The sequence below is a fragment of the Amblyomma mixtum genome, chromosome 6 (genome assembly GCF_055824585.1).
Source record: "Amblyomma mixtum isolate Tamu chromosome 6, ASM5582458v1, whole genome shotgun sequence".
Lineage (NCBI taxonomy): Eukaryota > Metazoa > Arthropoda > Arachnida > Ixodida > Ixodidae > Amblyomma > Amblyomma mixtum.
Window position 1 is genome coordinate 80,003,586 of NC_143017.1, and position 72,089 is coordinate 80,075,674.

The window sequence follows — 72,089 nt, forward strand, 5'->3', positions numbered from 1 at the left end:
AACCGTAGCGTTGCAGCTTATTGATGTACTATTGCCTCTGGACACCTTTCGCACCATTAAAAAGGGCTGTACAGATGACACGAGGATTTCCCTGAAAAAATGCCAGACCGCGCTAAGATTTCGTTATGTTGTTCTGTGCTCACTGCCCGATACCGGTATGATTTGGAAATGCACTGGAACTTCGCTTACTTACAGAACTGAAGCTTCGAGCGTCCATTGCTGTTAGAACAAAGCTTTGAAACAAACCGCGTCACCCGACTGCACGCCGTAACAAAGTGAAAAGCAGCGTGTGCGCTGTTTGCATGAATCGACCACTCACTCCTGTAAATTACGTTGGACACAAGCGCCGCCTCGAGCAGGTAGCGTACGTCCTCGTAGCAGAGCTGGTGTGTCTCGGCCGGCGATATTTCGCGGGCGGCACCGTTGGCGTACGGCGCTAATTGGCGTAGTATGCTCCATGAGACTAGGAGCAGACTTTCGGTACGATTGAGCTCCTTGAGCATGAATACGGTCAGCCTCGCTCCCAGCGGCTCCAGCATCATCTGGTCTGTCATACGATAGATGCCGTGACTGTGCGACATGACCATGCTTTTCCATTGGTCTGAAAAACAACAAAAGGCAAACAATTTCGGAACAAACTGGGAAAAAAAAGAAAAGCTGAACAGGCAAAGGCGTTCTTGGCATGTGGGCACAAGGAAAACATGCTGCAGTCAGGCTTTCTTTAAATAAACGAAGGAGTGAATGAGCAAGCAAAAGATGTGGTGACTGACTGTTAGAAAGTGGGCTCATGCCACGCGATGAGGCAGATGAATAATGAGAAACTTGACTGTGGTGTCATCATCATCATCAGCCTGACTACGCGCACTGCAGGCTGAAGGTCTCTCCCAAATCTATCCAATTAACCCTGTCCTTTGCCAGCTGCGCCCATCGTATCCCCGCAAACTTCTTAATCTCATCCACCCACATAACTTTCTGCAGCCCCCTGCTACGTTTTCCTTCTCTTGGAATGCATTCTGTTACCATTAAGGAGCAGCGGTTATGTTCTCTTGGTATCTTGCAGTTATTTAGGGGCAGTGGCAGCTAAAGTAAAAACAAGCGAATACTTTTAAAACGGTGTTTTGTGTGTATGCCGTGCGGTCTTTCAAATAATTAGGTAGCTTACGGCTGTATGCTAATGAGCATGCGCGTGATTAGAGAGGCACTAATTAAAGGAGTAATGATTAAGCCAGTAGCAAACTGCATGCAAGTGAGGGGTGAGTGTATAAAAACGACTGTACGTTTGTGTCACGTGACATTGGTGTGTCATGTGATCTGGTAATATTCGCAGTGCGCCCGATCGGGTAATTACGTTTAAAGATGAAGTTTTTTTCTTGCCTCTCTATTTAAGCCAGTTACGTCAATACCACAAAGTACTCCATTTTTTTTCAGTTAGGAAGTGAATGGTGATATAGCAAGACTAAGGGATCCGGATCGAAAAAGAAATCGTCTTGACATACCACACTTTGCTTGGATAAATCGGCGGTGGCGCCGACAGCTGTTTTTCAGAGTTCAACCTCTCTCAAAGTAGATATTTTTTTCATTGGAAGGCGGTAATATATTGCTACAGGTCACTAAAATGTGTTCTCAATGTTCAGTTATTATTGAGCCTTGTTTTGAAGAAAATATTTTAAGACCAAGTTTTTTAAGCCTGCCAAACAAAGCGCAGTAGTGGATGGCGCACAAAAGGTTTAGGGCAGCACATTTTTCTTCTGAGAAGCTTTCGAAAGAATCGAAACAAAGTTCTGACGAATGCGACAAAGCGCACAGAGATTCCGCATGAAAACATTTCAACATTCCGCAATGAATCAGAAGAATTCGTCACATTCGATTACTTAACGCACAAGTTAAGGCCATATAACACACGAATTTTGGTGAACACGACTAAAACAGAAAAAACCAGTTCCGAACAAACCAAAGAGTGGTGTCTTGCCTTCACTTTTGCAGCTTCACAGTGCAATTACTAAGCTTGATTGAAAACAAGCGTGTAGTATGTCTCACCATGGGTGACTACGTTGTTGAGATATCTAGGCACGTCTTCCACCCGAATAAGATAGTGCGGTACCTCTTGCGTCTTCTTCGCCTTTTCCTGATCGTCGAGTAGGAAGTTTGCAACTGAAAAGAACGCATGGAGAACAACATGGCTAAGAATAATGTTGATAATCAAAACTTTTGTCATCGTGATTACCTCTGGCTTGAGAGCTGAATGGAAGTGTGTGAGTACGTATTCTTTCAAAACATTACCGCGGCTGACCGCGACTTCGAAACCGATATTTTGTTCAGGTAAAAATAACCTTCTGAATTCTTACAAGTTAACTCTTCCGCTTATAGTAATTTTAGACAATTCCAGTGTGTCTGATACAATGGCTTCCAGACGATGCATAGTGATTAGAAGGTTAGGGTCATGTCTGATGCGTATCTTCAAATCTACTGGGTGATCTTCAAGGTATACCACCGTTTTAGACACTATCAGACCCTATTTTGTGTGGCTGATAATTATCTAAAGGGAACTAACGGATACCGCTTTAATGTCGATTGCATTGAATAAGTACAATGTTCTGCTACAGCAAATTGTCATGCATCTAAGTTGTGGTAATGTAGGTGGTTTATCTGTACAAAAGAAAGGGAGCCACCACAAACGAGACCCACCAAAAACAGGAATGACAAAGCAAGCTCCACTCATCTGTTTCGCTTTTAAATGCAATCGAATATAAACGTGCACGGGTCATGTCCAATATGGCACGCAGTGTGCAATTAACGCTAAGCTCTTTTCAAGTGGTGACGACAAACGATAACGTACAGCCCCCGTCAAAAGTATACAGCCCAATGGGTTTGCTTACGGGGCCTGCAGCGTGCCCACTTATGCATCCTAAGCAACCGTAATCTCTCGAACCATAAATGGCTTCCAGCCCTCAATCCTGCCAAGCTTTGGACTGCTAGAGGTGCTAGGAAACCGCGCTAAACAGTTTAGAAGCGAACCCATTGGGCTGTATACTTTTGACGGGGACTGTACATCACTTATCATGTGGTATACAGCAAGAAGTTATATAATGTGTTATGTATAAGGCTTCTTTCGAAGACAGTCACGTAAAGACTGCATAGTCACTGTGGTTTTTTAGACACAGTCATCACTGGTTCGGTCGTCGTGAATGCGTACCGCTTCTACTGGTATTTACTTTCATAACATTCAGAAAATAATGTTTCGGAAGAAACGTGCGGACTGTAACGTTGCGACATCGTCGCCACTGACCTTTCGTTTCCGCGCTGGTGATGTTTGCTTTGAGTTTTCCAATGAAGGAGTCATCTTTGTTTGGAAAAAGGAAATTAAGGTTCTTTTCGACCAAGCTCTCGTAGGCTTTGTTTTTCACGAGTTCTTGGCGATCTCGGTACCACTCGCTCTCGACGCTACTAAACGCCATCTGAAAAAAAAAGAAAAGCTAAAAATGTTCCATTATTTCAAGCTTGTGAGTTTATCACTCTTGGTGCGTTTCTCAGCCTGTGTATTCATTCCTTTTTTTTCGTTGCATAAGCGACCATATGTTTGACTATTGGTACGTTTCCCAGCCTCTGTGTTAATTCCTCTTTTTTTGATATAAGCGGCGGCCAAACGTGTGACTGGTTTAGTTAGAATCAAATTTCCTCAGGTGAATTGATATTTGAAAAACTGAAAACTTCAAGGTTTTACTCCTTCCTGCTTGAGAAACAGCGACATCTATAGCATTCATGCCCCTCAGCCCATGCCCCCTTTCACGAGACCACGAAGGACACAGTACAGGAAGGTGACTAACAAGAAGGTCAATCTAGTCTACAGAACGGCTGCACCGTTTACTTCCACTTTCTTCCCCCAATGAGTGAGGTGTTCAGTACAAGCGCAGCTGGTACTCCGTGCTTACCTCGTGCGGGTAGTCGAGCCTGGACCCAGCTGCCTCGCTGATGGCCACTACGACAGGAAGGCCCCAGGACAGGCTCAGCTGCACCATCGAATCCAGCGGGTTGCGGGACAAGTGCAGACTTGCAGGTTTAAGGCCCAACCGGGCCAGAAAGTGTCGCAGGTGCGCTGACTCGGAGCGATTTTTTGAGTACAGCGACACGCAAGCCCTGTACATAGCAACGGCCTTCTCGAATGCAGTCTGGCCTCTCTCTGGGACAAAGGCCTTCGACATCATGGCTTGCACCTTGGAATTTATGGCTTCGCTCATCTATAGATGAACAAGAACAAAATGAAAGTGGACACAGTCAGACGCGTGGCCTGCGCCACCTAATATACAAAGACGTAAAAACGTTTATTAAATTGTTCAAAAGCGTCTGCCAGCGTTTCTCAGGTTGTTGTTTCTTATATATCTTCGAGATATCCTCAAAAGAAGTTGATATTTTCTTTGTTACACTGAAGATAAAAAGCTCCACCATTCTATTGGAAAAGGTAGTCTCGGACGTAAAAACTTTTATAAAGGGCTTCTTTCTCTATGAGCACGTTAGATTCCAAGAGAGAGAGTCAAACTTGAATTGGCTTACTGTACCACTGCCGTCAAGATTCCTTAGATGGATAACCTAAATATTGAACAATGAAAAAAAAATAGATAATTTGTGTGTGTTGAAGGCAGTCTCACAAGCTTGAAGACAGAAGAAGGCTTCCAAAGAAAGATGTCTACTTTAGTGTACTTATGCAGTACTTATGCAGTTAAGAGAATAAAGCTCTTCAGCGGCAATAGGGACACCAGCACTCGCTAGTCCGCGGAATAAGATTTACCATCTCGTCTCAGCTGTACTCTATTCAAAGACTAATGCAACTAACCAGGTCATTCGCATAGAATGTCGCGCGCACTCCTGAGTGCCATAATATGTGCATTCGCATAGCTCCCCTCTGACAGTTGATTCGAATAGCTGCTGCCTGGCAGACAACATAAATGTACGACGTGCACTGACATATTTCGTGCCTGGCAGAAAACTTACACGTGATGTGAGCATTCGCATGCTTCAGCGTGGCCGATAACTTACGCCTAAGACGTGCATTCGCACAGCCCCCGTATGGCAGGTAACTTACGTGCAAAACGTGCATTCGCAAAGTATTTGCCGGGCAGATAACGCACACCTAACTAGTTAAAATGGTGAAGCACATTGTTAAAGTTGCCTATAACTATCCTGCCTCAGAATATTTTTGACTCTTAGCTGATATGAGCTAGGTCATCTGGCATCGCGGTCATATCTGTAATCAATGCGATTTTAGAATTTCCCACCATTCGCCACTGGCTAAAGTTACGCCACTCCCTCGTCTTCAGCCAGTAGGGAAGACCGAACGCAGTGCATGGTTAACTTCCACCAATGGGGAGGCGCGGGGAATTAAAAAAATGGCAAGGAATCGGCGGCAGAATTGTTATATTATGCCGGCGCAGAACAGCAACCGGACACTTAGTGTGTTTTTTCATCAATATAGGTGTCGCTCATGAAGGCGTTGGATATTTTAAGCTGATCCGTAAAAGAATTCAGTTTCGTCGACATCGTGGGCGCACCACCACGGTAGTTATGGAGAAAATAAAGGGGGGGGGGGGGGGGGGGGGGTTAGTGTGGCTGGGAGACGCTCTCTGCGTTGCGGTAGCAGAAATTCTCGGCTACGAAGGCGTTTACGGCACTTCCTTCTCTGCAACCGAGTGGAGCGGCCACGGTTCCTCGTTGTATCTAAGAGGCAGTGCCATCTATCTAATGCATACTTTTGCGGTAGCATCACCCACGTCCGTAATAAGTGACCGTTCTTTATAACTGCGGCCGTTATAGGCGGACTCGAGTACAACTTCTTTGTACAAATTCTTTTAAATAAGTTTTTTCAACTATATTTCAGAATAGTGCATAATCGATGCGTCTTTCGGCTTTAAAGCCTTTTCGATTACAGGCAAGCTGCTATTCGCCATTAGGTGTGTGGTGGTGATAACCCCGCAACGACCGATAAAAAGGCGCTGAAACGCAAAGCGATCGGCTCAGCATTATAACCTTATACCACTTTCGGTATCAAAGCTTCTCAAACGCAATCACAGCCCAATAAGCCGTATTAGCGAAAATCGTAAACGAGAAAGTGTCCTGCTTCAGAATGCATTTTCTTTTTTCAAACCAGGCGGAACCTGCTGGTCTTACCAGGGCCATCCTTTCCTTCTCTAGTTTTGCTGAGCAGGTGTAGCTGAAGAAGTCGCGGCAAGGATCGGCCGATTTGTTGACGGTGGACAGCAGGAAGAGTCGAAGCTGCCGGCAGCCCTCGTTGTCACACTCCACTTGCTGCTCCAGTGTCCTGAACTCATCTGGCTTCTCGAGGACAGAAGAAGGTGTTACGGAGGTCCAGAAGAAAACGGTTGAGTCATGAAAGGTCTCTGAATAAATGCTTTCCACCGAGCAAAATATGTTATTAATGCAGGAGTACATTAAATTTAATTGCTCTATTTTCACCTCTCTGTTTTTCCGTCCGTTCGAACCGTCCGTTTGTCCTTCATACCAAGATAGAGAGAGAGAGAGAGAGAGAGAGAGAGAACTTTACTGTTTGACGTCTGGTCCGACCTCCCAAGGAAAGGGGATTACCCCAGCTCGCCCAGCACATCGCGGACGTACTATGCAAGGAATGGCAGTTGGCATAATTCCGGTCCCTGAGGTGGAGCAAGTCAGATCTCTCAGTCCTCGGGCCATGCGTCTTGGTGTAGATTTTAGGGTGTTCTGCTTAGCGACTTCCATGTGCGGGCCCTCCAAAAGGGTGTGCTTGTTGTTGGGATTTGCACTTCATACTACGAGAAATTAAGACACAAACGAAAGACATGGATTTTAGCGACATTCCGACCCAATCATTTTAGGTACTATAACTACCGTTAGTCAAACCAGTATGGTCATGGCCCCGTAGCCCTCCGAGGCCGTAATAGCGGACACGAGCAGACGGCACTGCCACTGCTTTGAACTTGCATGCAGGTTATAGAAGCTTAAGCAAACGGCACTTGCTCATGTAATAGTTAGCGTGCATGTAGCGAGACATGGACAACAGTAGCATTGCTAAAATCTGGCTCTAATTTCGTACGCAGCGAGGTGCAAGGGAGAAAGCAAATATTTATATAAAGGACACCATACAAGAGAAATTTTATCAGCTTATGAGTGCCCAATATCCTCACGGGATCACCAAAGGAGTGGCTTGTACAGAGTTTCAGCCTTTCATCCTTTTGGAACGTACAGCGCGTCTTCGTGGTGCGTTCTGTATTGTGTTAGAGTAGCATTCGTGGCATCCGTTGCAAGATCTCTTCGTGCTCGCAAGTGCTTGTAATGGTCACGTTTGTTCTCTTCGTGTGTGATAGATTTTGTATGTCTGGTTTTGTCGCCGCGTACTTGAAATGTGAATAAACATGCTTGCACCCGAGCTAGCATCCTCGCTTCTTGCGTCTTCCAGACTGACCTCACCTGGAACGTGTGACATTATTGTGTTATTAGAAACAAATGATTGCGCCGAGACACTGATAACAGGCAAGGATTCTAAGTTAATATGTTGTACACAGCAGGCCACCGCTGCTGCCACGTGGGTGCTAACAACTCACGTAAGAAAAGCGTGCAGATAAGTTTCGTTTTTGACAACCTTCCTTGTGTTTTTCATTGTATGAGCATGATGGCATGAGATCAAAACATTGAACAGCACGCACGTATTTCTGCAGTTGGATAATCTAGGCGCTGCACAATTTAGACCACAAATTCTGTAATAACAAAACCATTGTCTGGCTCATTAATAATAAAGGTCAAAAATGCCATCTCTACACCGAATGAACCTGAAGTGGTTGCCAATAAATAATTACACCCTTATTACAAAGAAGAAGCGAACAGTAGAACATATTTTGATGAAACTAGATGGTGTTTTAGGCAGTGCGATTATTCGTACTGCGTGTGCAACATATTCTACCGCGCCTCGGCTGTCGGCGCTCTTCCTTGGAAGGATATGGCGAGGCATGGGGAATTCCCTTCCACATAGACTCACCCGTGGTTGGAAGATGAAGAAGGCGAGGATGCCGACAGATGCGATCACTACCACGACGACGCCGGTCTCAAGTTGTCGCTCCTGCTTTTCGGACGCCGTGGACGAGGACGTGGTGTTACCCGGGTGGTTCGCGTCTCCTTCCTGTTAATTTAGGTTCAAGCAATGCAATCGGGACAAAAAGACAATGGTAAATTAAAAGGAGGGAACGTTAGGCGCTTGTTTCGCGTGATGTGGATGGAAAGTGGACTTACACAGCTATGGCTAAGCGCTGTGTTGAAAGTCTGACTATCGAAGGGGGGTCTCTAGTGATTCGAACACAGGTGGAGGGAGAAATAAAGTGGGAGAGAGAGAGAAAGCGGCTGGCAGCCTGTTTTACACAACGTTTTAGACAAAGAGGTGTAGTTGTAGTGTAGTAAAAACTGTATACATACATAATGAAAACAAACGAAATGTAATGCGAACTAGAAACAGCAGTAATCTTCTCTGGGAAGGGAAGAAGAGAAAGAAAGAAAAAACCTATTCTAAACGGCTTAGACCAGTTTTGGATATGGAGACGTTGGAAACTTTCTTTATTTGTGATTTTTTTTTTGGGGGGGGGGGGGGAGGACTTCGCTCTGTTTCCGATTGTTATTGGGTAGCCTTGGAGCTGAGTGCCCAGCTCTCAACTCACTCGTGGTGTGAGGTCAAGGGTTTCCAGCTTTCCTCCAACCTTCGTGTAGTGCTGTCGATTTTTTATTTTCCTTAGTCTATGTTTAGAAAAACGTGTTAATGGTTTCAGCGAAAAATCATGGTGAAATTTTCGAAACGATAGAGAAGAAATGTATCGACCACCCCTGAGAAGAATAACAACAAATGGTTGCTTGCATAGGATTCATGCAATGTCTACATTCTAGCACAGGGGGTCTCAGACTCCTTGTCAGTTCTGGTGAGGAGTTGAGAGGCCTCCATCCCTTGCACCCTCGACACCGCCCTGACTTTAAGCACCGACTAACCAACGTCACAATCTCAAATAACGGAACCACATTTGTACGCGGTCAAATAAAAGAGGAGATTCGTCTGATGTTTCTCCTATGAGGCGTTTTGTAGATGAGCCCAACAGCACAATTAATATTTGCACCCAGGGACACGTCAGCCAGCCTTGCATAGCCTTCGGGCCGTTTTAGAGAGTGACCTCAGATTATAACAGTTTTTGCCACAATGAAGACGCTGGCTTAATTTTACTTAATAGGAAACCAGTAAAGCACAACCGTAAACTGATATTCTTATTTCGCCTTTCTTGACTACTGCATGCTCGCTGTCGGTATTTGAGAGAAGAAAACATTCACACAGGGCGTACTGGGCTTGGTTAGCAGGGGTGTTCTTTTCCGTCAACAAAGAGAGAGAACGCCAGGTTTTAACTGAGCTCCTTGTCTGTCCTTAATAAATATTGAGGCTTGTATCTCTTACCCCTTTGCATGCAGGATTTATTTGCTCGTAATTGTGCTCTAAATTGCGCCTACGGTTTTATTCATCGTAAGCTAGCCATGTTTTGTAATGCTGGACGACGCAAAGGTGCATCAATGGAATGGCAATTAATACTGGCTGCAGCAAGACTAATCGATGCACGGGTGATTTGCTATCCAGTTCTTCCTGCACTTTTCGCGTAAAACAATGACGTCTCAGTCAAGAAATGGCTGGTGCACTTGGAAGGTGCGCGAGCGAACGAATTAAATTGTATGTTTCAAATTCATTCAGTATTAAATTATACGCGGGCGAGTTGAATACTAACCGAGGAGCGGTTCACGAACGGTGAAGACAGGTATACCTTAGAGCTGCCGGGGCAACGAATGCTATGCGCTGCGCCAGTAGGTTTCCACGTCGTGGGGATACGGAAAAAAGTCCTATGAAGCGTATTGCCAGGATAGTTGCGGGTTGCATTAGAAGTGGCCACATACCGTGGCACAGAACCTCGAAGATACTTTTGGTCGGATGATGTGTTCTGTTCGATGCATACCTGCCGTACCCTTGTTCAGCTCAGTCTGTGTTGCATGGGAACAATTCCTGCTCCACAGAGGAAGCTCCTGAGAGGAAGTTTCTGGTTGAATTCTGTTGTCCTGCTTACCTTCCCCGCGTCTTCAGGAACCTTAACGGCGACGTTCTCTACGGGCTTCATTGGTTGATTGGTTTGCCTCGTTGGTGGCGGGTCTAGTTCTCTTCTTTTTCAACTACCGAAAGCCGTCCTTGTGGCTCGTGATTAACAGAAAACAAAGGAAAAAGTGCTTTCTTGGGGTTTCTTTTCAGATGAATGCTTTGTTTTCAGTCACATTGTTTTGATAAATAATTTCTTGTTTAAATTCTGCGCTATTCTTTTTCAATTAACATTGCAGTACTTAAGACAAGCTCAAAAAGGGCTGAAAAGCAATATCCTTCCGAATAGCTAGATGTTACTAGAAATGCCAGGTGTCAGGTTCGCAACTTGACCAACTGTCTCCTCTCGCGCTGTAGACTGTTTGATCTCTTCACGTATTTGTTCACTGAAACGCCGGTCTGAGAAATTTTTTTTTGTATTATCTTCATGTGCCTGTGTTTATGACCTCATTGCTACTTTATTGTATTTTTGTGCATTGTTCCTTCTGCTTCCTTGTGCTAATTGTTTATTTTATATTTACTGCAGTTATTATTGCTCAGGGCTTAGAATTTTTTTTCACTATTTGCATTTCTGGCATGTGCCTGTGTTCTCAGTGTTGTGTACTGTAAATTTTAGCTGTTTATTGTCTGCAATCCTAAGATGATTTGTTCGTAAATCCGACTTGTTCTTCAGTCCGGAAAGCAGCAGCCAGCGCCGCTGTCAGGCACCAACTTCCCCTTACGTGTCAACCAAAATAAAAATAATGGGCTTTTCATCTATCCTCGTCTTTACTGATGGCGCTTGGGAACCGGCTGTAACAAATTAGACCATTATTATTCCTCTAAACCACTTATATGGAATCTTCCTGGCTGTATTATACATATCTAAAAGAAAGAAACAGCGCGAAAAAACACGGACACACTAAGAAACGACACACACACGAGCGCTGCACATATTCCTGCTCGTGTCCAACAGTCTTGGAGAGAAATTTTTATAATGGAAAATTGTAAGATACACCTATGGAAATATAGAAGGTAATGGTCAATTCCTCTGATGTATAACAAAATCTTTCTTTGACGCAGAAAACGTGCTTTTGGCGACAGCAAAAACATTAATAAAAAAAATACATGACTGCAGTCGAGTCACCTGTGGATATATTGATTGTTATAGTGAAACCTTGAATCATATGAAAAAAATTGAGTTCATAAAGGGCTTCTCGCTCAAAAATGCTTTTGTACAGAACTGCTTGGCATGTATTGCTCATGTACCGCAATCTTGAATAAAAATTTTGAATATAGGAGTATTTTAGGGTACTGTTATGTAAATATTTAAGGTAACAGTCCGTTCCTCCGATGCGTTAAGACTGCCATAGGAAACCAATCTGCGACGTTTCTGACAATCTCTACGGGATTGATGCAATAGCAAAAACGTCAAAGCGACGATAGCAAAGAAGTCAATGACAAAAAAATGCAAACCAGTCATAAGAGATTTACAGTTATATAATTGTTGAAGGGAAATGATACAATATCTGATAAAAATATATTCATACTGTCGTTCCCGTAAAAAATATTTTTGTCCAGAATTGTTGGATATGATTGGAGATTGGCATTGTACTCGCCGTTCAAAAGTACCGCACTTGTGTCACACCTAAACAATTGATCACTTCCATTAGTTTCGTAATGGTGAAACCGGATTCGTTTTCACAAAGGGCATATAAATGTAACAGAAGAGATGTTGGACCTCGTTGTTAGTTTTGTTTCAGATTTATTTAACACTTTTTTCTCCTCGGTGAGGAACACAACGTCTGAAGGCAAGTATAAATTATTAGCTATTTTTGCTGCTTTAATATGAGCTCAAAAAACATGCTATGCCTGTTTGAAGTTGGTGAATCAGCTTAGAAGTTAAAGCTGTATTCAGTGGCTATTTTGAGGACTTGAAGAGCTTTATGAGAAATAAATTCTTGTTTAATTTTAAAACAGCGAAAAACTACGGAGGGAGAACGAAAAAAAAATGCTATCAGGATCGCATATGGAGCTCCTCGTATGAATGGCTCGACGCAGCAAAGCTCTTTGATCGTACTATTGGGTCATGCTAGCAAGACCTGCCAGGTTGGAGCAGGTGGGGTTGAAAAAGTGGTGGGAAATGAAGGCGACTTGAAAGAGGCAGAGGCTATTTGCCACACTGGAATTGATGGCAGGGTAGTTTGGGAAAGAGGGCACAAAGCAGAATTTGCAAAGGTACTGCAACCAGCACACCAACAAACAAGCAACCGTCCATAATGCAGCGAGACTTAGCACAGCGCTAATATGCACTCAAAGTACAGTCATATATGTCAGGTGAATTAACGTGTCTCTAACAGAAACTGCATGTGAGAAAGGCTGCTTGTCTAGAAATGCCGACATATTATTGTTCACTAGCGGTGAAACTGATGCAATGCTTTATTTTTCTGAGCGCAAATAGATATTTTAAGAAATGCTAGCTTGAACTCTTTCCTATTGGAGTGTCGACGAAACGCTTGTCTGAAGCACGCTGATCAGCACCAACCCCCACGCCCCCCCTCCCAGCTGCCTTATGTGCAACCAACGCTCCCACTATCGGACTCACCACTACAGCCGTATGTCCTCCCCAATTGCTGTCATCTAAGCTAACAAAGCAAGGCGAACATCCAAGCACGGATGCATAGCCCAGTGACGCAAGGTGCCGTCAAATACTGCACCATGTGACCATTAGTCGCCATTAGTCTCACGCTCACTCAGGCCTCACATCGAGCGAATGACTACGTTCAGCTACGGCGTACAAATCATTACAATTCGCGAAGGCCACTATCCTTCGCACGAACGGCAACTATCTACTCCTAATTTTCACTCACAGTAAAGGCATCAGTAGGCGCCAGTCGCCATTTTCTAAAAATAGAGAATGCCTCCTCATATAGTACACATCCTAGCACGAGAAGAACTCCTCACGCCAATCTATACACATCACGTTCGATGGGTGCTTTGCCACAAGATTACGGAAGGGAAAGAGCGAACGCATTCACCCGAACTGAAAAATATCTAGGACTTCTCACCCTCCGGCCCGAATTCTACGATCCTTGCGAGCATTGCAAGCAGCAGCACAAATTAAGGACAAGTACCCTCTAAGGAACGCCGAAAGCATACTAGTGCTTTCTCACATTCCTATTGTAATGGGGCCGAGCTACAGTAGTTCAAGCAGCGCAGCTAAGAGGTAGACGAAGTGCAGTCGGAGTCCTGAGCGACGGCTGTGTGTGTGGCCGGTGTGACGATATTCGAGCAGCGCCCACAGACCTGCGCTTTCAAACACCTCTACGGCATCAAGAGTACGCCATATTACATCACGAGGAAAGTTAGAAGTTAATGCTTCCCCACTACAAATACAATATACAGGGGCAGCCGGACAGCCTTCCATCGCCCATTGCAGGGGTTGCCGGTTAAATACTTAAATGCACACATGATGCGGTACTGACACACAAAAGCCTACTAATATCCAAACCTTGCACCACTTACTTCAAGAGCCACCTCTTTAGGAGATCCAGCTGGTATTACCAAAATAGCGACTGCGAGATTCATTACTGCCGCACATAATCGGGACTTGCTGGGAGGTTCGTTTGGTTTACTGAGCTTAACGTAAGCGACTGAGGCTACGATGGACACCTGTAGTGGATGGCTCTGGATAATTTTAGCCATCTATGATTCTTCAACGTGCACTGACATTGCACAGTACAAGGACCTCTAGCATTTCGTCTCCATCAAAATGCGACCGCCGCGGCCGGGATCTTACCCATATCCTTTGGGTCAGCAGCCGAGCTCCACAACCACTGCGGTTTCGCCTCTTTTCGTCCGGGCCATCGCACATAAATGCGCACTTACCTGAGACAACTAAAGCAGTTAGATATGTTTCGTGCGTACCGGCGCTTAACGGCACCGATCAGAAACTTAAAGGCATACATCGGTACACTGGCAAGCAGGTATTCTTTCCAACCATGTGCCTCACACAATGAGCGATGAGGACGACTGCGAAAACACCTGGCGCCAGGGTGCAACGTGGTTGCTTGAAACTTCGCACTATTAGCGAGGCGGCTTCAACTCGAACCTTTTTACCTCGAACAGCAGCAGAGTGGAATCACCTTCCCGCACCAACAGCAACCATCAAAGATTACCACCTTTTCAAGAACGCCTTAGCTAACATTGTATGATTAGACACATCTGGGACTTTTTGATAATAGCCCCATTTCATTATTGTATTGTTTCTTTTGTTTTTTCCCCTGTAACCACTCCCCTCGCTAATGCCAATGGCTCTGAGGGTATATGAAATAATAATAATAATAATAATAATAATAATAATAATAATAATAATAATAATAATAATAATAATAATAATAATAATAATAATAATAATAATAATAACTGCTAGGGTCGGCCGTGAGACAAATGTCCAAGAAGTACAACGTCGCCAAAGGCAAGCTCCGAGGGTTCGCAGTTCCTGGCGTTGCCGCACGCTATGCTATTCCTTTGTTAACAAGCGTCCCTTTCAATGTCGGCATCTCACCTTCGATTGAAGAGCTTCAGTCGTACTGAGCAAGCCCAGTAAGACTGCACTTGCGTATCAGGTGGCTTCGTTTCGTACCACTGATTCAATGCAGAGAGGCCATTAAGTATAAACTGCGACACTAACCTCCAAACCCGACTAAGGCTCTATTTATAACCTGTTTTTCCGTGTTTTCTTTCTAAAATTGCTCGGAAATTCCACTTAAGGAGCGAAAAGAAACTTCTGATGAAGGAAAAAAATTGACATCTGAGTTCTCTGAGGTCAGCGGCCGGGAGTACGTGATATTCTGTCGGAGCACAAAACATCTCTATGCCCTCGTGAGCCTGGAAAAAAAAAAATTGCCGAGCTGGACTGACCGGCTTAGCGCATTATCAGCGAAAGCTGTTAAGAGTTATTTTTAGCCATATAGCTCTCCATCCTGCCGTGGAATCACACTCAGGCTAAGCATTCCTCCGCACTCGTCGTCATAACCTTCTCCTTTCATGGTAGCCAACGTCTGGCTTCTTCCCCTGGCAGCCGCCGTTCGGTTGCCCATTCCTTGGCGCTGTCATAACCTTTCGTGACACTAATCCACCCTCGGCCTCCCACTTTCTTTCTTTACTCTCCTTCCTACTGCGACGGTTAACAGGAGGCGGTCATTGAATTAAATTGAATGAAGAGTTATTATGACTTATTATGAATTATTCAAGATGTTAAGGCTGACGTGATGGATTCGACAGTAAAATGCAGTGCTGTATTGCTGAACCACAGCTATAACAGTTTGCTCTTTAAAGAGACAGAAAAAAAAAATTTATTTTGGGTAAAAATAAATCATATTTGTAGTCTTCCACCAGTAGGTCAATAACAAGCTGGCCATCAATGGCCTGCGATGTAAGCCTATTCTATAATGGGAAGTGGTGGTGTTAGGAGAAGAAAATTTACTGATGTTTAGTTGAACTTTTTGAAAGAACAAGATGAAAAACCCGACGAAGAATAACATAGCATCCGTAGAACAGAGTAGCTTCCCTGGAGAACGGCGCAAGGACACCGACCGCTTCGTACTCAGCAGCCGACTGCCTTACAAAACGAAAATTTGATTTCTGAAGAAAAGGAAGGCGCAGTCTCGTTTTTTGATGAGCGCCTCAACCACGCTAGAAAGGAAGGGACGAAGAAGAGAGTAAAAGAAAGAAGAGAGAAAAGGTGCCTCAGCGGAGGACTCTGCAATAATTTCAACCACGTGGGGATCTTTAACGTGCACTCTCATCGCAAAAGGCACAGGTGCCTTCAGCGTTTCTCCTCCACCGAACACGCAGCCGCTGCGGCCGGATTCTAACCCGGAAACCTGCCATTGTCACTAAGCCACTTCGGCGAGGAGTGACGGAGGGTGTGATAGTAATAACGAGGTTGAAGGCGCATTCGTTCCTGCAGTTTGTACGTGACGCATTAGCGGACAGTTCAGCAGATTGTTATTCATAATATCTCCTGTTCAGCGTCTAATGCTACGAACTAGTTACCACTATATTTCAGCAAACATGCTAGTTAAATTTATCAAAAATGATGTATTCTTTAGCATGCGAGCAATATCTACATATGATGCATTGCTTCACTGATTTCATACTGCAAATAAATGCGGTAGCCGCGGAATGACATAGTATCGGTAGACGTATAGGTAATGCCAAATGCAGTATGCCGCTGCTCATGAATCACAAGAAAAATTACAGCAAATAGTATTATAGGCACGATTAAAGCGCTGAGAAAGACACGGCTAGTTACAGAATGCGCACAAGCTGCAGTCAGAGCGCCACTACTGCAAAAAAGCGCATAATGACGAAAGATAATCGCAGTCGCTAAATTGAGAGAGTCAGGTGTAGTGATTATGCTAAGCAATCTGCTGGAATATATTGGCAAAAGCTTGCGCAAGACAAGGTAACTGGATCTTGCAAGAGATTTCGGCGATGAGGGCAGCCGAGAATTTTGTAAGGGGTCATGCTTCCTCCTTTGATATAGGACGCTGAAATACTTTCAATACACCTTCTATACTGATTCGAGGGCAGCACAGATGTAAGCATGCATTCTGCTTAAGTAAAATATGTCAGAAAGAAAAGCATCGCGCGTACATATTAGGCCGCACAAAATAAAAGCGATATCACATATTTGGTCTCTACAAACAATTCACTCATTGAGTCACATTTAGCCACGAAATAACTCTCAGCGGCAACGCATCTGCGCAGAAGCGTGGTTACCAGAACCTGCACTTTCGTTCAGGGTTCATAAAGGTGCCGGGCGCGCAGTGGAATGCATCCGCGAACTCCGGCATGTTCATCAAGGGCACCACGCAGCGAGCCCAGTTCGGTGCGTATGACTTGGAAGCGTCACGCTGGCGCGGAGGGACCTTAGGGTCGCACACCTTGGCGCAGTGGCCGATGAAGAACAGCTGAAGGTTCGTGAACCCGGTCACGCTTTCGACAGTGGTGGTGGCCCTGGGTTTTAAACGCGTTGCCTCCCCGGTGAAGTTCTGCAAGGCGTCGAATGCCACGCGTATGCCCATGACGTCCGCCAAATTTTCGGAGTCGAGCGTGTGGTTCAGGACGAGTGTGCGTTTCCTGAGCGCCTGCACACAGCGTGACGAGTGTGAAAAAAACGTAAGGAGAGTAAGAAAGCGAAAAAATAAGGCTTACACGATCACGCCTATTGTTCGGGGATTTCCTTTAAGATCGCAACGAGATACTCGCGACATAAGACGGGTCAGTTCATTAATAAACCCACTGAGAGAGTGTTGCATCAATGAGTGATAAAGCAGTACTGGTTCTCAGCGAGCCCGAACTTCTCCGCCATTGGAATTTAATGTGTTAGTTCAAGATAGGATAGGCAATAATGTTATATATGCACAGTTCATTTCTATGTTTGAGCACTGCGCCAGTACACTCCGCCTTTTCTTGACTAAGGCAGATTTAGCACAGAAACCATTAGAGACAACCTACGAAACTTTAGAGTACTTAAGCCAGCAAGGAAAGCACTAATGTTCCCTCAATAACAAACTATTCCAGCTGGAACAGTACTCCGCGTTCATGGAATTTCTTAGCAATATCGCTCGAAATCTTGACACAAACACAGTACGATTCGCGACTCCTGTCAGAAAATCACTAATGATGTAAAAATACAAGATAACACCATCCACAGGTTAGATTGATATGCTACAAGCGACAGTCAACAAATGCGCCTATAGTGTGGTTTGCCATACAAAAAATTGTCTGTGGCTTAGCTAAGGTGAAGCCTGGATATCTCGAAGCGAAAAGCTCTCGCAGCTTTTCAGCCAACTCCCAAGCTACCACTTCTGGATCGGTGTTTCTGCGCCGTCTGACTGTTGCTTCTTCCCCTTCTATGGCGAATGTCTGCGCCTGTTTCATGGGCAAGCGCGCCTTATATACCCCTCCTTTCAAATGCGCACTGCGCACGGCTGCGGCGAAAGGTCAAACGGTGGCGAGGAGAAGCGGCAGCGCACCGCGGCGGCGGCGAAAGGTCCGGCGATGGAGTCAGCGCGCGGCGGCGACGACGGCTGCGGCAGCAGCGGCCACCTGCGCTCCGCGTGACGTCACTCGGTTTCGAGCATGCGCAGCTGTGGCAAATCTGTAGCGTGGCTCACGCGAAGCGTGGTGTTGACGAGCCTAGTGAAGCTTTTCGCTTGAAAAGTCGCAAGTACGCATACGACTGATGCACAAAACGTTGAAAGTAAAGCGCGAGCGCCAAGCGATGAACCAGCAATTACGGGGCAAACTTGCCCAACCGCACGCGAAGACCATTTTTGGTGAGAAGCACTGCACGCACGCACGCACGCACGCACGCACGCATGCATGCACACGCATACGCACACGCACACGCACACGCACACACACACACACGCACACACACACACGCACGCACACACACGCACGCACACGGATTTTCGCTCAATGGGGCAAGTGAGGCTTACGCGTTAAAATTGGTGGGGTTTTAGCGTTGTTAAAGGGAGTAGGCGTCCGAAAGCATGTGTTTAGCCTGGTGGGCTCATCTCTTGGACTCAGGTCATCTTTTGGACTTTACTCAGATTAAGCTCCGAGCGAGGTTAAGCTAATCTGATTTCGTAGTGCCGCAGATGGAAGTTGATGAAGATGACTACGTGCAATGCGCAGTGCGAGAGTGTTTTGCAGTTTAACACGAGACGTGATCGGCTGCGGCGATAGCATAGTGCTGTCGTGCAGTGGCCAGCGATGCTGATCTGTTCGCGCCGGCGTGGGTTCGAAACCCAGTCGCGGAAATATGTATTTTATTTCTGCATGGGCTGCAGCTATGCTAGGTTTGGCTAAGGTCGCCCTCGAGGTCACCCTCACTCTGGCTATAGAGCTGACGCGACCCTCCTCGCAGCTTACCCCAAATTCCTCCAATTGGCTGCAGCTTGCGCGACGCTCCTCCCAACTAACCCGAACTTAATCTAGTTACTCCGAAGCTTCCTACACGATTCTTGGATGAGACCGCGTTAAGTAGCACTTTCGTACTAAAACATCTATCTCTATGAAGATCACAGAAGCGGCAGCCTCCCTTAGACACAACATTTCAAGGCAGTTGCCCAACCAGAATTTTCCAGTAAATTTTCCCACAAGGCGTAGACTTGTCGAAAGTCGGAACTGAACCTCGCTCTTTTTCAAAGGTGGCGACTGCGCACTGCTCTAACCGGGCAAGAGCCGGGGGCAGAGTGCATGGTACTACAAGCCACTCTCCGGTATAGCTAGGCCTTACACATCCATTGGATGCCACATGTCAAGAGACTGGAACGGACATCGAGGGGGGGTGTCAAATTCTGCACGATGCTATGCGGAAGTAGACACTGCTTGCACACAGGAATCGCAAGAGCAAAGTACACTTCCAGATCTACATCACGATATAGAAATGCGGGACCGAGGTATTAGTGCCCACCTGTCTATGGATGTCTCGAAGGCACGAAGTCTGCTCGAGGTACTTGTCCGTGGCCTGTTGTGGCCACCAGGAGCTTCGCATGCCTCTTTCATTTGCTTGTCTGCCGACCACGTCGAATGCATGCATCATCTCGTGGCCTATTAACTGCGCCAACCGGAGAAACGAAAATAACCGTTATTTCTTCATCTATTAATCGTACATAAAAGTATTCCGTGGATACAGACAATTAAAGGCTGGGGACGCGCGTCTACAGGCTCACCAAATTTATGTTGGTAATAAAGAAGCACTGATATACCTTCTATATTTTCTTACGGGTAAGCTGTTCTCAGAAGCAAACAGTTCCACGCTTGTTACCACAGGAACATACGCAAGCACTGAGAGTGGGTTCGTGAAAATCCCCTTGATTACTTCATATTGTTCGGTGTTGTCACGCGTTCTCGAGAATCCTGTTCTCCTGCCTCCAAGTGATGCAATATAATCTATAATCTGTCCTTTAGACTATCACGCATGACGATTGAAGAGCGACAGCTATCTGATATGCACTAGTCTATAGCGGTGTGCAGCTACCGCTGCAGCGATTTTATTAAGTTACGAGTTCCATGGGCAAACCTCACGAAAGAAAAACACGTTTGGAAGAGGCTTTAGGAACTCTGAATGGGCGTTTCAATCCTCGTGCAAGACCTGCATGGTCAGGCATATAATGAAAGAAACAAAGAGTCACTGAAACAGGGGAGCGCACAGAGGAATGCGCATTTTCTTTTCTTTATTGTTGTTCGAGATTACGCTGGAATGCTAATAATGTAAGCATTTGACATGAAAGATGATTCAACTGAAATGGATACCGCCTGTGGTATCCAAACCAACTACTTCGATGTACGTTCCGTGGTTAAGCTGTGGTATTGCACAAAAAAAAAAAAAACAAGAACATGGCAACGACGGGTGCAGTCTCACGACTGGGTTTATTCAGAAGAACAAATAAACTTCTATCGTCATGTCTGCCAAAACATTTCCTGCGCGCATGCTAGAAATCTGCTTTCTTCCTGGCACAACTTTATCAAGGTATCACTGACACAATCAACCTTTTTATTCTTAATGGAAAACGCCTCAGCAAGCTCACATGCCATCTGGTCACTACTATACGCCTCAAAATTTTGGTTCTTCCCAGAAAAGGCAGGCACGAATAACCGCGGCTACTCAAAAGGGCCTCCGCCGCTATGCAACGGAAAATTAGACCCTTTAACGATCTTTACCGAAAACAGATGCTCCCTTAGTCATTCGCTTAAGCATCGGCCGGCCTGGCCGATGATGGCCGATGTCTGGCTGATGTTATCCAGAATATGTTTTTACCCTCTCTCAGTTCTCGTTGTTGTCAGATTAGGATTGCATTTTTGTTTGTATTGTTATTTTTACTCGTGTTATTTTCTCTTTTCTACATAGTGTGTCATCTCTATAAAACTGTATTTTTCCCCTTGGATCCCCCCTATAATAATGCCTCCCAACGGGCGCTGTAGGTATCAGAATAAATAAATGAATAAATAAATACAAACTTTCGAACAGGTCAGGGGGATTTCGTATGCAACCCCAACCGAGCACCTAACGAATTAAGTGGTGTGACGCTCCGTGCTGTCTTGCACGTCCTTTCTGCGCCTGTCCTTGTCTTCTCATCTGTGTTGTTTTTTGTTTTTTTGCACAGTACCATTTCTTAACTATGTATGACGGACTCGCCCAGCATCATGCCCATTTAAACGTACGACGTACGCTCCACATCTGCCGTTATGTTTGGGAGTGGCGCTAATAAACACTCTCAAGATTAAGCTACGAGGTCTGTTAGAAAAGTATCCGACTTTATTTTTTTTTTTTGCGAACACCTGACGGATATGAAACAAGCGCGCTTACAGCAGCCGACCTTGAACCCTCGTGCGCATGCACGAATTTTTTCCCGCCTGCAGATAGCGTCAGTCGCTGGAAAGCAGCGTTTGAGTGAGGGAGTGCGCAGTGCTCTCGTCGGTTTTTTGTTGCAAGGAAAATGGCGGAGCGCGAGGAGCAGCGCTACTACCTCAAATTTTGCCAGAAACTTGGCGATAGCCAAGTGGAAATTATTCGAAATGTTCAGACGGCTTTCGGTGATGATGCTATGAGCAGCACACAGATTAAGCAGTTGTGCAACTGGTTTAAAGACGGCCGCACATCCGTGGAGAGAGAGCCACGCTCCGGTCGGCCACCAACATGCCGAAATGACCAGGTAATTGCCGAAGTGAACGCTGTGGTGATGCGGGACTGTTGTGTGACTATCCGAGAAATTACGGAAGATGTGGACATCAGCAATTTTTCTGCACATTCCATTATCACCGAAGATTTGGCCATGGAGAGAGTCGCGGCGAAATTCGTGCCGAAGCTGCTGACGGTGGAGAAAAAGCAGCTTCGTGTTGAAGTCTCACAGGAGATGCTGGATTCCACAAACAGTTACCCTGACTTCACCGACGCCGTAATCACTAGTGACGAGTCTTGGGTGTACGGGTACGACCGGAAACCAAATCCCAGTCGTAACAGAGGACGCATTCCACGTCACCAAGACCAAAGAAGGCCCGACAAGTGCGCAGCAATGTCAAAGTGATGCTGACTGCTTTTTTGACTCCCTCTGTGTGGAACACCACGAGTACGCACCCCACAGGGTCAAAGAATGACTAAACAGTACTACAGGGATGTCCTACATCGCCTACGTGGTGCTGTGCGGCGCAAGAGACCGGAATTGAGGTCAACAAGAAATTGGCGCATCCCTCGCGGCATTGCTTCTGCACATTCCTCGCATTTGATTCAGACTTTTCTGGCGAAAAACCAGACTCCTGTAGTTCAACAGGCTCCTTACTCTCCTGATATGTCCCCCTACGGCTTCTGGCTGTTTCCTAAAATCAAGAGTTCATTGAAAGGAGCGCGATTTCAGAAAAGAAAGAACATTATGGCTGAAACGACAGCAGAGCTAAATTCCATTCCGAAAAGGGTCTTTTCGGAATACTTCCAACAATGGAATGGAGCCCCAGGGAGACTACTTTGAAGGTTATTAGGTTTCTAACGCTCCAGTTATGCCAGTTTTTTTTTCTTCGGCCAAAGGTCGGATACTTTTCTAATAGACCTCGTACATGCAATACAAGTGTACTCGAAAGTAGAGGGCTAGACAGCTTCTGTCGTTGTTCAATTGGTAGAGCACCGTACGCGACATGCAGAAATTGTGGGTTCGGACACCATCGGCGTCATGTCGTTGTCTTTTCTTCTAGATTGTACTTAATCGCGTTCCTTCTCAAAAGGTTGTACTCCTAAGTTCGCATAGACAACAAATCCAATAAAAAACGCTATTTCCTTCTGCTTTGGGTGGTTTCAATTTCTATTCGCCTCTGTCTTATGTTTATTATAACAAGCCCCTCAATCTTTACCCATGTGCGCTCAATGGTCAGGTGAGGTGACGAGAAGTAGGCGCAAGTGCTAAGGAAAAATTCCAGGAACAATGTCGGCGTGAATGGAGCATTTTGTACACGGCGCCATTTCGTTTACGTTACGGCGTTTACGTTACGGCGCCATTTCCTTTTCTCAAAACCAATTTTCATTTTCTTCAAAAGCCCCGCGAGCAAAATAACTGCGCCACGCTTAGCTTAAGAATCTCGAATGTAGAAAAGACAACATGGACAAAGCGGGCTCACATATGGGCCCAGTGCAACATGTGTCGTACCTGCCCGATGCCGCCGTAATTGTACCCGGCGGGTGCCCCGTGATAGAAGATCACGGGTTGCAGAAGCGCTCCAGCGAGATTCACGGTGTTGGTCGCGTAGGTGTGCTGGGCGTTCACCCAGCCCAGAGTGAACAGGATCTCGTCTTGATGCCTCATTTGGACGCGTCGTAGGAACCGACTCGCGTTCAACCATGATAGCACGAAACTGCTTTCTGCGAGGGAAGGACGACCGCTTATTTTCTGCGTAGCTTAATCATCCCTGAATCAGTCTCTGAACAAATCGATACAAGTCATTAAATGTATCAATCAATCAACTGGACTGAAGTGAGTTCTGAGGTCCTGCCTTTGCGCACGGTATGTTGGTTGACTGACTGAAGCAATTATTCAAAGAGACACTGAAGAGAACTCCATCCAATCTTCGTTATGAGTGACAATCGATTCTACGTTGTTTATTTTGTGATAATCGATTGTAGGGCTCTTTATGGTGTGTTTGTTCACGTTCGCAAGGTACTAAAGGACGCATTTATTCTTTTCAAAATTTCATTAAAGAAAATTTTCTGCCACTTCATTCGAACTCGTGACGCCAACACCAAAAAGGACTCCGTGATCGCCGTTTAAACCGCATTTCGATGTCGCTTAGTATCTGGGATAGGCGCTAAAAGGAAATGTGCCCATGCACCGCAATTTACCTGCGAAACTGGCCGGAGGTAGCGGTACCTGTATTTATTTTCATTCAAAGTAGTCTCTTTGTCATTACAAGAAAATCTACAGGGTAATCAGTCGATACAGGTTTCCTTTATTTTGTCTTCTATGTTCCATTAAGGGGCTGCATGGATATTTATTTCATCGCTAGTAATAGGGGACATTCAAAATTTCGCAAGTGCGCTTTCTCACATAACTATGTTGCCACAAACAAGATGGCCGACTTGGCTATAAAAGACTTCATGGACTACAGGACAGGCGCTAAAGGTGTGGATAGAATGTAAGAAACGTATTTTGGAAGAATCAAACAATAAACTAGTCTTTCTTGCTTTGTCTCAGCTGGAAACGCATGGTCGGCCATCTTGTTTTGGGCAATATTGTTATGCGGGAAAGCGCACTTGCGGAATTTTGAATATCCCCTATAGAACCTGACTTAGGAAACTATAGGAAAAAGTGGTGAGTTGAAGGGGAAGCGCTGTGGTAAATACAAGATGCACGTGCCGCTGCTGGCGTTGACGTTTAAGGCACGTTTAGCATCTAAAGTTGCAACCAACATAAAATGCTCTGCGTAAATTGCACCCATCCGCCTTTTCTTTGCCAGGGACTGTTCAGGAATAAACCGCGATTGCGACCTATAATGGAATGTCAAATCGGAAACAGCACCAAACGTATACCTTTGACGGCCACATCCGGCATGTCGGCGTAGAAGCGCTCCAGCGCAGATAGACGCGTAAGGTTGAAAGGGAACGCAATGATGACCCTCATGGATTGGACCTTCTTCAAGGCAGCCTTTCTGGAAGCGCTTGGCAACCAGCTGGACGCGCCCAGGGTGACCTTGACGGTGTCACGTACACGGAAGCTGATGTACGTGACCTCTCGAAGCACGTCGGGTGTCACAACTGTCATTCATAAAGGAAAAGGCAGAAATAAAGTGCAATGATCGCAGCCAGGGAAAAGTGTTTCTCTCCACAGCACGACAAAGGCCTCTGGCATAAATCTCCATTACGCCTTGTCCAGCACAGGCCGCAGGACCAGTGTCCCAGCACATTCCTTTCTCTCATCTGTCAATTCCACTCTTGGTCGGCCTAGGGCTATACGTACAGGGTTGCTGAAAAGTTCCTAGGCCACATGGTCTGCTTTTCTTCGGTATATCCTGGCAGTTAAGATTCCGAAAAATCTATCAAGGTTCTTGAAAGGTAGAACGATGCTACTTCTACCTTCTACAGATATCTTGTGCTTCAGGAGTGTCGCAATTCCCCGACTTTACCGCAAGGAACAGACCCTGTGGCCTGGGAACTATTGACCGAGCCTGTCCTTCTTACGGTACAATGTATCCTGCTACCCTGATTCACTACTGGTCATCAGTTGTCAGCATTAAATGTCCAGACAAGACTTGTGCCTTTTCTGGACTTCCGCTCATCGTCATCATAATCAGCCCGGTAACGTCCATTGCAGGACAAAGGGCTCTCCCAATGGCCTTCAGTTAGCCCTTCCCGGCAACAGCTCCGGCAGTACTATACAGGGAAATTTCCTAATCTCATCTTACCAAATTACTCCCTGCGACCATATTTCCCGATAGATGTTGACCCGACTGTGCCCTCTGCGTCAATGCGCCAATAGAGACCACACCTTATGGGCTTGCCCCGCTTATCTCCCGAAAGCAGGCCTGTAGCTCAGTACTTTGTGCCGTAGAAGGCGTTGCTCTTCAACTCTGAACTGGCTGTGCAACGCCAGCCCCCGAGCGAGTCACCGAAGTCATCACGAAGCAACATATTCTGTTCACCTAGCGTCGACCCCAAGTTCCGTTTTTCTTTTTCCACGGAAATAATAAAGTTTTTACTCCTCCTCCTCCCTGTCATAAGTGAGGGATGCGACGAGAGATAGTTACGTCGAGTATGAGTACAGCAAGGACGACTTTACTGACAGCAGTGAGCTCAAAGTCGATTAGTGATCTAGAACTGACTGGTAAATTTCTTAATTTTTTTATTTTAGGCAGCAGGATTGCGTTGCGGAAGTAAAAGTCTGCAGTATTTTATTTCGGAGCGCTAAATAATATCGTATTGCCAGGCATGACAAAGTTGTGCCAAGACAAAACGTGACGGCTGCCCGTGCATTGTCGCAACATGGAGATACTGTACTTTGTGTGGCGCACACGCGAAATGGCCTACTCACTCTCGTAAATGACCTTGGACACAAGCGCCGCCTCGAGGACATCGCGTACTTCCTGGTAACACGAGTCGCGTGTCTGGTTCGGAGTTCCTTCATGGGTAGAGCCGTCAGCGTACGGGGCCAGCTGACGCAGCGCACTCCAAGAGATGATGAGCAGGGCTTCGGCACGCTCCACCTCATCGAGCATGAATACGGTCAACTTTGCTCCCAGCGGCTCCAGGACCATTCGGTCGCTCATGCGATACGTGCGGTCACTATGCCGTAAGATCATGCTTTTCCACCGGTCTGAAAAAAAAGGAAAGAAATAGGCAGGTATACGAATTAACGTCCCGAAGCTTGCACTTTGACTAAGGGGAAGGCGTAATGGGGGGCTCGGGTTAATTTAGGCCATCCGAGGTCTTATCAAATGCACCGACATCGCGCAGAACGCGGGCGTCCGCTCTGTAGAAATGCGGCTGCCACAGGCAATGCCACTGAGACACCACGGTGTGTGTCCAACAAACAAAAAGCAAAGGCAGAAGTGTTTTAGTCGCAAATGCGTGGACAAAAAGACATCCTAATCGAAATCAAGAGAAAGAAATGGGCTTGGGCAGGGCATGTAGTGCGTAGGCAAGATAACCGCTGGTCCTTAGGCTATCGGAGTGGATTCCAAGAGAAGGCAAGCGCAGCAGGGTCGGCAGAAAGTTGGGTGGGTGGATGAGATTAAGAAGTTTGCGGGGATACGGTGGCCGAAACTGGCAAAGGACCGGGTTAATTGGAGAGACAAGGGAGAGGCCTTTGCCCTGCAGTGGGCGCAGTCAGGCTAATGATGATGATGATGATGAACTGCTCAAGGAAGCGACGTCTGGTGCAGACGGCGAGTCTAAGTTTCCACGCGCCTAACAAATAACCACACAGGAAGGGCATCTGAATTCGAAACGATAACGTTAGTGTGAGAGTTCTCGACAGGATGCAATTTGTGACTTGCCCTGGGTTAGGCTTGGGTAGAAATGATGCGAAATGCATTTCTGGGACGTCCCTTTTAAGCTACCATTTTGAAAAGAGAATGAAATATTTCGATGCCGTTTCTGAGTGCTCCTACTCCTATTCTGGCAAGCCCAGTGATTGGTGGCGATAGCACATGTCGGGCCCGAAAACGACGCTACTTCAAATTGGTATGTTAATGAAAAAATTTGCTCAGTGTCTGGGAACATTTTTTATATGATAGAACTAGTAGTTGTAATAGCTGTAACAGCAAAATTGGAGTAGAACTAGTCATCGTGGTAGCGGCAGTAGTGGTGATGGTGCTGTTTGCGGTGGCGGTGGTGGTAGTGATGGCGGCGTTAATGGTGCTGGTCGTAGTAGTTGTAGTAGTAGTTTTATGTCTCACTAAATAGAGGGCGTCTCAATTATCCAAACGTAGAAACGGTGGGACAATACGATGTATTGGGCAATGATACATGGCGCAAAGAATTGCTAATATTGAGTACCAGATGAGGAGGAGCACAGTGGCAGGGCCGATAAAAGTCTCAAACTCCAAGGCACCCTGTAGACTATCCTCTCCACCAACGGCGCCAAAGGCGTATGCTATGGCGAATCCCTCCAAATAAAGTCGGCAGGAACAGAGTATAAGGCTTTTGAAAATATTCGTGAACTGCCGCATCGAGAGCAGCTAGAGGAATGGACAGATCTGCGGTAACTGCTTCGCCTGGATAGACGTATTCTCGGTCCACAGTTAATTTTCACTGTCTATTGTAAACTGTTGCTACGGTTCCTGTTGTTCCTTGTTCCTGCCGTCGTTGTTGTAACTTTATTTTCTTTTCCGGGCTGTTGGGCAATACTTTACTTTTAATCATCTTATTTCATCCTCATAGACCTGCTTTGGACGTTTAGGAGCCAAGTGATGCTCTGAGATTCCACTCCCGAGTAACTTAACATAGCAATTGCATCAACGAATCGGAGGATCTTTATTTATTTATAATCTGCGTAACTTGGAGATCACACAGGTGTTCTGCATCGATTCTTATCCCCAGCTTTCCCTGTCCAACCCTCTAGATATCTCAGCGGAACAAAGATGGCATCGCCTTACATGACACGTTTTACGTGAGCTGCTACTATAGAGCTCTCCAATTGTAGCAAACAAGGTCAAACTGATAGAGGTCCCCGTGACAATGCTTTATCAAATGCATATTTACATTTCTTATAATTTGTAGTTACTTTTACCCAGCGTCCATACTGGCTCACCTGAGGAGACAACATTATCCAGATATTTAGGCACATCTTCCACCGTGATAAGATATGGGGAATCGGCGTTCTTCTTTTTCTCGTCATCAAACTCGTCCAGTAGGAAGTTTACAACTGAAACAAAAGTGCACAGAAGCAGAACGTAAATTGTAGTCTATACTGTGAAATGTGTAGTGATAGTGCTAATTACGGTTTATCAAATAGATGGCGCCCAAAGCTTGGCGGTAATATTTGAAGATTTTGGCGCCACAGACTGGAAACGTGCTTTCTCTTTACACGACCCTGGCCCTCCGATTAAGCCGGAAAAGGGTAAATAAATCGTATCGTGGCAGCCAGTTTTGCTGTGATTAGGAAAATGATGTGTGGCAGCGATAAAAAATGAAATCAAGGGTTCAAAAGAGATTATGGGAACGATAACCTCCATTTTGTTGCTTAGAGGTCAACTCCGGCGATTTTTCAGCCATTTTAGGTTAATGGCTGTTTTGTGTTCGTAGGAACCTCCTGTAATGCCCTTACAAAAATGGGCGTTGAGTTTCTGGTGTCATGTTCATGCATTCCTTGTGACACATTAGAAAGTCACCACGAAGTCAGGTATCCATGTCTTTCGACAATAAAAACTCAGCAGAAACTCTTTTTCGTTAACACAGAAGATTTCCTTATGTCATCGGCCATCAGACACTCAAGTGACTTTTCTCGCCGTTAACCCCCATGCAGAAATATACCACAACAAATTCAGATGTTATTTCACACGAATTTCTCTCATACCATTGCCTTTGTGGTACGCACAAAGGCATGCATGAAATAAATGCAGCAAGCGCGGGAGGCACTAAGAGGGAAGGGGGTGCATGGGGGGGGGGCGCTATAATTTACGCTTTTATGACTGTGTCGGTACTCTAGAAAGAGAGAGGTTGTTTACTGTTCAGTGAAGGTTTTTTTGAAAAAAAAATAAAATATGCTTGTCGACAGCTATTGAAACATTACACGGAAAATTCGATTTTTTTTTGCTCTTTAGTGTCCAGATTAGTGGTCGTTACCTGTGATTATTATTCAATGCGATGAACGTACCGCGCGGTGGCGTTAATACGAGTGACCAAAAAACGTGCTACCAGCAAGGGTGAAAGGAAGAACTTTTCTTTTTGTCTGCAAAGTGCAAAATATAGGCTTGAAGACACTGATACAGCAACGAACAACTTAATATCACAGGCTGGCTCAGTCGCAGGCTCCATATAGTGCGTCACGTCGAAAGCGTAAGTGCGCGCTGTTTTCAATATAACTCCGAACAGTGCAGAAAGGAACGCAACAAGAAAAAAAAAAACAAGTGACAAGCATGCGATGCACCAGTGTTCAAGATAAAAAAAAAGAAGACAGCGCAGTCTCTCGATCTTCAGTCACGTGTTTACAACATTCAAACGTTTAGCTGGATTAGAAAGATGTGAGTCGCTAACATGCTCGCAGGTTTTGAAGCTACCTAGCGCATTATTCGAGTAATTTGTGCCCCGGAGTGCAGTTTTGCACAACGCTGTGGTCTGTACCAAGGATTAGGAGCGCTAAGACAGTAAAACGGACAGCTGTCGCTCTGAGACTTGTAGTTTCCCAAGCGGTTTGATACGGCCAATGCGCTATATGTCAAGGCTCAGAATACGTTGGCACTTCCAACAGGCCTGAAAGGTCCTTCTGAACAACGTTGTTGTCCCGTGCGAGTATGTAAAATGCTCGCAATGGAAAGAACAAGAAACAACTGTGGCTGCGCATATCACGCCACATAAGCTGGCTGGTTAACGTCCGGTGGCGTGGTGTAGTGGTTAGCGTGGTAAGATGGGAATCTGAGGTGAGCGGTTCGAATCATCGTGAAGGCCGGCAGTTTATTAACTTTTTTTCTGTTTTTTTTGTTTTGCTCTATCTTTTTCATTTTGGCTCTTATTTTGCATTAGCGATCCCCATATTTGGATCAGGTTTTGCAACGGCAGGTAGGACACGAGAGAGTCAAGAAAAAGTCATCAGAAAAGCATACATTAAGAACACACTAGAACCACGGTGGCCAATTTGTTTTAGAAAGCCATTAGGAATTCATCAGGAAAATCACCAGAAAGTCATGAGAAAGGCATAAGATCCTAATGTCAAAAGTCACTAGACTTTCTAAAGAAAGTCATTAGATTTTTTCTTAAGGGTGTGTACGATACAAGGTTTTCAAAAGCAACCCCAAAAAAATTTTTAAACAGCAAAAAACGTAAAACTCGAAACTGAAACTGCAAAACCGAAACCGGAGAGGTGCCTTCGTGCGGTATGGACTGTGACGTCACTAGCGGGTTCGCCGCGCTGCGAAGTTCGGAACCGCGCTGTCGACATGGCTGAAGCGCGGAGAACAGCTTTTCCTAGACCAGCGAGTCTTTAGAAGACGACTCATTTGACGATTTCGGACTGGACGAGTCGCCTTTCAGGTATGATCCACCTACGCGCAAGCTAGCCGAGTCACATCACAGGCCGCGTCACCTGCAGCATGGAGACGGTCTGAACTCGGAGAAGTATTTAAGTCATTTCTCGTGCATGCATTTGTGACACAGTCGTCAGAACAAAAGTTAATGTGATGCTCCCGCTGATAGCTGTTCGTGTGGCGAGGGACGGCTGACCCAGCCTGATGAAAGAATCTGCTGCCGACACGTTGCCGCTTTGCACAACGTCCTTACAGGGGAATGCATAACCAAAAGCCCTCTCTTTGCGAAGCTTTGTCTCGACGGCGAGCTTTTGGAAGTGAATTCACGCCAGCTACAGTTCTACAATCCAACATACTTTAAGCGCGCTCTCCGTGGTCCGCTTCCTCTTGACGGCCGCGCTTCGTTCAGCTGGCCGCTGCGATGGGCGGTTGTACTCGAATAACGTTGGCACAGAATCTGCCTTCAAGCCCCGGTTGAACGAAACCTTAGCGAGTCCAAAGCTCCCTCTCTGAGGTACACGCTGTCTTCATAGCAATCTGGCGCGAAATGTTCCGAGCACAAGCGGGAATGCTTCCTCGGAGACCAGTTGACACGCCAGACAACTCTCACGCAATTGTCGCGAAGGTTCTTATCGCTACGAAACCTATGGTAGATCACGCCCGTTGTTACAGATGAAGAATTTGTGCAGCCCACAGCACATCAGAAGTTGCCGTGACCCATCACTCTGGCGTACACATGACATCAGGCACGTTGAGATGGCGCGAAATTGCACAGGTGGTAGAAATAATTCCAGAGACCTCCACTACAGCACCTCTTTTTTCCTTTCTTCCTTCACTCCTCCCTTACGTCCTGGTTCGGGTGTCCGTTACTGCGTCATTTACTTTCCTCAAAATCAGTTCTCAGTTTTCCCCTGCACAGTATATTCTAGGCACTATACCTGCACTGTCAACGCCAGCGCGCGCCCAACTAGCCTGACACGCCACCTCGCCGGCCCCGCCAGTGACGTCACAGTACAGGGTGGCCTGTAGAAGTTGCTCGATCAATGGGTGCCGCTCGCGTCGAGGAGCGCTTGTCTTCAAAATTCGCTTACGAAAAAACTACGCCGCTTTCAGGTGCGAAATTTTACATGAGATATCAGACTACCATAAAGAATACAGTCTTAAAATTTCATTTCGATCGATGAACATCGAAAAATCGCCGGAGTTGCCCTTTAAAAGCTAAGAAATGCTGCCTACGTCGGCAAATTAAGGTACCATTTCTTCTTGGTTTTTAATGGGCTAATGCTAATGAACAATGGTCACTTTAGGGGCTATCGCATCAAACCTGTAGGATCGCTTTGCTTTCACAAGATTTCAAGTCCGGATGACATTAATGAGACTTGTTGAGCTAGCTTATTTACTAGTACCGAAAATGTGTCTGCCGCCAACAAGAGGAACAGCCGTCAAGGCTCCAAGAACTGTTTTTGACTGGCTGCCGAGTGACTCACATTGCGCAACAATTCCAAAATTACCAGTGGCCTAAAATTCCTCCTTTTGGGCATTATTCTTTGACAAGTGTACACGGGCAGAAGTGACAAGGCAAGCACTCTTCCCAGCTGTCTTTAATCGCTCGTTACGAGACAATTTCAGGCCAGCTGAGGTGAGTTAAGCAAAGTTAAGGTAAGATAAAGTAAGTTGGACAGGTGCAGCATGCTCTACAAGGTCGTGTTTGCATTAGACATCATTAACTTACGACAGCTTGAAACCTACTCGTGTTTCCCCTGCCACGAAGGTTGACATCGAGTGATATGGCGATTTTATAGGAAGGATATTACGCACCACTGCATCGTGCCTTTTGCTGCCCAGAATAACATGCAGGCATGCATTTATGGTGTGAATTAGCATACGGTCCTTAGGGAGACTGTCTGGAACTGCGTACGATTAGCAGTTCGCATTTAGCATTTAGCAGTTCGCATTAGCAGTTCGAATCTAATGTTCGCATTTTTGCGACCGTAGCTTTCTATGAAAGACCCTCAAGAGTATAATGTATGTTATTACATCACAATGAGCCTTAAGACTCCTACAAGGATCTCTTACACAATGAAATTATGGCAAATGGGCGGACTCATCAGCAACCATACCAGAAGATTAAGGTTTTACTGAACACTTACGTAACTACACCTCTTTGCATGAAAGCATAAATACGTTTTGTTTATGGTATGATGCGCAAATCTATCGGCCAATTCAGTGAACCCCGAAATACTGTGCTCCTGTGACTTTATGTTGAACGCAGTCGCCATTCAGTGCATATCGCTAGCCTTGGTTTTTGCTTCGCGAACATTAAACCGTGGGGAAGGTGGGAAGGAAATAGCCACCGTGTGAACTGACCTTTCGTTTCCATGCTGGTGATGTTCTCTGTGATTTGTTCGACTAAGGAGTCAGTTTCGTTCAGCAAAAGGAAACGAAGATTCTTTTCCACGAAACTGGTGTAAGTTCCGTTTTCTTCGTGCTCTGTGCGCTCACGGTACCACTCACTTTCGACGTTACTAAAGAGCATCTGAAAAGCAAAGCAAGGCAAGAAAACATACCGAATGCTCAGATTCCTTGCTTCATCACTTTTAGCACATCGCTGTCGGCATGCGGACCATTTCAAAGCTTTGGACATTTTGGTGTCGCATTTTCTTAACAGAAATGAAATAAGGAGATAATTGGAAGGGACACTTTAGCTCAGCATTAAGGGTATGACGGGATAGATTAAATGGGTTAATGTCCATATATGCAGATTTGGTCGTCCTCTGCTTAACATTGATAAGATCTGCGAGATTCCTCATAGCATTCCTGGCCCACCGGTGCAGCGATTAAGCGATGAGTCACTGCCCTGACCATGCCGGATGCCTCTGACCACACGGGTAACATACTATTTTTCGAGCTGTTAGCCGCCGAAGCTTCGAGCAAAAGTGACAAAAACGCTGCATCGATTTCCTTCTACCCTCTTCCTTCAAGCATATGTCCAGCTTTTTATAACCGCGGGGAAAAAGCCCTCTGCTTGCCTGGTGTGGGTACTGAAGCCTGGAACCAGCGGCCTCATTGATGGCCACAATGGCCGGCAGACCCCAAGCCAGGCTCAGCTGCACCATAGAATCAAGCGGATCCCTGGACAGGTCCAGACTTGCAGGGTTCAGGCCCAGCCGAGACAGGAAGTCAAGAAGGTACACCGCCTCGGATTTTTTGTTTGCGTAGAGCGACACGCAAACCCGATACATGGCAACGGCCTTGTGAAAGGCGCTCTGGTGCCGCTCCGGGACAGAGGTTTTTGCCAGCATGGCCTGTACCTTGTCATTAATGACGTCATTCATCTGCAGGTGGATGGCAAAACACGGACAATATAAATGGTTGGGTGCGGTGTTTATTCAGGTCAACCGATATAGCTAAAGAGACATGCGCCTGCAATTTTTATGTTGTCCTTATGACCCAAAGGGCCACTCTCTGAATCCATTTTGTTTTGAAAGAACTTCTCTGACGTATCAGTCTCACAGTTGGCTGGCGATGTTAAAATTTTGGTTGTTTTTCACCGATGATGGAAGCTCGGCCCATTGGCAGTTCCGATAAATGCCTTTCTCTCTCTCTTTGCTATAGTGATAGCAGCAGCTTCCAAATAATAATTGCACAAAATAAAATCAGCTTTTATTTTGATTGCACTCGTGCGTAAGTAGAAATGCATCATATTACTGCTAAAATATAAAAACGAAGCAATAGTAGAATTTGAAATTTCTTTACTGAGATTACTCACCCACACTGTGCACGTGATAAAACAAAAGGATATGAACAAGAGTCGAGGGCGAAAGTCAGTCCGCTAGGCAATGTTTCCCAAAGAGGACTTGGCTTCTACCGTGCAATGCGTTCATCACTGCCAGAGGTCAAGTAGGGCATTTATTCCAAGGGGGCATGACCCGTGAGGAGGTGAGGGCGTGGAGTGAAGAGGGCGGCAAGGTGGGGAACGTAAATCAGAAAACGTGTTGTCCAGGCATGGGGGAGTGTGACAGATGACATGCTAAAGAAGAAGTAGGGTTGACCAACATATCCAAAACTCTCATACCCTTTTGTATAGTGTTTAAGCCTTAAGTTTGACAATCCTGTATTTCGTATGTGCCTTTAGGCTGATAATATTTTTTGAGGTTGCTATAAAGCCTGCACTGGGCTCCTAGACGTGAGTCCTCGCCGTCACCATGACAACGCCCATTAGACCGCTTGGGAGAGAGGCATCAATCTACGCAAAATAGTGACCATGGAATGGCTGTCGTAATCAGAATTTACACGCCGAACAGTTAAATGTAAAGTTAGTTACGACATCACAACATGCGCGAATTGAAGTGATCTGGCTCAGAATAGTTTTGTTTCTTCAGAGCAGGTGGGGTCTGCTGACTCACCAGTGACATCCTGTCCTTCTTGAGTTTGGCCCCGCATGTGAATCTGAAGAAGTCGTGGCAAGGATCGGCCGACTTGTTGATAGTAGTCGACAGGAAGCGCTGCAGCTGTCGGCAGCCCTCAGTGTTACATTCCGTTTGCTGCTGCTGTTGCTGCTTAGTCTTGCGCTCGAATATCTTTAGAAAAGCAGAAAAAGAAAAGGTTACCGGAGTTCTAGGGAAGTTTTAATATCCGGCGTTACATCAAGACGGAGACGAAGAAAACGACTCAAAGCTACAGCTTATTGTTCCCAATACAGAACGCGCACATTTCTCCTATCCGGAAATGTTTTGGGGGTTACATCAACAAAAAGAAACCTTCCACGGAACGTCTCGTAGCGACCCGAAAAGCGCAACTGTAATCGACCCGTGCTTTCCATCTAACTTACGCCATGTTTTGTTGTGTTTGCATCTTCTATATCTTCAAGTTAAAAAATATTTTTATACTTAAAGCTAAATAAGTAAGATTTAATTTTTTTTACACCTCAGCCGAGAAGTCCAGGTACCGCATATCTTCTTTAAAATTTCTGCTTTATTACTGGGAACAGGGCAAACGAAAGCAATTTCAGCCACTTACAGCAGTAAAAAATAACCATTACTACTCTGAGTACTAACCGCAAAATTCTTTTTTTAGAACGCACAGACAAAAGTTAATCGCTAGTGCATCAATAGCGATCCCTTGTGCCTCGCGATGGGAGAAACACGAAGCCTTTTTGAAGTGTTTGAGATAATGACCGAAAAACTCCTGCTTGAAATCAGTCAGCCTGAAAACAAAAACAGACAAAGCTTCGTTTCCAACTCGGATAGTTCCTTGATGTTTCCGGTAGATTCGGTGGTTTTTAGAACCCTATGATTTGACAACATGTTGAACGCAGTTCAACACGCTTTTGCATTTATACTCACAGGCGGTTGAAACAAAAGGATGGCCAGGATACCGACAGTTGCGACTGCCAACGCTATGGCGGCGATCTGGAGTCGTCGCGCCGGCACTCCAAGCGTCAGCAACTCGGGGGAAGACTCCCCTGTTTTGTCGTCGCCGCCTACGTGCTGAGTGCGGTTTAGCAAAGGCAAGTGCGATAAAAAAAAATAAGGGAAACAGTATGGAGACACCGAGAACGTTATGCTCTTTCATTCGAAGCCGAGATAAACTATTTTAGGCTATAATTCTTACCAAAGTAGGCACATTACGATGGGGGTAATAAAAGACGGAGCTCATGCATTATTCATAGCTGTTTGGCGCATCAAGGATGTCATTGAGCTATAACACGTTCAGAAGCTCATCATGGAATCGTTTGCACTCAGTATCTGCTTCGCAACGTTTAGGCTGGCATACTGTTTAACGCCAAATCGAATATCAAATGGATAAAATGAATGAATTATAATTCTAAACAAGAAATGCTGCTAACTCCAGTTTTCGGAAAAAGCAATCATCTTTAGGAAACCACCCCGGAAGGACCAGCATTGGACCAACATGAAACCTAGCCTTTCTGAAACACAGAATAATTTAGAGTAATAATTTAGAGAATAATTTAGAATATTAATTTAACTTAGCTCCGCCTCAAGGATATGACATGATAGCACTAATGGGTGAATGCCCATATATGCGGTAGTGGCTAATTTCGAATTCACTTTCATAGATCTATGGGAGCCACCATATCACTCCAGGCGCAGTGGTGCAGCGGTTAAGAGACGCGCCACTGCCCTGCGATGGCAGGTGTTCCCAGCGGTGAGACTTGCGCGACCAAGGCTGCTCTTCCAAGGCAACCGCTACCGCTCAATCATTCATTTAACTGCCGCTTGCACCGGTGGTCAGTTCTCTCACAATCCGGTGTTCTGGTTGTGATGACTCCACAAGTTCACGTGATCTATGGGGCCCTCTTTGCTTTCTTATGCATGGATTTATCGCTCACAATGCTGACGAAGCCGAACTTTCTACAGAAAAGGAGGCTTATAGCTATTGCGCTAAAGTTTCCGACCAAAAGGCATGTCAGCAAAAAAAAAAAATGCAGACATTGAAACAAGCACCTGCGCAAAGTAATTAACCAGCTTCGTTTAACAATTCTTTAGACCCCTCAGCCACCGCCGCAACCTCTCGCGCGTCGTAGACTAAATCATTGTCCTCGTCATCTTCCAATAGTTGTCCGGTTCCGAATGTGTCACGCCATAACTTCTGCGTTCGTGTCCACGCAATCTTCATATAACCGTACACGAAGGTAAGACACAGACCAAGGCGGCGGCCAAGCGCGTTGCTGAGGCCCGATGAAGAGCCGGCGATCGCTACGCCGGGTTTCAGAGGCGGAGTCGTGTCCAGAAGGGAAAATACAGGGTCAGTGCCGATTTATGGCTAACTTCATTATTAGTAACCTTAATCTACACTACGCCATTCCTGTAATGCATTCCGTACTCTCACCGTCTCTTGAAGATGAGAAATATTAAAATTTCATATAATACCCTTCTTTTGACAACTGAATGTTGACCGCAGGGGTGGTTAGTGGTTGAGAATCTGCCTCGCATGCGGGGTGGTGGGGTTCCAACCCCAATGCGTCCGGGTACCCACCGGGGATACAATGAGTACAAGCTTCCCCTGCCTGGTGCTCGGCTTCTTTAGGGTGAAATGCTCGGGAAATGGGTCTCCGACCCCACCTTGAGCAAAAATGAAAATACCTTGTGCCATGGCGCTCTTTGGCCGCAGATGTCATTGCGCCATATAAATTCAGGACTATTATCATTAACTGAATGTTGATTGGTTGATTGTCAGTACTACAGAGAGAACCTTAGCCTATGGGTGTCCACGGAAGTTTTCGCAACGCCGCTCTCACACCATCACCTCGGCTTCCATAAAAAAAAAAAAAAAAACATCCCCGCTTCCTGAACGCCTGTTCTAATGTTGGTGGTATCGGTGCGCCCTTCGAGAGGAAATGTGCTGGGCACATTAGTTTCTGCAAGCGCACTTAGACTACCAGTAACAGCAATATTAACGCGATAGCGTCGAGGCTCCCGACCTGCAGAAAATCCGGCATTGTCAAAGGCGTCGGCGTTATGAGCGAAAAATCCCCGGAGAAGCAACCTTGGTGGGCCACTTGGGTCACATGACCATGTGGCGTTACCACAACCTGCCCACCGGATTGTGAGAAGACTACCAACTGTGGCAGGTGGCCGTTGAATTAATGTTTGGTCACAAGAGGTTGCTAGGGAAGAGCAACCTTGACCGCACAAGGCCCACCGCTGGGAGCACCTGCCACCGCAGGGCAGTGGCGCCTCACTTAACCGCTGCACCACCACGCCATGAATGGGATGAGGACTCCCAGGAATTTATGAAAGTCGATTTAAAAATTGCGCATATATCGGCATTAACCCATTAACTCTATCGCGTTATGCCTTGAATGCGGAGCTTAATACAAAAGCTTTAGTGGGCACCTGTACGCCACGCCGGGGAACGGTTCAGGGTGTGGTAATGTCTACAGACTTGTACAGGTCATGGCAGCTTTGACTGCATCTGATTCTGGCTAATCACAATTTGAGCAACATTCTTAAACTAACATTTGAATTTCTGTTGCCAAGCTCACCTTCTCTTCATTCTCGGGAGTCTTAGCAGCGCACAGCTTTGCAGCTTCGATGTCGCCGCTGTCCAGCATCTTCTTCTTCTTCTTCACCTCTTTATAATGCATGTCGGCCCTCCGTTTCTTTCTCTCCTTTCTCGAACCTCCGCAAATGCTGCTCGTACCGCGCGACGCCTACAGATTTTTAGAGGGAAAGGCCTTACGGAGATAATTTTTTTAACGGTAGCGCAGTTTTTAACTTGTTTCCCTTCTCCTTGTCTTGTATTTTTCTGCACGCAGTTGAGCCAGTTGTTTTTCGACGGCGCTCCGCTGAATGCTGTCGAGCGTTTCTTTTTGCAAATCCCGTGTAAGCAAGTAAAGCCGCGCAAAAAAGTAGTGAAAATGAAAAAAAAAAATCAAAGTCACAAATACTGATAGTTTTTCACGCCTTCCTTTCTGCTCGTTATTGCTGCGGCAATCAAAAAATAAAGCACGAAATAGGGAAGAACTGGAGAGTACACTCAAGATCCGCCTTAAGGGCATGACGCAATACTGTTAATGGGTTACTGGCCATTTATGCAGAATTGATCATTCTCGAATTTGCGTTCACAGAACGCAAGGCGTCCCTATACCACTCTTGCCGCAGTGGTGCGGCGGTTAAGCGAAGCGCCACTTCTATGCGGTGGCCAACGTTACTGACCTAGTCTAGTAACGTTGGCGGTGGCAGCAGGTGCTGCCACCGGCGGGGCTCGTGCGACCCAGGTTGCTCTTCCCGAGTAACTTGTTTAATATCAATCATTAATCCAACTGTTACCTGCCACGATGGGCATTTTCATCCCCATCCTGAAGACAGGTTTTGAAGACGCCACGAAGGTCACATCCGAGAATTGATTTTTCGCTCACGCCGCCGCTGACGACGACGCGGGGCTTTCCGCTGAAAAAAAAAAGACATTTCAAACAACTGCCACATATCGGTAGCACTGTATTATGACGACGACTGAGAGGGGACGGGGCGCGACGAACGAGGTTAACTTAGCGCGTTCGCTGTGTGATATTTTCTGGACAGAAAGGAAGAACAACTTAATGAGGCCAACAAAGACAACTTAGTTTTTTTTTTTTGGAAGTTGGGTGCAACATCTCATGAATTAGGATCAGCATTTCCCACCCAGCAGGCCGCGGACGTCCTCTGACAGGATGGCAGAAGGCGGGATTCGATTGCCGGTGATGGAGCGAGCCAGCTTTGCCAGCATTCGTGGCGTGATTGTACTTGTGTGTATTTTAGGGTGTATTGTTTGGTTGCTTGGATGTGGAGTCGCTCCCAAAGGGCGTGCACTTGATCTTGGGATGTGCATGTAAGTGCGCAAGTTGGCCTTCCGGCTAGACCACAATTGCAGTTTGAAAACCTGTCCATCTGGCGATCATATGGAAACGCTGATCATATGGAAACGCTGATCACATTCGGGTTGCAGCAGTGGCGGCGGCAAGACAACAGGGCGTATCCTGAACATTACTTCGATCGTTTCAGAGCCGCTTCACCGTGGAAACTTGTTACCCGCGAAAGCCGACACCAGGACGAACAACGTAAAGCCTGCTGCTGACCTGGCTGGCTATCCTGTTTGTCACGTGGCCCGGTTATCATCAAGGCAGCTACAAAAGGACCACCACCGATCATCGCCGTCACATTCGGGTTGCAGCAGTGGCGGCGGCAAGACAACAGGGCGTATCCTAAACATTACTTCGATCGTTTCAGAGCCGCTTCACCATAGAGTAACATAAAAGTAAAGAGCGGACACTCGGGCCCTTTCGCGGCCGAGTTCGGCGCCTCCCCGTTTCCGCCAGATGGCACTGAACGTGCAAATAAAAAAAAAGAAAAAGAGTATGGTCTTGGCATGTCTTGGCTTCCTTCTGCGGAGTGACTGATGCGCTCATTGTCACCCTGACAGAATGCACGTAGTAGGTTCACTGCCGCTTGCCAAGCGCACGCGATGCGTGGCATAACGCCTTTGCGGCTTGTGGGTGACGTGTCCGCCGCGGCGTCCAGGCAAGCGATCAAAGCCAAACGCTTTTGACGAGCTTTGCACGTCGAAACCTGGATAATCGTTGCGTGCTCCGTAATCGTCACGCTGGTGGCCGGCTGCTCAGCTGGGCAATGTGACACCGCCTCCTCCGCGAGAGTGGAGAACGCACAAGACGCAATGAAAGTAGAGCCTCCAAGATTCCTTTTGACCTATCATCTCTGAGGCCAGTGCGTTTCCCCGGGTCCGCTAGGTGCGCTGTGCACAAAAGTCGGCCGCTGGGGCCTACGGGAGTGTCCGCTCTTTACTTCTATATTACTCTATGGCTTCACCGTGGAAACTTGTTACCCGCGAAAGCCGACACCAGGACGACCAACGTACAGCCTGCTGCTGACCTGGCTATCCTGTTTGTCACGTGGCCCGGTTATCATCAAGGCAGCTACAAAAGGACCACCACCGATCATCGCCGTCACATTCGGGTTGCAGCAGTGGCGGCGGCAAGACAACAGGGCGTATGCTAAACATTACTTCGATCGTTTCAGAGCCGCTTCACCGTGGAAACTTGTTACCCGCGAAAGTCGACACCAGGACGACCAACGTAAAGCCTGCTGCTGACCTGGCTATCCTGTTTGTCACGTGGCCCGGTTATCATCAAGGCAGCTACAAAAGGACCACCACCGATCATCGCCGTCACATTCGGGTTGCAGCAGTGGCGGCGGCAAGACAACAGGGCGTATCCTAAACATTACTTCGATCGTTACAGGTTGGTTACAGCACCTTTTCGTTACGCACGCTTCTGTCCCTTATTGTCACCGCCACTGCTATGCTCCCACTTGTAGCTTAAATGCTGTAATTCCGTTCTGCTAGTGCATTGTATTAGTACTGTTTTGTGATGTCTTCAGATGACGAGATTGCCTGCGCATCATGCAGCCTCCAGATTGTTGATGAATTTATGACATGCGCAGAGTGTTGTGAAAAATTTGACTTGGGAAAGTGCTGTGGTGTAAGTGCAAAATCTTTTAAGCAGATGAAGAAAGTGAGGCAGAAAGCCCTAAAATGTGCAAGCTGCAAAGACTCTGCGACAAGTAGTGATTTATCCAATCAGCCCAGTGATCTGACAGACCAGTTAACCCAGATAAACAGAAAGCTGTCACAAACACAGGTGATGGAGTCTAAGTTCCACAAACTGCTCAGCTTACAGGACACTGTAAAGAGTATTGAGACATCGGTTCAGCATCTGTCTGATGCATACGAAAATCTGAATGCCAAGCTCGAAAAGCAGGATAAAGACATCAACGACTTGCGCCAACGGGTGGAAACACTTGAGCAGTCATCGGATACAGCAGAAATTCGCGCAATGAAACAAGAAATGAATGATTTAGAGCAGCGTATGCGTCAACACAACATTGAAATCCATGGACTGAAACCTTCCGACAACGAAAACCTGATGGATGAACTTAATAAGATTGCTACCAAACTCGACCTGCCACAGCTATCCGACGATGACATTGAGGCACTGCATCGCTTGCCACATAAAGAAGGGAAAATTCCGGCAGTCCTGGTCAGGTTTGCAACAAAAAACATGAGATCCAAATGGTTCGGAAAACGGAAAGACGTGAAAGACGCAGTATCGGGAATTTGGTTTCTAGAGAACCTTACCGCGACAAACCGGCGACTGCACTGGCTGACGAAAAACAAGGCGAAAGAACAGAGCTATCAGTTTGTTTGGGTGACCGAGGGCAAGATATTCGCGCGGAAGCAAACCGGCACACGCGCCTTAAGGATCTCAGCCGAAGATGACCTTGACAAGATAGCATAATCTTTTGATAGGACTTTTTTGTTGTTTATTTTTTAATGATAAGATGGCTTATCATACTACCACTTCATTCAATAATTTAATGCGCACAGACAACCACTTCAAAGCGCAATGTCTTTCGTTATTTCATTTAAATGCCAGGAGCTTAAGAATCAAACAAAATAATGTTGAGGCATATCTATCTGTGCTGCAGTACCCATTTGATCTTATGGCCTTTTCCGAAACATGGTTTGTTGACGATTCTGATGCCATCTGCTTTCAGAGTTATAGGCACATCTCTGTATATCGTGAAAACAAACGAGGTGGGGGCGTTTCCATATATGTGCGAAACCAACACCGTTTTGGTGTACTCTCAAACTACACGTATATCTGTGAAGACTTTGAATCGGTAGCAATCACGGTGTACAATGTTGTTGTCATTGCCATTTACCGACCACCCCAAGGCACTCCTCAAGCGTTGTTTAATTTTTTAGACTCTCTTTTTGAATTTGTAAATAATTCAGAAAGGCACGCGGTAATTGTGGGGGACTTTAATATTGACTTGCTTTCAAATTTACCAGCGAAGACCCAGTTATTAGAATGTATGCTAGCAAATGGTTGTGAGAATATAATTGATGCGCCTATAAGAGTCACCCTAAGTTCTAGTACACTAATTGATCTATGTTTTAGTACCTTTTCTACGAATGCCACTAGATCTGGTGTTTTAAGCTCTGGCATTAGTGACCACTTACCAATATTTGCGGCTTTTCCAATACGACAGAGTGTTGTACATGAAACTGTTCATATACGGTTCATAAACACGCAGAAGGTTGAAGCCTTTATGTCTGTGGTTGAGAAGGAGAAGTGGACAGATATATACGATATTATGAATCCTTCTAAAGCCTACGATGTATTTATTACTAGACTGAAAAAATGCTATAATGATGCATTTCCTTATAAACCTGTGATTAAGTACAAAAAGGCTCGAAAACAATGGGTGACTGGCGAGCTTTACAAGCGTGTTAAACACAAGGATAGATTATTTAACTTGTTTTTGCGTACACGTGATGCAGTACTACTACAGGAATTTAAACAAATCAGAAACAAACTGAGCAGTGACCTAAAGAAGGCGAGATCAGAATTCTATGCACGTAAATTTGAAGCTTGCAAAAATGAGTGCAGTAAAATATGGAAAACATATCGCGAACTAACCGCCAGCAACGCGACTGGCATACCAGCTGAATTGATTCTTAATGGAAAGGCTTATAAAGGTGCAGCGCTTGCGGATGCATTTAATGACCACTTCTTAGACGCGGGGGCATCGACTTCCACATTTCATGTTTCTTCACAACTCAGCTGTGAACGGTATATTAAGCAAACAATCAGCGACTCTTTATTCTTCCAACCCACGTCAGAGGATGAGATTATTTCTATTATTAATTCCTTAAACAACAGTTCGGCAGCTGGCGAAGATGAAATAAGAGTGATACCAATCAAAGCAGTTGCTGAATCTATAGCAGGACGTTTAACACACATCTGCAATCGTATGTTCGAGATCGGTTGTTTTCCAGAAAAATGAAAATCGCTTGGGTTGCTGTAATTCACAAAAGAGGACCATATAATGATCTAAGTAATTATAGGTATTTCGGTTCTTCCGCTTTTTTCGAAAGTCGCAGAACGTGTTATATATGTCCGTTTGACTAGCTTTCTTTCGTCACTGCATGTAATTACGAACTGTCAATATGGGTTCCAAAAAGTCAAGTCGACTGAATCCGCATTACCACGAGTTAAAAATACCATTCTTAGGAATATAGAGAGCAAGCTTTTTACTGTAGGAATTTTTTTAGACTTTCGAAAAGCATTTGATTCTATTAAACACAACATTTTATTACGAAAACTTGAGTTATATGGAATAAGAGGTATTGCACACCAACTAATGCGTAGTTATCCTCAGTCGAGACTGCAGTATACATCAGTGCACGGTGTTTCATCCGCAATGAGTGTTATAAAATATGGTGTTCCACAGGGATCTATACTAGGGCCTTTACTTTTCATTATTTACATTAATGATATAGTAAACATTCCTTTAACCAATGATATAATTTTATATGCCGATGATACTAACGTTTTCTTTCATGGTGAAAACCTTAAACAACTTGAAATTATTTCTAATACTTGGCTAATGGAACTTAGCACATGGCTTTTCCTAAATGAACTTGAATTAAATACAAATAAAACGAAGTTTATGTTGTTTTGTGCAAAAAATAAGCCCATATCCCATGTTGTGCGATTGTCGTTTCGAACTTCTGAGATTGAACAGGTTGAAAATCTTTCGTTTTTAGGAGTCACTTCTGACAGGAAACTTAGTTGGTCGTATCATGTTGATAATGTCCGCATAAAGGTTGCAAAATCAGTTGGCATGCTATACAGGCTTTGTAATCTGTTGCCCGTTTGGCTCAAGAAGCGGTTGTATTTTTCTCTTGTTCAATCTCATAAATTATTGTGTGTTGGTATGGGGAACTACCACAAAAACTGATCGCGAGAGACTATGTGTGCTCATTCGGAAAGCTGCACGTTTATTTCAGCCAGCAAATGGACAGGCTAGTGCTTCTGAGCTTATGATCCGCCACAATCTACCGTCTTTCATGTATTCATATCACCTGAAACTGAGTCTGTATATATATAAAGAGATGACAACAAATTCTGCGATGTTTTGTAGTCTGTACCTTGATAGAGATACCGGTTATTCATTGCGCCGTACTACCTTACTGACAGAAAGGCCAAGAACAAATTACGGTACGCAAACTATCGAACATCAAATTTCAAAGATCTGCAATTCCTATCCAGATATAATAGCTACTGCAAAAAATGTTACATCTGTACATCAGTTTAGGCAAAGAGCACGCGCCTTATAGTGTCATTGATGTTCTTGTTTGTCTTTTTGTTTTGTGTTTGTTAAATATTCCTATATTTCTTCATGTCGCTATCAAGCAAAGTGCCATTTATTTCTCGCAGCTTGTGCATATGTATATTGCATGTAGAATTATATAATCATCTGATCTGATCATGATTAGGATGTATGATTATGGCGATATGCTATGTACTACTGTCTCTGCTGCGCCCGGCGAGGCCAAGACCTAGTCAGGAGACCAATAGTCTCCTTTTGTCTTGCCTCGTGGGCAATACTTGTATTGCCTAAAAAATGAATAAATAAATAAGTTGACTTGTTGATTTCAATGTTGACTCATATGGTGATCAGAAATGGAATATGGAAATGGGATACTTCGACTCATTATCAACCAGGCAGAATGTTACTCAAACATTTTACATGCCGAAACTTGCGAGCTTAATCCTTGGACTGAATCTAAAGTTATTATTCTGTCATTTCTTTTATCTACTTGACTTTTTTCCTTTCTTTTGTCAAACTGTCAAGCGACAGCTTTTATTTCGGGCCCCGGTCGTAATTTGTAGCCTGATGGCAAAGTAAAACTGAATTTGATTGAAAACTATTGCGTCTTCATGTGTATGTTTAGGCGCAGCGGAAGACGCAGCCCTTCTCTCAGTAAATTGTTTCGATGGACAGGGTATAATACCTTTCGCTTTTGTTTCACTTATTTTAGGGTTTGCATGAGCTTTTTGGGAAGTTACTTCCTATGGCGTCACGGAGAACGTTGACGGTCCAAAATGTGGCAGTGATTATCGTGCTGTGCCTGGGGGCCTGAGCTTGAAATACTGGTGGACTCTGTTACATTTCCGGTGGCAGTATTGGGACGCCAGAGAACTGGTTCAAGGGCTAAGCATGGGACGTTACCGCCAGACTAGATTCACCATCTGCCGACCCTGTGGAGCGGACGGTGACGGCACCGCGGCCCGTGGCGACCACTTGGTCTTCTCCTGGGGAAGATAGACACCAATTTCACTGAGAACAGTGCTTTTTGAGAGTCTTCTGTCTTTAGCAGATGAAATAGTGTAAAATTTCACATAAATGCTCGCCAAAGTTAAATGGCTAAGGACTATCACGCAGTCAAGCAAGAAGAACACGGTTTGAATGGCCAAGAAGAACATGGATATCTTACAGTACGAGCGCGTTGCAGGTTTTTGAACTGTTTGAGGAGGAGTTGAGGAATCGCTGGGTTCATGTGTTTGATATAATGCTATATTGCTCAATGCGAGAATGTCAAGCCAGAAAAAAACTGGAGGTAATTATTCAAATATTATTCACAAGACGGCTTGAGCAAGATATCCGTTACACTTGGTTACAACACCTGAAATACTTCGATCTGGTGTTTTTATAGCATTCGTATGAAAGAATAAGCAGAATAAAAAAATGCTCACTATGTAGACCATGTACTATTGATGTAAGACTGTTTAGCTAGAGAAACTTTGAAATTCTTGTCATTTGTGGCCAAAATAAGGAAATTTTTGCAGAGACAGTGCATAATCGTTTAAGCACACTCTCAATTGCTGACCACCATGGTATCAAGGCTTGCAAAGACCCCAAGTTAAGTGTGAAGCCAATAGAAGAGGCTAGATATACTGTGAGATATCGGTTCACGCTGTCAAAAAGCTCTGAAAAGGTCTGCAAAGTGCTTAAAACAATGACAATTGACGGGGCTCATGGTGTGTATAGGTACAATTGGCAGGAAAATTTGTCAGCAGTCTATGTTTTTATTCAGGATTTGTATCGCACGTTTTATGCATGAGGTACTAAACAATGTTCAAAAGCATCCGTTGTGAAAGAGCATTTTTGAGGTGCTCGACGCCAGCGCTGATTTCGCAAGCATCCAACCACCTGGACAAGAACGCCTGCCACAGAAACAAGTTTCTCCGCCAAATGCCGAAACCAGGATGAAGTTCCGCCAAAACATGGCGCTGCACCAGGATAACTGGACAATCTCCTGTGATAATATGTAACCAGTTCCTGCCATTACAAGCGTATTTCTAACGCCATATTCCCAAACGGGGCTCTTCCTTCCGTGCAAGCCGCTTTACGTCGTTTTCTTCCGCGCATTGTTTTCGCTCCCTTAATTGAGGCACAGCACGTACGCACCGCAGCTCGCTCTCGCACTGACTGCATGTAACGTTGAGGTGACGCGCAGTTTCTCATACCGCGTACTGTTGCAACGACGCTCCGGCGCCGCCGGCGCCCCCGCCGCGATGCCTTCATTGTTTCCGCTCCGCCGCACCCGCCGTCCATTGGGCGCTGGACCGTGTTGTTTCTTCCTTCTATGCTCTGCCCATTGCGTTTCTCCCGTGGCGCAGTCGCTTTGTGTCCGCTCCGTACCGTTACCCGAAGAAGAAGCCGCGGATCCGTGACGCCCGAGTGTCCAGAAATAAGATGTCGTATGCATAAGTGTTATTGTCGTCTCCTGGACGCTTACATTGTTCCTTCCTTGGGACAACTCGCAACAGGTTCCTCCCCGCCGCATGACGCCGGTGTCCTAGTACAACTCTGAAAATATTGTACATTTTTTTAAAAATCGCCCTAGTATTGTTTTCCGCATTCTTTTGCTGCCTATTAAAGCTGGAGCTGCGAGGAACAATCTTTCGCTCGAACACTTTTTTTACTAATTGTGCATATAACCATGTGGCAGCTACCATGTGGCAGTTACATTTCTTTAATGGTTCAAAGCATGTCTTTAAGAAATGAAATGAACGCCTATATGTGCTATCGAGGAGAAAACTTCCGAGAACACGTGAACAGCAATCAAGGCGCACTGCAAATGTCTGCAAACGACCAAATTTCACTAGAACACATTGCAGCCCGTAAGCCCGGCTTCCGCCTTCACAGATGCAGTCTCGATCAATTTGGTAATGACAGAGCTATCGGCGTCGGATGTCACTGACGATCTGAAGAATTTTGCTCGCAGTCGTGCAGCAGTTCTTTTTAGCGGTGCAAGATAGTTCACACATTTGTTTATTTATTTTCATAGGAAGAGTCTCGCAGTTCTTGAGCAACTGTCCGCTCTTGCTAGTTGGCAGCGAGTGCGTAATAAACCTGCAAAGCACCCGGAATATATTTGTAAACACTCACTGCACCTCACTGCAGCATAGCAAAAGTGCCGTGCGTTATTGCTGCTTTCTGATACGTACCTTCTGAGCCAAACGTAACCAGTCAACAAGGATGGCTTTCCAGCCATCGCTTACAACAGCTCCAAAGGCCAAAGAGTCTTTGAAGGTGAGGACAAGGCTTTTCCTCACTTGCACTTGTTTAGAGATTAAGGACTGCCGTAAGTTTTTTCGACAGGGGTGAGCAACAAACTTCGTTTCTTGGCTGCTTTGGCAAACACTGTACACTGAAATCCTGTTACTAAGCAGATGGAGTCACTATCTCTCTTGAGAGAAATCATCGGACATATTTTGCGAGGAAGAGCGTTCTGAAATTGCTGTGTAGGATGTATCATTAAATTATAAACTCCATTCAAATTTCACAAAGCGGAACTGAGACTTGGGATGTTTGCGCAGAGGTTCTTTGACTGAAGCCGAAATATTACTGGTATCTTACCGAGGTGTGTTCAGTTATTTGTTGGAGTCATTATTGACGTCATAACGTTTCTGGTATCAGTTGCTTCCTATTCATTTGCATCCATTATGGGACACCATTTGATAGCTTTTAGAGAACGTTAAAATACGCCGTACATTTTTTATTTTCTTTCACAAACATAAACCCAGGGCAGTCGACATATAAAGTTCACGATGTGGTACTGGTATATTACTGTTGTATCCTTCTTTCTGGTTTCAGTTTCGTTTCTTTCAATGTACATATCGTCATCGTCATTCAATATGATTTCCTATATAAGTGGCTTCACTGTGACGAATAAAGGGGAGAGTTTTTGCATACTGCGCTTGCGTGGTCCCGTGTCATGCGTCTGGTCTGAACCAGACGCCACATATTTTTTTTCACTATGCAAAAAATCCAGCATATTGATGCAATTGCTGCATATGCTGCAAATGATGCAGCATATTTTGAAAGATTGTAAAGACGTACTTTGTTACATTGATGATGTGATTGTGTGGGGCAAGACACGTGAGGAGCACCACAAGAATCTACACCAGGGGCTAAAACGCATTGGTGATTCAGGTTTGAAGCTCAACCAGAAATGCACATTTGCTGTTTCAGAACTATCCTTTTTAGGGCATACGGTGAGCTCAATAGGGCTCACACCATTGCAGCCCAAGGTTGATTCTATTGTCAAAGTGCCTGCTCCTCACGATGTTGCCGCTTTGAGGTCATTTTTGGGTCTCGCTGGTTACTATGCTCGGTTTGTGCCGCGATTTGCTGATCTCGTCGAGCCGCTTAGAAGGCTCCTGCGGTCTGGTCAACAGTTCACGTGGGATGATGAGGCTGAGCGTAGCTTCCAGCTTGTTAAGACAGCTTTGTCTTCAAGCCCAGTCATACAAATGTTTAACCCAGACCTTGATGTAATTGTCACGACAGATGCTTTTGATAAGGGTCTGGGAGCCGTTCTTCAGCAACGCGTCTAAACTAGTTCGGGTTTCCTGCAATCAATCGCAGACAATAGAACAATGGGCATGGGAATTACCTCATGGCTACTCGGGTACCGCTGTGCCTGAAAGCCGCGCAGACGTTGAACAGGGTGAATTGTTGCGATTGCCTTAAAAAAGGGCTGAAGTTAACGAACAAGTGGTTGCTCCTTTAGAGGATTCGGTGGAGCAGCCTTTGCGTCGCAGCACTAGGGTACGCCGACCTGTAGAAAGATTTGGGTTTTCTTTAAGTGAACAATAAGTGTTTGGTTCGTGTTATTTTGGTTGCTGCGAATTACTACGTTGTATTTTCAAGCGGGAGGCGATGCTGTATCCTTCTTTCTTGTTTCAGTTCCGTTTCTTTCAGTGTACATATCGTCATCGTCATTCAATATGATTTCCTATATAAGTGGCTTCACTGTGACGAATAAAGGAGAGGGTTTTTGCTTACTGCGCTTGCGTGGTCCCGTGTCATGCGTCTGGTCTGAACCAGACACCACAATTACACAGACCCAAAGTACGGCACTCCGAAGTTCTGTTATGCATGCCAAAATAAAATGCACTGTTGTATAGAATCAGCCACAAAAGTTTACCGGATGCGTGCTCGCGGAAAAAAAAAATGGTGGAGCAGACCTCGGGACTTTGCCGACGGTACCCTTTGATGGAGCAGGTGTGTTCCCGGCACACTTTGAGCCTATTCAGGCTATTCGTAGGCGTGACTGATTAATCATTTGGGTTGATAACATGCGAAATTTTCGAAAGCATGCAGGGTAAAAAATTACATGTTTTGCTCATCCAGAAACACCTTGATGGCGCGGTTGACGTTTCAAAGCCACTGAGGTTTATTGTTAAAGATAACTGAACCTCCTGAAAGGGTCAGGTATAATCTCTAAACTTGTTTTGTGCATTATATATCAAGGAAAGAGTAACCGCGTCCCCTTGGTGATTCATATTTTTTGTTCGTGATGAGATTGCCACTAAATGTTTTAAGCGATCGCATGAACAACTTCGTATCTGTGAATGCTGCATTGACTATCCCACACATAGTGATTTTTATTTCTCAAACCATGATGCCTGGAAACTTTTCAATTAGAGGCGCTATTTCTTTTTTTTTTGATAGCGCTGGTGAAATAAATTATTTTGGAAAGGCCTTTATTCACGGAGTGATTTCTACAACCGCCATAACTGTGAAATATGAAAATGAAGGAAGCTATAGTTAACAGAAAAGCATGCACAGGATTTCGATTCCCCTTGAAGTATTAACTTTTAATTTCCAACTTCCCGTTGCTTGAAGCAAAAACCTGTCCCCATTGTCCACAACTATCGAGCCATCGAGGCCCCCAGAGAGATAAAATGGAAAAAGAAACTCAATACACACAGTTAGGATTGCAGTGGACAACCTTATTGGAGTCGTAAGTTTGATTTATTTTCAGTTCACGTATAAACAGTGATATATACAATAGATAAGACTAACGGCGTCAAATATGTAGAAAGCATGGAAAACTGTTACACTTCCGTACGCGAAGTCATTGAACACATAACAAATAAGGTACACATGCATGCAGTTATTTCTACGACATCAATGGACGCGACTAAGCACATATCACAGGACAAATCACAACGGCACAAAACACAAATAGGAACAAAACAAGCGGCAAAGATTACTTGCCTTCAACGAAGAGAAAACACATCAACAGACACCGACTTGGACATTCGTGTATTAGACTAGGAGACAAAATTTGTCAAACACGCTTCACAGTTGTACACACAACCGGGGACCTGTTAAAGACACAAACTTCACACGCGCTTGAGGTCACAATAATTCTTAGCAGATAAAAAAACTATGAAAACACAACAATGTTAATCATCTCAAAAAGGTAACAATCGATCGGCACAAACAAATAACAGATGACAACTGACTGGACAAAAGTAACAGGGGACTGTAGAGAGCACAACAGTATGTTACAATTATACAACTATAAATGTTAGGATAATACGATGCCCGTGGATGCTGTGCGCTGTCTTCATCAAATAGAAATAATAGTGGCTTCATTCTGTTAGGAGTTCTGTACATTGATGCAGGTGATAGCTGGTGGCTTGGACACAGCACTGATTTCTTGCAGCACCACGATTTAGCCTCTGCCCAGAATGTAATCGAAATCCAGCTGCTTTGAGGATATTTTTCAGACACTTATTAAACATGTACCGAGTAAACACAAAAGAAAGCTTGAGAGGTATGCATACGTTTAAACCTGAGACATAAACACAAACGACACGACGCAGGTTGACTCTCCGCACGAGAGAACTAAATTGAAGCTCAAATCTGAAACACATTGAGTTTGCAGACGTTCTATGCCCTTATTACATTGTTCTGCCGAAATCTGTTCACAATGGAAGTTCAAAACACGTGATAACTGCTCTACTGTTGGCCGTTTAACACTTTGTAGCCTTTGGAGACTTGCTGGAAGCGTTATCTACGTGAGAGTATTCATCTGCAGAGAATGATGCGATGAAACAGCGCAAGTGTATTTGGCAGGAAAGTATAGCCAACCATACAGTTCTAATGAATAGCAGATAATTCCATCTTTTCATCCACATGCATGTACCGTTTTTGAAATTGAAAGTTTTTTTTTTTTGCAGGCCGAATGTGAGCGTGGGCCAGATCATAGCAGGTGTTGAAAAGGTCGCAGTATGAAAACATCGCGCGCTTCACTACTAAACTTACATGTAGATGCCCAAATGAATGCAACAAAACAGTAGTGCTTTTATATGAATTCTAGGGTCCCAGAGCTGCCCCTCAAAAAAAAAAAGCGCAGGGCCAGTTGAGAACTGAAAGAATTTCTTCAATAACTGACAGGGAAGGTTTCAAGACGCACAACCAAGCCTAGCGTTCCGCTAGCAACGAAACTAACCATCACCAGTTTTTAAGCCTCTCTGCTGCCACCTAGGTAAGTCTGACAGTTATAGACAATCAGCCGCTTCCACGGAGCGCTATCTTTAAAGCCGTTCACAAAGAAAAACTAGCCAAGGATTCAGGCTACCGTGAGTCGGCCAAGAATCGGACGGAGACGTGCACGGGCTCTTTGCACTCATACGACAAAATTCCTGCGCAAAGAACAGCAACAAAAAGTTCCCAAGACATACGAGGTCCCGCTTCACCACCATCCACCGCCGCCGCCGCCGCCACCACCTCCGGAATCCCAGCCGCCGCCGCCCATGTTCCAGCCGCCTCCGCCGCCCATGTTCCAGCCACCCATCATGTCCCAGCCACTCTGTTTCTTCTCCACTAAAATCGGGAACGGGATGGGAATCAGGTGTGGCTTGAGGATCTTCGCCAACAGAGCCAGCTTGGCCAGCTTCTTGACTTTCTTCATCTTGTAGATCTTCTCGATGCCGTCAGCCCGGTCGCCAGTCAGCAGAAGAACGACCAGAAGTAGTAGCATCCACGGCGCCCTTGACGCCGCTCTTCGCCGCGGCGACATGGTGCAGGCGTCGGCCTTGCCGAGCAGCGGCACTCTGGGCCGTAGGCGTCCAAGTCCTCAGAACACCGAAGATCTCCGCCTCACCGTCGTGCCCGCTCGGTCACTTTGCTCAACTAACCACAGCCGTGGGGTCGCTTGTGTTCTACACCGCTCGTTGGCTGGCCGTGGGGCACTTTTATACGCACTTCACCATTCACTGTGTGTATGGTCCCGCTGCACGTGCGGCGAGGGGGAAAATTCGGAGGCACGTAGGGGAGGATCTTGCGGTTTCCTTCATCAATCAGGATAGCGGATTCTTCAATGGACCCACTCCGGTGGAAGACCTCCTTCTTCTCGTTCCTCTCTCCTCGTCTCTTTTAGCCCGGTGGGCACCAAAAATAGCGGCGCTTCTCACAGTACGTGTTGTTCTCGCCTTCGCGACTGCTGAAGAGGCCACGATCCGGGCTGGGTCTTCCTTCCCGTGCAGGATGAAGAATAAAAAAATAAAAATATTCGCTCTTCCTGGAAGCGCTGGAAGCGCGCGGACTGACGGCGTTTGTGGAGAACCCTCTCAGCGTCTCTCGAGTAGCTTCAAGCGAGCGAGTCCCAGAGGGCACGAAGAAGAAGGGGACGCCTGAAGCGCGATGTTCTCCACCACGAGAGAAAGAAAGAGACTCGTGTGTGTGTGCCTCCGGCGACCTCTTCTTCTGATGGACCGAGAGGGGCCGACTTGGGGGGAGGACCCTTTCGCCCCCTCGATGCGCCACAGCGAAGAGCCTGTCACGCCCACTGAACCGGCGCGCGCCAACGCCGGCGGACAGACCCTCGCTCGCCGCCGCCGCTGATGCGCTCCGCCGCGGCAGAGAAAGCCGCCATGAAAATCCCCCCCCCCCCCCCCCCCCCCTGGGGGTCAGCGACGTGCACGCGTCGGGCGTTTCCTATTGTCGTCCCCCTGGGGTGGCCGCTCAGGAGAGAGACAGGGAGCGACGTTACCAGAAAGAGCATCTAGCCAGCGAGAAAGCGAGAACGAAAATAAGAAGAGCGCGGTCTTGGTGGGCTGCGGCCGCGACCGCGACAGCCGCGGTCGTTTCGTGGCGCGGGTCAACAAACCAAGCAAAGAGTACAGAAGAATCCCGTTGCGACCTTGGCAGCAGGAAGGCCGCTGTCCCTGATAGCCACAGCGGCGCCCGCTTTCTCCAATGCCAGCCTAGCTGCCGGCTGGCAGGTGATGTTCCGCGCCTTCTTTCGTAGCCCGCGCAGTAAACAAAGGAAACTGGAAGGGACCTCCGCGGCGGGGAAGTGAGTGCCTTCTTCATCAGGAAGACCGGGCACTTCTCATCCTGTACGCCGACGGGCGAAGTGCGAGCACCTAGGCAGCACTTTCGTGCCGCAGATGAGCAAAGCGGAGTTCCTGCCCGAAAAAGAAAATAAACAGAAAGGAAGGTGTGTAGATAGGAAGGGCCCCTCAGGAGAAAAGAAACAAGGGTAGTAACAAGGCGTGTAGCGTTGAAGATGAGACAAGCGCCCGTACGCGCTTTCATGGCTCTCGAGGGGAAAGTGGCGAGCCGCTCGTCATCGTGACTGACAATAGCACGGGCGTGAACGCGCTTGTTTATCGGGCGCGTCCGATCGAATTAAGACCGGGCTGCTCTGGCCCGAGGCGGCACTCCGCGCGCTCTTCTCTCGTCGAGTGTAACGCTCCTTCCCCTCTCCTTTCTGGAGTGGCTCTTCTCGGGCCACGAGAATAGCATCTACGGGCAGCGCGGCGTGCTCCGTGGCACGCGCGGCCTCCGTAACGAGCGTAGAGCGCGAACTGCGTGGTATCTATAACAGGGTAAGCCGCTTTCAGCTTAAACCGGCTCGAAACAGATTATAACATTGCTATACATAACGGCGAGCAACGCAACGTCTTTATCGTCCTTTTCTCCGCCCGGTTCTGTGTCAACGTGGAGTAAGGACGCCAAACTTTTTTCGAACTTGAGACTATTGATACAACGTGAAGCAGGTGTCTGGCTTCCTTGGTCTAAGTGGATGATCGTCACTGCCCTGGATTAGAGAGGAGCTGGTGCGAGACGACTCCGCGTGGGTTTGGATTTTATGTGAACGCAAAGTCGTTGCTACTTGGTCTCGCTAATGAAGAGCATCAATGCTGATTGCAAAAGTTAATTTGAAAGGGCAGTTAAAGAACTGTTATCGCAGTTTACTGTCAACGCTGCTTCGACTTGAACGAAGTGTACTTCAGTTCTTCGCTTCCGCCCATTAACTGTCCAGTGTACAGCCAGTTCACAGGTGCCGTTGGGAACATTCGCGGTTCAAGGGAGAAATGTGATGCGGACAACAATCATAGTTCTAATTGCAGCTTTGAGCCCTTCTCTAGCTACACTGGCTAACATGTTTCAGAATACAAGAGCGCGTAATGGTGTTCGTAGTGAACTGTTGGTAGTGGCCAGCCCTCAACAATCAAATAAAACCAGAAATGGTGAATCCAAACGAAGGCCACCTCAACCTGATTTACGCACTTTCCTGTTGCGTTTTATTGAAGAACACATAAGTGCCTTTTTGGCGGTCATATCTCTGTGAACAAAGTCCTCGGTGCAAGGAAGAGGAGCGTGCACTTGAAACTTATCTAGTCGGCGTACTTTTTGTTTTCCAAAACAAGAGCAGGTGCAGCGACGTATAGCGATGCTTCCTTTTCTCTAGTTCACCACGGAGTGTGTTCCATCATGTACAGTGGACGTCCCCTCCTTTGATTACGACAGCTGTGGTTCACTTCGTGTTTCCTGTGATCATTGTTTATACAAATTATTGTTTGTTTATAGAAACAATACGGGATTTGTTTATACAAATTAGGCAGCCAACAACTGAGCGTTTTTTTTTGCAAATGCTTTTTAGTGACAACAGCGATTAGGCGTTGCAAAACCGTCTTTGCTTTTCTGCTGATTTCGTCTTAATAATTTAACTGAGCCAACCCTAAAAAATGGGGTAACTTCGGTGCCCTTTGGAAAATCCCAAAGTCCGCACTGCTGCAATATTTCGTTCTTGAAAGAGTACAAAAGAGGAGTACAAAGAAAGAGCACAAAAGACGTTGGCCAGCTGTACAGTGTTATGAAAAGCATATAGATATGAAAATAACATGTATTTTTGCAACATGCGATTTGATGACATTTTTGAAACGCTCTGTAGATGATTAAACTGAGTTATGATGGGTACTTTCGGCCACGGGGTGCCTCCCTACATCGCAACATGCTTCTCTTCTTTGGGGGCTCACCTATCCCGCCTAATGTTATTAAATTTTCTTCCGTTGTGTTGTCGTTTTGCCTCTTTTTTTTTTTTGCTTTCAAGCTGGTCTCTGCTAAAAGCTTTCAGCCTGCTTAGATTCCCCCGAGGCGGTCGGTCTTACAAAGAGAATTCAGTCCACTTTTTGCCGATCATCTGCCTTTGGTCAATGGCCTCAAACCCGCTTTCATACGACGAATCTGCATTGTGCGGGAGCTGTTTCGAGAGGCAAAGGTTATGGTCTTGTCATTTCGGTGGTGCACCGAATTTAGGTTACGTTTTTTTACGATCACGTGTTGTTTATCAACTATGAAGCGGGACCCAGTTGAACACACTCGCTTCATTTAGTCAATTTCGACTTCTAAGTGCGCGCTTGGGTCCTTGTACTGACTCTACTTCTATGTTCCCACACATCTCAGTGTCAAGGGACACACCCAGGTGTCAGACCTGTGGCCTCGAGGCCAGCGTATATATAATCAGGCGGCCTCATATGAACATCGGCGCACAAAGCGATGAAGAGGAAACCCAGTGAGCAGCAGGCTGCCGTATTTATCGAGACACGAGGTCACGGCGGGGTCACTGGTATGACTTCTAGCTCTTCGGTAAAACGATAAATCGATCTACGAGCGCCGGAGCGCACGCGCTACTGCACATTCGACGCCCTGTCAAGACCGGTAGGGAGAACCGGCTCACGACGGGGAAAACGGAGAGTGGGGAAAGATTGCAGGTTGTAAGCGTCCAGCATTAGCGGAGGAGATTGATGCGCGGCATTTGAAGTATGCGCTTTTGCATGGTTTTGCATGTGCGAGGTGGGCGCAGAGTATAGAGTCACGTGGGGTTTCCTTATAGTGGGAACCAGTAGGACTCATAGTCGATTCTCTAACAATGCGCTGCAACCAAGAAGCACGAAGCGAATGGCGACTCTTCACCACAATGTAAGCCCTAAGTAGATCCTCTGTAAGGATTTTCTTTGGTGTGTTTTTCGTACATATCACCTTATGAGAGAAACAATGAGATGTATCCCTAGTTTTCAGGAATATACGCGTAAATACTCTCAGCCCCAGGTTTGTAGACCGAGTGAAAGGTTCACGCTCAAGAGGCCTTGTTCCGTGAAAGAAGACACTTTTATTCCATGATCGACGTACTAAACTTCACATTTCAGTACTTCGCCAAATTTTCTACAAGGCCCAAATGCTGTGCACATTCCTCAAGTATTAGGAGTTCCCTTGCGGACTGTAAATAACAGACTTCCGTACTCTGTTTAACTAAAAGCAGAACCCCTTCAGCTAGTTAAGAATGCTGGAAACCAATCGGCTTTAATGAGACATTCAACAGCGACGCTACGTCAAAGAACAATTCAGCCAGAGAACATCTAACGTTCAAGCTTTATTCGTGCCTGAAACATGATGTGTTGAAACTTCAGTGACCAATATGTTATGGAGCTAAACAAGAAATACCGTATTATCTCGTGCAAGGAGCGCACCCTTGCGCGGGCCACACCTGCTTCTTTTGGGCTATGTAAATGCGAAAAATACCGTTACGCTTTTTAGTTTCGGTGTATGGTTCCCACTCTCAAAAATAACAATCGAATTATAAAAAATGCGGACCGGACGGTGCATTTCAGTGTCCTCAATCAATAGGCTGTTGAGCCCTCAGATCAGTGATGCGGCGGAGGATTTGCAGAATGCATGAACAAAGGCCGCTATTCAAAGTGAATTAAAAGTATTTCGAGCAGATGTTCCCATTTGTTCTCTTTAGAGGTCTTACAAACATTTTAAAAATCTGCGAATGACACTTCGCAAGTTCCGGTCAAAAACTAATATGAGATGATTTCTATAACGGCAAAACGAAAAAACTTTGATGTGCAAGCTGGCAAAATGCTTGGTTTGTTCAGCTGCAAAATCTTTAAGGAAAACATTATTCACTCCAGTAGAATATAGAAAATAATACAAAGTCGACTTCCACTCGTTCCCTGGTATCCTTCGTTTCTGGTCCTTCCGATTTGTGCTTGAAATACATGGTTATAGAAACGTTGCTGAAAATTGGAGTTAACGAAGCTCTAGTGAGAAATTTTGGTCATTTAAATTTGCATAGAACACGTGTTGCTGCGCTGCGATAAACAAACACAAGCAAAGCAGATGCTCAAGTCATCTAGGTGTACTATTTTAAACCCTTGCAAGTTGGAGATTCATACCCCAACAAATAAGAAATATACGATGTCCATAGAAAAAAAAACTCAAGCAATACTACACAGGAGGTTTGGCTTGTCAAAATGCGCTCATATATCCAGGGACGAAGAAGTGGCCGCTATCTGAGTGGCGTTTCCACGGTGAACGTGCCTGTGTCAACATTTTAAGAATCTGTGCCGCTCAGCACCGTTTCTTTTTTTTTTCTAGTTCGCCATCTGCGATTCATTTCCTGGCATGCAATAGGTCGAACAGTTTTTAACGCACTGTGTTCACAGTGCTCAGAGTGTGCAAATGTCAGCACAGACAGTTTGTTGTACGGCGAGCTGCTAGTTTTCTAAACGTGTACTTTCAAAACCTGCATGGTTTCTGCACAGACAAAGCCAACAGTATGCAAAAAATTTTACTAATGCACTTTATTCCTTGTGCCATCTTGCAGCAGAGACAGTGCCCAGAGTGGACGAACTTTCGTCTTGGCGCTATACGAGGCGCTCGGTATATTGTATCGGCGTTGGAACATCCAGGGATGTGACACTCAACGCGATGACGCGGCCAAATCACAATTTATTTATTTATCAAAAAATATAAATCACTGACGCCTTGTGATGCCCCGAGCAATTCGATTAAATTAGGCACCAACGGGAAGCGTTGACAAAGCCTCTAGTAATTTAGAACCGTGAAGTTGCGGCACCTTCGGGCGAAGTTCAGTGACAATGTTGGAATCCAAAAGGCTAAAAGGTGTAATGAGGAAAGTGGAGAGAGTGATGGGAAGAAAAGTGGTCGAGACAACGTTAAGACCCAGAAAGAGAGCAGCGTGGATTAGACAACAGCTGAGATTTAATTACTTCTGTAAGTGAAAATGAAGATTAAGCAATTGATGTACACGGGATATGCAATGCGAAGCACAAATCACTGGTGGATAGTCAGATCGATAGAGCGAATCCTAGGGGAGGGGAAACACAGTTTGGGGCAATAGGCTGTCACGTGAGGAGGTCAGATTAGTTTATTTGCTAGAAAGGGCAGCTGCTACAGGCTGTACTGGACATTAGTTGGGAGAGGCCGCTAACCTCGGGCACGTGGATAATTCTGGTAGTGATAATGCACCATGTGAACGAAATGGATTACAAAAGTCAGCAGTACCCTCCAATCTTGACGAAAGCTAGTGTACGATGACATCTTGCGTGGATCTACTGTTGAGCAGTCGATGCTGCATATGAATCTAAATCTCTGAATACTGCGATTAGCTCTCTGCAGTTGCGCTGAACTGCGTTGAGAGATCGTCGAAATAGCTCCGCCGTGTTTCGTACGCATGAAAAAATCCACACACACACAAAACAAAACGACGAAAAAGGCAAGCTGGGAAGACACTTCGTAGGGGAAAAGCTAGTGTGCGGACTTAAGAAGGGCCATTTCTGCCGCAGAGACGAGCATTTTTGGTAACGTTTGTATTTTTCTCTAGTCTTTGCATCCATTTCTTCTTCTTTTTTTATAGGTTTCCTTCAGCGCGCTTCTTGTTTTGAATTCGGAGTGGAACACTCAGAGCGCGAGGCGTCGAGATAGGCGTAAACAAACGTTTTAACCCCTGCGACCACCCGCTTCTCTCGGTCGACAAGGAGCGCTCGGCGCGTCGTAATTTTCCGCGGTTTATGGCCTCGCCACGCACTCATCTTTCCTTTTGTTTTTGCTTCCTCGTCCACGAATTTGGCTTGAAGAACAGAAAAAATTTCGTCCTGCCGCTCCAGACATTAAGGCAGTATTATTGATATATGAAAAAAATATATATCTCTCAAGGGACATCAAGGCGATAGTTTACCGTGAGCAACGTTTGCTACTTTTTTCAGGCTGGTAAAACGAAGCCAGCGCTGAACCGTCAGACCTGGCGAACGGACATAGGCCCACCGTGTGGCGAACCTCTTCCTACTTTTGGCGCGCGGCAGGCCGTGAAAGAATGGACGAGACCCCTGCTGTGCACTCTCGAGCTTTCCTTCTGAGTCCAAGGGGGAACCTTTCTCTCCGAGAGGTCTTCAGACTTTGCCAGGACGCTGTTATTTTTGACCTCGCTGTGTCACATTTGGGCCGTTCCTTTTAATTTGCTCCATCCGCGCGGTTTCCCCCCTGTGGAGTAACGTGAGAAAAGTGTACAGCCATCCCGCGTCAAAGGGAAACGTAGACTGCTTCGCTCTCGACCCGATCAGTGGCAAGAATGCTAGGGGCTCTAGGCCGCTCCTCTTAGAGCCCTTGACACTTTATATTTCTAACTGTAAAATAAGACACAAACGATTCTAGATAGGGACAATTGAGCTCCGCCTTAAGGGTATGACGCGATAGTGGAATGTATTAAGCCCCATATATGCTGAAGGTCATCCTCTAGTTAACATTCATAGATCCCTGGGAGTCCTCATACTCCTCCTTGCGCAGTGTTAATTGATGCGCAGCTGCCCTGCGATGGCAGGCGCTCCCAACTGTGGGCCTTCTGCGGCCCAGGATGCTCTTCCCGAGCGACCAATCGTTAATTTAGCTGCCACCTGTCACGGTGGGCTGTTTGTTCACTATCCGGTGGGCAGGTTGTGATGACGACGCAAGGTCACGTGACCTAGGTGGCCCATCTGCCTCCTAGCTTGCTCCGTGGGGACCACCTTCCAGAACCATGCTTGTGATTTTTCGCTCACAACACCGACAACGCCGACACCGGATTTTCGTGTGAACGGGGCCTTTCTGGTGAACGTGAGATGTCGCCTAAGGCTTGTGTCAGTCTGAAATTTCTCCTGATGTTACTTAAGCGAACGCCGTCAGGATCACATTAAGCGCCCTCAATCTTATGGCATCCTACTGAGAGAGGCAGCTGGGCTGTATCGGCAGTTGCAGTCAGACACCATACCGTCGCTCCAAAATCGACTTGCCAGTGACCCCACCGGCACACCTCTCACATGTATCCTTCGCGCGCAGCCCGCCCCTCTCCTGGCTTTCTACCGCATCGTATGAGAGCGTTTGAGCACCCCCCCCCCCCCCCCCCTCCAAACAAGAGCCTCGTGGGAATACTTGCTCTCCCCAACAACCAAGAGCTTACCAAACCATTTTTCCCTTAAATGGCCTCTTTGACATCGCCTTTCCAATTCGCTTTTTGTATATCTTGAACCCCTATAACTCAGTACCTTACAAAATGCAGTGAATTGTGGCTTCCCGCTAAACAGTGTCAAATAAAGGTTTTGATTCATGCACACCTTAACTACTGCACACTAGTATGGGGAACGACTACAAAAAAAAAAAAAACATCGGTACACTTCTTCGTCTAGAAAAAAAAGCCATGCGTTGCATAAACAATGTGCCATATTTACATCCTTCAGCCGCGCTATTTCGTCAGCATCATGTCATTAATATTGAGTCTCTTTATAGTTACCGCCTCCTCTACCACTTTTATTTTGCTAACGAAATGTATAAAGAATTCCTTCTCTCACTCTCAGGTGCAACGTTGCGCTGTAATATTTCGAAAACACGTGCCCCTGAAAAATGGTTGATTCCACACCACCGAACTAATTACCTTCTCCAGTCATTAAGCTATACAGTGCCAGTGTTACTAAATCAGATCAGTCTATCTAGTTTTAATAACGCTCGAATAACCCGTAAGATTTTGCGTTCAATGTTTCTGGAGTGACCCGTGTTTGCTGTTTCTGGCGTAAAATGGTAACGTGCTTAATGAAAACATACACCTGGTAGTTTAACCTCTCATATGTGCAATTATCGATTTTTTTGCAGTATTATGTGCATGTTTTTTGCAGTTTTACGGCTTTTGTATAACATCTCTATATCTTTTTTTGATTAGTTTACTTCACCTCTTATTTTTGTAAATCTGTGATAACTGTGACCGTGATAAAATGTGTGTGACCGTGTGTAATAGCAATTGATATCTTGTGTATAATTTTTTTTTTGTACCGCTGTCACTGCTGTCTGCCGCCGGCTTCCAGGCCTCGTCAAGCTGTTACTACAGCTTTTTGCCTGGGAGACCGTCAACATTGTGAAAATGTTGAAAATAAAGGTGAATTGAATTGAAATTGAAATTGAATTGATGACGCCACTCTCTTTTGTTCTGAAAAGCAGGCTAAAAGCAGGCTTGGACAGGTTGGGAGTACTTCATGTGTGTACGGACACAACTCTGCAATATCTTTGTTGTGGCGCTGCTTTGCGACGCTGTTGCAAGCGTTGCATTGTGCGAGGGAGAAGGTATCTACTCTGCATAGAGTTTTTCTCACTTTTCAAAAGAAGCCTGCGCGTCGACAGATTTTTTTTGCTCACTCCACACAGCGCGTTGAAACTGTCGGGCATATTGTGTCCATCAAGTTCTTGCAGGGTTTTTATTTTCCAAAGTCACAAACTACCCCTTCCTGACAGTTGGGCGTATCAGGTGACTAAGTGCTCATCCGTCTTTTCTGGACGTGGTTTTGAGACACTTTTGTGCTGATAGATTGGGTTTCCTCGCTTTTCGATTTTCCTTGAAATACCTGTACGGCTCATTCAGAAGGCCGATGACAAAGGTTCTGACCGGTCGTTACTTCTTCTACGCATACACCTGCAGCCTTACCTAGCATTTCTTGACACCTACATATCTAAGCGAGTTCAGCGGCTGTAAATTTAATCAGCCGCAAAAACCTTTTTTGATACTTCAGACATGGGCATCACGTGTTAAGATGTGCCTTCGAGCCTAGGGAATGTTTTTGCTATGGTAAGTGAATTGCTGCTATTGAACAATGCTTTGCGTTGTGCAGCGCGCTGTGTTGTTTCAGAACATACTACAGCAGACGCCTCTTAAAAAGGACATTCCGATCATTCCTTAGACTGTAATCAGAATGAAGTAAAAACAGATTAGGCTGTCTTCTAGCAAACTCGAACTTATTAAAGGGAGTAAGGGAGAGGACAACTTGCTCCCTTTTTGCTTCAATACAGGCGTATTCTTCTTTAGAGTGTACACTGTAATATTTCTGCCTGTAATTAGACACCGGGATTCTGTGCGAAGTTTTTGTGTTCATAGGCCTGCTTAGCCTATCTAAAAGCCTCATGGCGGCAAATACACAGTACAGTGGCATTTTGTTACATAACACAGCATATAACTCTGCCACCGGAGTTATATGCTGCTCAGATTCAGCATCCTGGCTGGTTGCCCTTTGTTGACATGCGCACTTTCAGGAATTTTTATATGCGCGCGGGGTAATGAAGTGACGGGGGCGTGAGTCCATATACCGAGATCGCTGAATTCGACCAGCTCAAGAAAGGCATGAGAAGGCGCATAGAGGTTCCTGTTATTCATGCAACGACAGAATGAAGGCAAATACGGGGAGAAATATGGCTGACTAATCTAACGCTCCGACAAACAAAGCTTCTTTGTTTGCGCCTCCACTGTTTCCAATAATGGTTTGAGTTACGCTAGTTTTTTTTTTGGCACTGTGTAAATGTGTTCTCAACCCAAATCACTCTCTAATCTCCGGAAGCAACGGCGGAATACAGTTCGAAGACGAAATGGCAGGCGATGAATATGAAAGGTAAATGTAAGTACAACCAGTGCGGCTAATCCGGATTTGTTGTATCACGTCGAATTTTTTTTTTGAGGGTACTGTATTGCAGAAATTTTTTTAGGATATTTTGGATAAACTCTGGTTCAGGTTTAGAGCTTAGTTTCTGGAGTCCGTAGGTGCCACCGAGGCGGATTTCTGTGAATTCTTTACGTACGTATGTCGTCGGCCAAGCGTATAGCGTCGCCCAGTAAATTGAGCAAACTTTGGTACGCTTCTAGTTTCGCCTGATATTTTTGAAACTTAGTTTTTTGGCAAAATGAAATATTACTTTTTTTGATTTCAGCGTTTTCTTAAGTTTTCTGAGAAAAATTAGCAGACGGCCCTTTGCCGTGCAAACAAATGCTCTCTTGTTGCCACTCTGCTGTAACTGGCTGATTCCTCGTTGCGTTAAGCGGTGGCGCCTCATTGTTTCGTCATTTTGACGTCACTGTAAGTAATTTTTGATCCGATTTGTAATCGTACCGTAATACGGCCCCAGATGGAACACGGGCTAGAACGACATCCGTTCGCATGCAACTCCCATCAACGACAAACGTTAGCAGTATGTACAAATCTTCCCATGTGACTAAAACGTCTTGACAACATCTTGTGAACTCCCATATATCCCCGTATACCATAAACATTCTCCTAGCGTAGGTCGGTTGTTTTCTTAAAGAACTCTTTATATTTCTTATTTCGGCAAGCAGTTTCACAACAGGAGTTATCAGGTTCTGTGCCACTATTGCACAGTTCACTGTAGTGTCTGCAGTTCCACAATAAAGCTGTGGTTGCCAATAGGGCCCTTACTGGTGGGAACTCAGGGGTCGGGGGGATGGGGAGATTAATATGGATTTTTAAGGAAGGATAAGAACTGCTAACATCTACTTCGACACAGCATCATGAGAAAGAGCAGCGAAAGTACACAGAGGAAAGCTGACGCCGATGAACATTGGAGACGAAGGAGAATCCTCGTTGCCTTAGTGGTTGCGTACGCTATATCCGCTTTGTTTGTGTGAGCGCTTTTCCTTAAGTACTATGTTTTTAGAAATGCACGCACTTTGCAGGTTTGATGGGAGGAACTGTAAGATGGGTTCTTAGGCATAATGGGCCGTGTTAAGAATAAAGTAAGGTAAGTTTTGGTGTTGAAGAACAGAGTAGGGTAAATGAAGTTAAGGGAATCAAATAATGCCAGCCGCGCTTTCTCATGAAACGCTTCCAATAGCAACGCTCTATTCCACCCCGCCGTCGGTTTTGTACGCACATGATTTGGTGTCAGCTATTGATCTGGGTTTCCTAAGGAAGAGAGTGTCATATTGGTTTATGGTTTGTGGGGGTTTAGCATCCCAAAGCGACTCAGGTTATGAAGAACACCGTAGTGAAGGCCTCCGCGAATTTCCACCCCCTCGGTCTTCTTTAACGTGCACTGACATCGCACAGTAAACGGGCCTCTTAAATTTCGCCTCCATCGAAATTCGACGACCACGGGTGGGGTCGAACCCGCCCCTTTCGGGTCAGGAGCCGAGCGCCATAACCACTGTGCCACCGCGGCGGTAGGGTGGCATATTGGCATTTAGAGTGCAGCGCAGTCTTTGGTAATGGCACATGTAGAAAAGCTCAAATCTGGATTCTATGCGTATATTCTGAAGCGGAAATGAGCACTGCAGACGAAGTTGGTCAGTACACCCGAATACGAAATATCGGATTGGCATGTTCGGTTACATGTAAATCCAGGTATTTTGCTTTGTAGCGAAAAAAAAAAAAAAACTACTTGATTTTGCTGCACAGTACAACAGTGCGCTTATTGTGCGCATTGCACAGAAAGAAGCAGGAAATTCACCTCGTTATTTTCCGTATTGGCAGCTTTGCCTGCTTAGGTTCGTAAAGTTCTCAAGCGCTCCCAAACACGGCAGGATCTCAAGCATGGTGTGTTCGTAGATCACCCTGCTGCCAACCGAATGTTCCAATGAAAAAAGCGTAGAGACCGATGGGCAAAGTTTCATGAACTAGTGACTTCGATCACGGACAGACAGAGGACACAGGGCGTTGCCAGAAAGGAAGCCATGAGCATCAACGCAGAGAAGACAACAACCACACGCGCAGCAGCAAAAGAGAAGCTTCCCCGTGTACATCTGCGTTGCTAAACGAGGACACCATGAAGCGCAACGATATGAGTGAAAAGAATACGGGAGGGCTCTGGCGACAGACGCCAGTTGGCAGAGGCGGAAAAATAATCTATGGACGGTTTGTAATTAGTTTCCTGGAGGCCCCCGGGCGCACCGGGGAGAAGAGCGCTGACGAGATGACCGGTGGCTTTTCCTTTTTCAGCTCTCAAGCTGACGCGTCTGAAGAGCGGCGAACCGCGACGAAGTTTCGGGTATGTGTGTCTAAAGACGTCTGCCGCGTTGACGACCTGTGCGTCCTGACGTGCAACGTCACTCGCGTCGCTCAACCATGAAAAGGAAGACGTCATCAAGGTTACCTTCGGGTGCGCAGATAGAACTTTAGGCTGTGCGGGTTTCTGAAATTAAGTCTCTACACTGTACCGTGCGGAGTCGCGCTATAGAGAGGCCGTTCACTACCAGCGTGGAGATTGGCTCCTTGTTCTTGTGCATGGTAGAATTCATTTATGACAGGAAGCGCTCGGGTGAACTAATTTACTGCGTGGCCTGCCCGTAATTCATACATTTTTTCTCCTCCCCCCCCCCCCCCCCCCTCCTATGCATTCTGGCCGCCATAAGAATAGCTCATTTCATACACCCTGTTTTTCCGGATGGCATATACTCAAGTTCCTTGTTTGATATGCATGTACAGGTATGTCCGCGTATCCCTACTCTAGACAGATGTTAAACACTGTAGCTGAACTGACACGAGCAACTGTCCAGCGCTGAGGAAAGCAACGGAAGAATTATTTTCTTCTATGGTTTCCTCTGATAGTTTATTAATAGCCGCCGCGGTGGTTCATTGGTTATGGCGCTCGGCTGCTGACCCGAAAGACGCGAGTTCGATCCCGGCCGCGGCGGCCGAATTTCGATGGAGGCAAAATTCTAGAGGCCCGTGTACTGTGCGAGGTCAGTGCACGTTAAAGAACCCCAGGTGGTGGAAATTTCCGCAGCCCTTCACTACGGCGTCCTCATAGCCTGAGTCGCTTTGGGACGTTAAACCTCATAAACCATAAACCAACCATAGTTTATTAATAGAGACAAAAACACAGAACAGAGTAACTAGATTGACAAAAATTGGTAGAGGCCAAAGAATAAAACTGTTTATTGTGCGAGTTTCGACAAAGGGTATAATCAAAATTTCGGCTTTCGTAACCTGTCGTGCTAGGGGGTGCGCGAATAGTACTTCTACAAAATCTAACCGAATACGAATTGTGTTAGTTTGCTGCCGAATGGGCTTTCAGTCGGATAGTGATAGAAACGAATCGAGCTTAAGTCGAATAAATTTACAAATGTTTGACCAACTAATGGGCGTTCGTATAAAACGACCACCCGTGCGAAGCAGTGAAGGGATTGCGGCCGTTCTGCGGTGTGGCAGTAAAACTTATGGAGTTACAGCTACAGCTTTCAAAATACGCAGCACTGATCTGAAATACGCAGCACTGAGCATCGAAGCGCATAGAATTGTTGCAAGCAGCTTGTTAGCTCTAGGCCACACTTGTGGAAGCAAAGTTCAAACTTTTGTCTTCTCGAGATCGGCGACCAAGCACAGCTTTGCTGAACTGTTACAGTCACAAAAGCTAGCTATTATGCTAATAGGGAATGTATCTTGGAACACCCACGCAGATCGAACTTCACACGTTTTTATCTAATAGTTTACATGACCATTTTATTTCAGACTATTATCATCAACAAACTCACTCTTCATTCATTTAAATTATCAGCGTACTCATCAATTTGCACAAACGTCCCCACTTTCCTGTTCGTTACGTTTTATCGCACCGAAAACGGGCGCACGATCACTCTCTTTTATCTTGCCGAGACACGCGAACATTCTTGACGATAATAAAATATTAATTAAAGGAACGTCAGAAACGAACCTCATTACTACCTCTACCTCCCTGAAAACGCTTAGATATTACTTCGTTTGCCCTGTCCACTTAACTCGCGACTGCAAGAGAGAGACAGAGAAAAAACTTTATTTAAAGAGGAATTCGGGGCACGCCCCAGGGTCCCCGCACGACCCCACTGCACTCAAGTGTTTATGTTCCTAAGGTCCATAACACTTTCAGCCCGGCCGGTGGCGATGGTCTGCACGGTCGGGTCCTCCGAGCGCAGCAGGGTCTCCCAGTCCTCCCAGGTCTTAAAAACAAGAATGTAAGTTGGTCACATAAATCTGCTTGTTGCTGGTGTTCTACACGTGTGGCAATTTGTCTTTCTTGTTTTGTATATTCCTGCTGCTATTCTCCATCTCTAATATCAATTAGTTTTGTAATGCTACTGCGAATATGTCTTTGATAATTTATTGTGGTACAGTATTCTTCCAGAAGAGTGCAAATACGGGCGGGTTGGTACATGTTTGATTGAATTGGAAAAAAACAGCGCAACGGAAGACGAGACAAGAGACAAGGACAAACACCAGCGCTGTTTCTCCTGCGCTGGTGGCAACAGCGCTGGTGTTTGACCTTCTCTGGTCTCCTCTTCCGTTGTGCTGTTTTTTTCTAATTCTTCAAACAGTATTCTTCCGTTCTCTCAACTGCAGCTCTCTTGTGAGCAGCTAAAGCAAATCTTGCCTCAGCGAGTGGGCGTATGTGGTGGCCCTCAAGCTGCATTTAAGCATATTTTTGCCCTGTGTCCCCTCTTTCTCTCTGTTACTGTGTCGCCGAGGGTAGAAATAAAAACATTAAAAAATGTCTACCAGTGAGACCAGGTGGTCGTTGCTACGCATCGCTCCTCTAGGCCTAGGTACTCTAGTCCCAAGGTCCTAAGTCCTTTAGGACTTACACCCCCCGGAGACTTTTGTGCGCTATAGAGCATCTCGTGGGAATGTCTCATCACCCAACGGGTGCCGAAGATGGCGTTTCTGGCTGTAACGGTGGAGCTCGTCCATACGTTCAATGCTCCTAGATGAATCAGCAATCGAGGGGCCTAACAGCACTTATTTATGAAGAGAACATATGCGCCATTAAGCCATGTTTAAGTTTTTCGGCATTGATAAACATTCTTTCCGACATCATAAAAGTGGCTTCAAAAAGGCCGATACCGTGTTTAACGTCTTGCATAACGTCTGGCGCCACCTGCAGCCTTATCAACAACTGTTATACACTCGTCTCCGAGTCCTTAACACCATGATCCCTAAGCATCTCCCGGTCCTAACAGGTTGAGGTTGGAAACCAATAGAATTGCGGTCTCTGAACTGATGGCTATGCTCTGTTTAGTTAAAGGCGCGTGCTGAGAGCTAGTTTTCTAACTGCCTTGCGTGAAGAGTGCTAGCCGTCACTAAGGCAGCTCTGAGAAACTTCTTGTGCAACCCCCCCCCCCCCCCCTCTTTTCTACTCTCAACTCAGGACAAAGGTACATTGCGCTGTTGACTCTACTTCGATCCTCGGATCGTGAACGGTAATTCTAGAGCTACAAGCAAGTTGTTCCACGAACAAATGGTAGGAAGGCTTGATTCGCTCGCGAGACGTCGCTACAAACATAGCTAGGTTAGGTTTGGTTTAGGTTTATTGGGGTTTAACGTCCCAAAGCGGCTCAGGCTACGAGGGACGCCATACGGAAGGGCTCCGGAAATTTCTACCACCTGAGGTTCTTTAACGTGCACTGACATCGCACAACACACGGGTTAGATTTCGCGACCTTTCTAGCCACGAAGTAAAATGCAGACGCTGAAAAATGTTGTTCCACTCGTCTTCGCTTTTTCTGTGTGAATTGTTTTCAGTCACAAGGAATGGGAGCAAAGCAAACACGTAGACTCACGACCACGCAACTTCAAGAAACGAGATAATTCGGTTCTCGGAGCAAGGCAAGCCCAAGCACAAATGAGAACGGTGCTCTGGAACTTGATTATCCCGGCTAAAAGAGAGAAAAAGAGCCACTTAAGAAGGAAAGGAGAGATGGAATACAGTATCAAAGAAAGAAAGAAAGAAAGAAAGAAAGCAAGAAAGAAAGAAAGAAAGAGAGAAAGAAAGAAAGAAAGGAAGGAAGAAAGGGAGAAAGATAGAAAGAAAGAAAGAAAGAAAGAAAGGAAGAAAGAAAGAAAGAAAGAAAGAAAGAAAGGAGAAAGAAAGAAAGAAAGACAGAAAGAAAGGAAGAAAGAAAGAAAGAAAGAAAGAAAGAAAGGAAGGAAGAAAGAAAGAAAGAAAGAAAGAAAGAAAGAAAGAAAGAAAGAAAGAAAGAAAGAAAGAAAGAAAGAAAGAAAGAAAGAAAGTGAAACGCGTGAATCGAGCAGGTCCTACTCGCACATGCAAACCAGCGGGCACGCGCGCACACGCGCCCAAAGCACTCGGCAGGGCGCTAACACAAAGAGCCGCACCGACGCTCGCTCGCCAATAAAAAGGCCCCCGCGGACGAGCGCGCGAGGCAGAGGGCAAGCGAGCGAGCGCAACGCGTCGCCTTGGCTTTACGGCCCCGGACCCGGCGAACCCGGCTGCATGCTCGCGCCTTCCGAGGTCCCGCGCTGTAAAAACTGGAGGCCACGTGCGGCCTACACGGCGCCCGAGCGCTGCAGCCCCCAACCGCGCCCTACATATCGATCCGACGCCCGAGCCTCTCCACGCTCTGTTCCGTCCACTCCCTCCTCCATCCACGCGCCACCATATCGCCTTCGGGAGCCGCTCGTCGTAAAAGAGGAGCCGGCCGTATGGGACTACCTCCCGAATCGCGCGCTGGCCACGGCGGCAGGGCAGAACGACTGGCGAAGCGAAAGGAGGGAACCCTGCTGGCTGCGGGCATCTGTTCTCTGGCCAGCATGACCTCGTTTCTTCTGACCGCCGAGGGCAGATACCACCGCAGCGCGTCCTCTCATCAACGGCCTTCCCTGGCCCGGGCACGCGAATCGATATTGACGACTCCCGAGCCGAGCGGCTGTCGCGTGGGGCGCTCGTTTGTTTTGCAGTAAAGCGGCAAAGAAAGAAGTGAAGAAAAAAGCGTGGGCAAAGATGAGAACTCTTTTCGCCATTTTGGTTCGGTAGATTTCTTTTACTTCGTGTTTTTCTTTACTGCCCCTCAAGGCGATACTATTGTCGGTGCTATACGGTGAGTATCTGTTGGAAAGGGACGAAGTTTGACATCTTCAGCGACTCCTGCTGTTGTTGCAGCCCTAACAGGCTGGTTGCTACGGAAAGTGAGCGGCTCTCTATTGTGGTTAATGACGGCATCCTTTCGAGACCTTGTTTTTTATCATGCTCTCTTTCCTATGCGTCTGCTGCAGCATACAAGAGGGGAAAAAAAGGCAGAATTAAGCAAGTTTTGTTTATGTTTGTTTTTGTTTATGGAGTTTAACGTGCCAAAAGCGACTCAGGCTATGAGAGACGCCTTAAGC

At 45.9% G+C, this 72,089-nt stretch overlaps 2 protein-coding genes across 2 annotated transcripts in view; both read right to left on the reverse strand.

Moving 5' to 3' along the window:
* LOC149339496 (neprilysin-1-like) overlaps positions 1–3,323 on the reverse strand; it is a 9,248-nt gene extending 5,925 nt beyond the window's left edge. Inside the window, exons 1-3 of the mRNA XM_089550490.1 lie at positions 3,287–3,323; positions 2,038–2,151; positions 320–601 (exon numbers count right to left, since the gene is read on the reverse strand). Coding sequence (XP_089406616.1) covers positions 320–587 — 268 coding nt within the window. The 5' untranslated portion in view covers positions 588–601; positions 2,038–2,151; positions 3,287–3,323. The remainder of the gene's footprint in view (positions 1–319; positions 602–2,037; positions 2,152–3,286) is intronic.
* Positions 3,324–16,908: 13,585 nt separating this feature from the next.
* LOC149339497 (endothelin-converting enzyme 1-like) lies at positions 16,909–26,496 on the reverse strand. Its single transcript, XM_089550491.1, has 5 exons — positions 26,215–26,496; positions 24,717–24,941; positions 23,341–23,552; positions 19,620–19,763; positions 16,909–17,280 (listed from the first exon to the last, which is right to left on the reverse strand). The coding sequence occupies exons 1-5, from the start codon at positions 26,480–26,482 to the stop codon at positions 16,909–16,911; spliced, it is 1,221 nt and encodes a 406-aa protein (XP_089406617.1). The 5' UTR covers positions 26,483–26,496.
* Positions 26,497–72,089: the final 45,593 nt, after the last annotated feature.

Coding starts and splice junctions, on each gene's coding strand:
- LOC149339497 (XM_089550491.1), bottom strand. CDS start 26,482: ATGATCTTACGGCATAGTGACCGCACGTATCGCATGAGCGACCGAATG. Junction 24,942..26,214: donor GTCCAAGGTCATTTACGAGA/GTGAGTAGGCCA, acceptor TATGAATGACAG/TTGTGACACCCGACGTGCTT. Junction 17,281..19,619: donor TTCGAGACATCCATAGACAG/GTGGGCACTAAT, acceptor CGCTGTGTGCAG/GCGCTCAGGAAACGCACACT.